The sequence below is a fragment of the Meriones unguiculatus genome, chromosome 19 (genome assembly GCF_030254825.1).
Source record: "Meriones unguiculatus strain TT.TT164.6M chromosome 19, Bangor_MerUng_6.1, whole genome shotgun sequence".
In the NCBI taxonomy this organism is placed as follows: Eukaryota; Metazoa; Chordata; class Mammalia; order Rodentia; family Muridae; genus Meriones; species Meriones unguiculatus.
In genome coordinates, this window is record NC_083366.1 from 44,938,802 (window position 1) to 45,010,890 (window position 72,089).

The window sequence follows — 72,089 nt, forward strand, 5'->3', positions numbered from 1 at the left end:
GATCTGTAGTAATTCTGACAATTCTTAGCTAATCTTTACAATTCACTATAAAATTTAAGTAATAGGAATTTTAAGTAATTTATTGAATGAATGTAATATCAAAAATACTAATAATATGTAAACATTAAGTATATTATCTATATTTTAGTTTTTTTGTTGTATAATATTCCTAAAAATATTATGCTTGAGTTTTTATGACTGATACTATTACAGCCAACAAATTGTACTTTGAAGTTTTGAGGCAATTGCTATAGTCAAGGTATAAAGACTCAGGAATAACTGTATTACAGGAAGCCAAGAGTGCCCAAACACAAATATGTATTCACTGTGCCACTGACAATCTAGGAAAGAGCTCCTTTAAAAAACAATAGTGTTTTGTAGTTTTGTCTTATCCTTCTTCTTTTTAAATTTTTTAGAAAGCATGAAATAACAGTAGAATAATAAGTCAGAGAAGTTAATAGGCTGAAATGGTAGCTGGAAAGTGAGATTACAAATTTAATGCACTGACTACACTAAAGCTTCATTTTCCTCATTTCTAAATTTATATATTTTATGTACTACTCATCCTTTCCTTATAAGCATAGGTCAAACACATTAATGTATAGTTATGGATTCTTTAACTCAGTTTCCCCAATTCACTGAATGTTCTCATTGTTTCAAGAAGAAATTGTGTGGTTTACGTATGAACTACAAGGAAAAAATCCTCCAGCTATGCTACAAATATTCCTACCCTGTTCCAGATAAAACAACACAAGACCAAAAGATTCAGGTGAGTTCTCAGTGTAATTTTCTCATCAAATCAACTGAAGCAGTTCCAAGCTGGAGCTGTCAAGCTGGAGCTCATTACAGGAAAAAAGAGAGAGACAGAGAAAGAGAGAGAGGAAGAAAGGAAGGAAGGAAGGAAAGAAGGAAGGAAGGAAGGAAGAGAAAAAAGATGAAAGAAAGGGAAAAAATGAGAAATACAAGGGAAAACATCACAATTATCATTTGCTATTGCTTCTTTCTTCTGGGTCTTTAGAAGTATATCTTGTGAAATATTTAATTTAATATTTAATAAATATTTAATATTTATTTAAAGATTAAAATATGGCTTCTAATGCAAGGATGAAATATTATAAATTTCTAAATAGTAACTATTACACACCTTCTCATTATATTCCTTGGCATAAATGTTACTCTCTTAAATTTAAAATCATCAAATGTGTACACATGCTACACACATATGCTACAGTTATTTTTATAAAACTGTGTTTGTGTTTCTTACCTTTTCTCTTTACCTGGCATTCACACAAATAATTGAGACTCTATTATATTTGTTTATAATACACTCCACAATGCAATATCTGAGCAGACATTACTCTATTTTTAATCCTCTACGCTAATTTGCTTTCCTCCCAGTATACCTCCTAGAATACTTGCACTTTATAATTTTTTTTGCTCCAGCTCCTCTCTCCTGACCTTACCTGGACCTCTCCCATGACTGAATTCCCCACTTCCTATCCTCTAACTCCTCCTCCCCTGGCTGGCAGAGAGTCCAGCCCTAGTTTCTACCCTTCTCAGTGATTGGCTGTAAGCTGCTTTATTGACATATCGGGGGACTGGTAGGGAGCAGAACTTATACAACATTAAACAGGAGATTCTCAGAACAAGGCTTGAAACCAGGTATGAGGGATACAGAAATCAGCATTTGAATTACACAATAACCTTATGCCTACATATATAATTTGTTCTTTTTAATGATTTTGTAACCTACTATGCACATTCTGCATATCAGCTATGCACATAAGTAATTGTAATCATGAGAAAAAGTAAAGAAAGAGAATGTCTGTTAAGAGCTATTCCATGTCTAGGAAATGTCACAAAGCAAATGCTGACACTGCAGCAAAAGATCCACAAAAATTGTATAAGTCAAGCTACAAACAATACACTAAGTGTTGCATGAAATTCAACCTGCAGTTCCTTGCTTAATGTGATGCTCAATGTCTTTGCCTAGCCTGAGGTCCTTTTGAAGTGACCATAGGTATGCTGATTGGTTGGAACAGCACCCTGAGTAGTATTATGAGCCTCTAAAGCTCTCAATGTATCTCTCTCCTGGAACACCCTAATGAGTGTGTAAGATTATTATAAATTGGTATCTCAAAGGATAAAATGTCTTTTATCATGAAAACATCTTTGGCTAAAGTCTCCTATTTCTCAGGTCTATTCTTTGTGGTCTCCTTTCAGTCTCTGCTTACTTTTCCCATTATCATAAAAACAAAAATGGCTCAAAAAAGTTTACCTACCAACTAATTATAACATACTTTGCACTCATAGGACCAGAATGGTGAGGACAAAATGGTTCATGTTTATGAACTGACGCTGTAAGGCAAAGTAAATATTTTTTAAAGATTATTTTTTGATATAAAGAACTAAAGAAGCTGAAAAGCAGCAAACCAAGTAATCCACTTAAAAAATGGGGAACAGAGCTAAACAGAGAATTCTCTGTAGAGGAATACCGAATGGCAGAGAAGCACTTAAAGAAATGCTCAACCTCACTAGCCATTAGGGAAATGCAAATCAAAACAACCCTGAGATTTCACCTTACACCCATGAAAATGGCCAAGATCAAAAACTCAAGTGACAACACATGCTGGAGAGGTTGTGGAGAAAGGGGAACCCTTCTCCACTGCTGGTGGGAATGTAAACTTGTACAACCACTCTGGAAATCAATCTGGCGCTTTCTCAGACAACTAGGAATAGCGCTTCCTCAAGATCCAGCCATACCACTACTTGGCATATATCCAAAAGAGGCTCAAGTACACAAAAAGGACATTTGCTCAACCATGTTTGTAGCAGCTTTATTTGTAATAGCCAGAAGCTGGAAACAACCCAGATGCCCCTCAACTGAAGAATGGATGCAGAAATTGTGGTACATCTACACAATGGAATATTACTCAGCAATGAAAAATAAGGAAATCATGAAATTTGCAGGTAAATGGTGGGATCTGGAAAGGATCATCCTGAGTGAGTTGTCCCAGAAGCAGAAAGACACACATGGTATATACTCACTCATATAGACATACAACATAGGACAAACCCACTAAAACCTGTGCATCTAAAGAAACTATGCAAGAGAGAGGACCCTAACTAAAACGTCCAATCCCCATCCAGAAAGGCAAAGAGGATGGACATCAGAAGAAGAAGAAAACAGGAAACAACCTAGGAACCTACCACAGAGGGCCTCTGAAAGCCTCTGCCCTTCAGACTATCAAAGCAGATGCTGAGCCGGATGGGCAACTGTTGGGCAGGTGAACGGAATTTTACGTAAGAACTGGGAAATAGTAAGAGCTGGAGAGGACAGGGTCTCCACAAGGAGAGCAACAGAACAAGAAAATTTGAACATAGGGAACTTCCCAGAGACTCATACTCCAACCAAGGACTATTCATGGAGATAACCTAGAACCCCTGCACAGATATAGCCCAGGGCAGTTCAGAGTCCAATTGGGTTACATAGTAATGTGAAGAGGGACTGCCTCTGACATAATCTGATTGGCCTGCTCTTTGATCACCTCCCTCTGGGGGGGGGGGAAGCAGCCTTACCAGGCCACAGTAGAGGACAATACAGCCACTTTTGATGTGAACTGACAGACTAAGATCAGAAAGGAGAGGAGAACCTCCCCTATTAGTGGACTTGGGGAGTGGCATGCAAGCAGAGGGAGGAGGGAGGGTGGGATTGGGAGGGGAGGGAGGGGCTTATGGGGGGATGCAGAATGAATAAAGTGTAATTGATGAAAAATTTAAGAAAAAAGGGAAAAAAATAATTTAAGAACCTTAAATGACTTTCAAAATTGGAGGAAAACATGGAGTTAGTCAATTGGCATGGAGCACGTCTCACCCCTGGGGGCAATGGTCTCCTGAACCTACTCAGACCTCGGACACCACCACTGCTAGTTCTAGAACTGATGCAGGATGTTCCAACGAGGGGTTAAGGCTTCTCATAATATTTCCTATAAGCCCACACCTGTTTGTCTATATCCCCCATTTTTATTCAGTATTAGCCAGATAGAGCCAAGTAATTGTGGTAATGATACTTGCTTTTTTGCCCAATGCTGGAATGCTAGTAAATTTAGGTATGCCCTGGTTACTCGCAAGCCTCACTGGGTGCCTGTGCCCATTGATGCCCCTCACGCTATGACTCTCTTCAGACAGAAAAGGGATCTTGGAACTACAGCCACCAATGTTACTACCATCTCATTGACGGCTGTTGGAGCTACCACCAGGGCATTAGCCATGAGTCATACTGGGCAGACTGCTCAGACCCTGAATAATCATTTAGCCAATGTAGCTCATGCCTTAGTTGTACATAAAGGAATTAATGCTCAACTAAAAGGAAGCTTGATGGTGTTCAATCAGAGGATTGACCTCGTGCAGGAGCAAATTGATACCCTATGGCAAATCGCTCAACCTGGCTGTCAGTGAAAGTATGCTGGACTTTGTGTCACTAGCATACAACATGAGAATTTTTCCTGTGCTGCAAATCTGTCTAAACAATTGTCGAGCTATATTTTAGGTAATTGGACTGGAGAATTCGATACTATGATGGAGCAGCTGAGAGTGGCCATTGTCACAGTAAATTCTACCAGAGTGGACGCAGGACTAGCCACAGGATTATCAACATGGATTGCTGCAGCCATGAATCATCTGAAGGAATGGGCAGGCATGGGAGTGTTAGCAGGCCTTCTGGTATTGGTCTCCTTGGTTTGCCTGTGGTATATATGCAAGATTAGAGTCTCACAACAGTGTGATGCAGCCATGATCATTCAGGCCTTTACAGCCATTGAAGCAGGACATTCTCCCCAAGCATGGTTGGATACCATAAAAAGCTAAAATGATACGCTCAGGATGCGAGGCTAAGCACTGCACTCAGGGTCAGCCGCTTTGGACCCAGAGAAGAGCATGTCTGATTGCAAGCGGGTTGATGCCCCAGGTCCCGCCTCTGAGAAAAAGGTATTGGACGGGTCTGATGCTCTTTGGGTGGATGACACCTAAATGAACATCTGTACAAAGTCCCAATTTATTTCTAATATCAGAGACCAGACCTCTACTCTTGCCTGATGCGTCTAAAACAAAAAGGGGGAACTGTAGAGAGCTGCGGAATGCTATGCCTTAAAGATGGAGCTGGTTTCCGCCTTCCACCTTCCCGATGGTGAGTGCTCTCTCTCATGAACAATTCCACATTTGGCTAAGGCTGAGGATCTGGCTTGCTTCCATGTATGTGGACCTATCTGCATTGTCCCCGTGGCACGCCTGGGTTGGCTACCCAGAGGCTATTTAAGCTGTGGGCTGGCTTTCCCCGGGGTCCGAGGATTGTTCAATGTTCCTGAATAAACTGCATTGAAAAAAAAAAAAAAAAGATTATTTTTTGGGTCATAGCAATGGAAAACTAATAACACCTTTTATAAGATGCTGCTTTGATTGACTTCTGCGTCTTATTTTTATCAGATTAGACATTTAACACTAAAATGGAATTCCAATTGAATGATTGCTAACTAGAAAGCTTTTCTAGCTCCTAAAAATGAAGACTTGATAGAAAAATAACTCTCTCCAGCAGCTTTCCAAAAGGCTTCGAAGGCAGCCAATGTGCCTCTCTACATGAAAACTCCCACAACAAGCACAGCCTTTGTCAATAGCAGACATGGGAGTGGGGAGAATGAAACAATAAAAGACATTTAAATAGCAATTCACCACAGCACTCTACATCTGAGTGATATGCACAGCCAGTAGAAATGTTCCTAAGGATCAGTCAAAGAAGTAGAAAGATTCTGTCTAAAAGAAAACATGGATTTACTACTGACTTCTACCAAGCATGTAAAGAGCAGGGAAACCAATGCTTCTCAAGTAATCCATGAAAGAGAAGAGGAAGAAACCCTACCAAGCACATTCTATAAAGCCAGTAGCACTCTTTCACCAAAACCAGATCAGTACACAGCAAGAAGAGTAACATATATATATATATACATATATATGTATATAAATTAATATATATATATTTATCTGATGAGCATATAGGCAAGTTTTCTGTATAACATAACTAACACTTACAGAATGCACCATCACTTTTTAAGCATAATCATGGACCATGTCCAAGTTAGTCTCATTCTGGGAAGACAAGAATGGTTCAACATATGCTAATCAATTAATATCATAAACCAAATAAACAGATCTAGAAACCAAAATTAGATGATCATTTCAATAGGTATAGAAAAGCCACTACAGAAGGCAGAACCTACCTTCATGCTATAAACACTGAAGAGGTTAAAAATGAAGTATCATAACTCATCATAAGAAAGGAAACATGTGGGAAACTTGCAGCAAGCATTATACAAAATGCCAAAGACACAGAAAGCCTTTCACTTAAGTTATGAGAAATAAAAGGTATTTGTGCCTAGACCCCTGCTCAGATGTAGCCCATAGACAGTTTATTCTCCATATAGTTTCCCTAGTAAGGGGAGAAGAGATAGTCTCTGACAGTAACTCAGTTGCCTGTTCCTGATCACTTCTCCCTGGTAAGGCGACCTAGCTAGCCCACAGAGGAAGAGGATCCAGCCAGTCCTGATGGAACCTGATATGCTAAGGTCAGACAGTAGGAGAGGAGGATTTCCTCTATCACTGGACTAGAGAAAGAGGGAGAATTAGACCAGGAGGAGATGAGGGAGGAGGCTACAACCAGGATACAAAGTGAATAAATTGTAAAAAATTTAAATTTAAAAAATCTGGAGCCTCTTGATTAGAGAGCTCTCAGGGATGGAGAGATGGTCCAATGGTTCAGTGGTTATGAGCCTTTCCTGCTTTTGCAGAGGACTTGGATTTGTTTCCCAGCACATACAACTCAGCTCACAACCATCTGTAACTAGTTCCAGGGAATCCTATGCCATCTTCTGACCTCCGAGGTTATACATGTGGTACATACACATACATACAGGAGGCAAAGCACTCACATGCATAAAACAATGATAATAAATCTTTCTTTAAAAAAAGGGGGGGTTCTGTGTTCCTCACTATGGTACTTAAAACCACAGCAAGGCCATAAATCAAGAGATAGAAATACAATGGCTAGTAATAGGAAACAGAGAAATCAAAGTATCTGTACTTCTAAAATACGATTCTATATTGAAAAAACTCTTAGTATTTGATCATATAAATAACCTCCACAATATTGCAGGATACAAAAATCAATGTAGAAAAAGAAACATTGGAAGTCAAAGATGTCAGCAACCAATGTGCACTGTATCTGAGAGTCACAGTATCTGAAACTCCTTAATTGGAGAGCAGAGGGGCAGCTAAAGCCAGGACATCGACATTGAGGCTTACTGGGCAAGAGGGGACAACCCATGATGCTGGGACAGTTTAGATCCAGGTCACCGGTGTCTCCAGGGACTGAGAGTGACAAATATTCAACCCCCCTGCACTTCCCCTTGTCCCAAGCATGGGTCTCCCCGCTCTGCAGAGGTGGAAGTGGTTGCCCCAAGCTCAAGCTTCCGCGCTCGGTGACTGACATGGCAAAAGCATCGGTAGTACAGGCCTCCCAGATTCCCAGGCAGCTGTACGGGACTCTCAGGTCTGCAACTGCAGCAGGGTGAGTGGTGGCCCAGGAAGGAGCTTCCATGCGCTGTGACTGAGACAGGAGAGGTGGCTGCCCCAAGGACATGTCTCCCTGCCTGTTGGCCAAACAGTAGACACCACTGAGCTTACAGATCTTCTACATTCTCGTTTGCCTCTGTAGGCCCAAATCTGAGAGCAAAGAACAGGGAGAACCCCTGTGCTTTCTGATTAGGCCAGAGAGTGAGTGTGCCTTCAAGTGAGTGCATGCAGAGCTCCAGATCCAGGGTCCCTCTACTCGAGCAGCCAGACATCAGATCCCTCCCACCTACACCCCCACTGTGGGCAACATAAGGATCCTTGGGACAACATCCTCAATATTGAAGCACCTGTTCTGTGGGTCTACCAGTGAAGTCCAGGCAAACAATTTCAAGAGCACAGACAGACCTGAATACCAGGAGAGTACAACAGGCCCTTAGGCCACTGAGGTATTCAGGACACCTGCTCATGCACATTGCACCCAAAAACAGCATCAGCAACCCTCCTATGCTTACACTCAACATTTACAGGCAGCTATACACTCTAGCACCCTGTCCTTCAAGGCACACTTCCACGCACATGCCCGCACTTGTGCACATGCGCCATTCCTCCCTTAGCTACAGCTGAAACACCAACACCCACTCTCGAACCAGTAGACCGCTCTCATCTTCCTAAAGAAGACTCCAGACACCAGAGACAGATGGACCCAGTCTGAAGTACAGACTACAGGAACAAATAGCAAAGGTTATGGATAAGCAGATGGCTAGAGGTGGACGTAAGAATACATCCAAGAAAAATCAGGTCATCATGGCTTCACTAGCAACCCCAAAAATCAATGGATATGCTAATTCATTGGAGACATGGGGAAAATGATCTCAAATCTATGCTTATCCGGTTTATTAGAGGCACATAAAGAGGAAATGAAAAAAGCTCTCAAATAAATACAGGCAAACACAGCCAAACAAACAGAGGCACATGTAAAGGGACAAGTAGTGGCATATAGAGAGAAAACAAACAAAAAATAGAGGCCGTCATGGAAGGACAGGAGTTCATATTCAAACAGATGAAGAAAATAGTGCAAGACATGAAAACAGATTAAAAGATGAAAACAATAGCTGTTAAACTATACCAAAGAATATAGGTAACAAACCAAGTGAAAGACCTAATGAAGTACAGTTTTAAAACACTAGAGGAAAAAATTGCAAAACACAGAAAGAACTCACATTTCCATTGATTGGTATAATTCATACTGTAAAAATGGCTACATTATCAAAAAATCTACAGATTCAGTGCAATCCCCATCAAAAGTCCAATCATATATTCAGCAGTAATATAAACCATGAAATTAATATGGAAACACGAAAGATGCCAAATACCAAAAGTAATTTTGAAGACTAAAAACAACCCTAGGCTTAATATAATATGTGATATCTATTGAACTTAGAAATCAAGAATAAGAAAACTAGTGTACTGCTAACATACAACAGACATGTAAACCAGAATAGATCAAAAGACTAGAGAAACTCCATGTAGCTACAGTCTCCCCCGATTTTGACAAAGGTTCCGAAAGCATAACTTGGTGGAAAGGTGACCATCAACAAACCGTACTCAGCAATATCTATATCCAATCAGAAAAAGGAAAATACACCCCTTTAAACTCCTGCACAAAAATTAATCCCAAGTAGGTTACAATATTAAAAAATTAGTGTGGACCTGGAATGTTGAAACTGCTAGAGGGAAAACTCTTCAAGACACAGGCACAGAAGAGGGGTTTCTGAAAAGGAATTTCAGCAAACACTGAGAAGAGTACAGAGAAACAGCCGCTTTCATGTGCTGGGGGTGGGTGTAAACTGCTACAGCCCTTCCAGACACCAGAGTGTAACCTTCTCCACTTCTCAAGCTTAAAGCCCTCATGAGGTCCAGCTGCACCACTTCTCCGTAACCACAGAAGGAAACTGAGCCAGCACACCAGAGAGACAATGCAGACTGATACTTCCTGCCACGTTGTTCTCAATAGCCAAGAGAAGAATGATTCTGGATGTTCACCAACACATGAATGAAGAAAGGGGGATGTGTCTGTGCACATGTATGTATTATACACCATGGGTCTCACTCAGCCACGAAAATGAATGAAAACTGTCTTTTCTAATAAATAAATAAATAAATAAATAAATAAATAAATAAATAAATAAATGGAACTAGAGATCCCTTGGTTAAGTAAATAGACAAGACTCTTAAAGCCAAATATCTTAGGTTTGTGTTATGTGCAAAATCTAGATTTTTTTTTTAAAGCAAATACAATATATGTGACACAAATACAGAACTGCAACTGCAATTAGGAAAAAAAAAATCTAAGGAAGGGAACAGTAGGAGGCAGGAGAAGGCAATCAGAGAAAAAAGACTATGTTTTCTCCCACGTAGGAAGCCTAGATTAACTGTGTTAAATTATGCGCATTCCCCTTTGGACCGCTGTTAGGATCTCAGGAGTATCAGGTGAACCAGTGACATGGTCCAGCAAGCTATCAAGCCTGAAGACCTGAACCAACTCCTTGGGTCCCACATAGTGACATGAGAGAATTAACTCCCCAAAATCGTCTTTTGACTTCTATGTGTACTCTGTGGTATGTGCCTGTACATACATGTGTGTGCGCTCACACGTGTGCATACACACAATAAAATAAAAAAGAAGCATAAAACAAAAGAAGTGACAGTTCTTTCTGATGATCTTCCGTGAGAACACTGATTTAATATTCCTCATGGTTACGGTAATTGCAATAGGGATCCTCAAAATCCTATTGAAATCCGCATGAAAGCAGACAAATTTCTAAAGCATACATGAACCCATAGTGCAATGAAGCCATCACGCCAGCTACTATCCAAGCTTCAAATGGTGGAGATTATTTACATCATATTGCTTTGTTCTGATGAGTGAGGCCATGGGGTTCTCATTCCACACACGTGGAAATGAAGAGTAAACCAAGATCTGAAACACGGTGCAAAACCAGATAATAGAAAAGAGCAAATAAAGTGAGTACTCCGTGACTAAACATTTACATAATTATTTGAACTTTCTTGTCATATAACCGAATAAGCACACATCAAATTGTTAAACCAGGCCTTCAAACCGACAGGCACTTTAAATGTACCTTCTTGAAAACTAGTCCTAAAAGTAGAAATATTACAAATACTTGATTGTAAAAATTCACCAAGAACTGAATAAACGATAAATACTAAGCAGCTAGACTATTCCTATATGAGAGAGAATCTAGAGAGACCATGAGAGTATTCTTTGTAAAACCAAAAATTTCCATTTTTTAACAATATACTAATATGTACTTTCAAGCAACATAGGTGCATGAAAAAAAAAAGTGTATGCCTATTGCTGAAGAGATTCTACCAGCATATGGAGATTTGAGGCTGTTCATGACACAGAAACTCCCAATGTGCTTGCTGGCTTTAATAATGCCAAAATGGAATATGCTGGATATTGCAGTGGAGTGTCACCAATGGACCTGTTAATCTGCATATTAACACAAACATTGTCCAGGCAAAACGTAACCACTAGTCCAATAGTTGTGCAAGTCTTATGCAAACCAACTCATTTGTGAAGAGACTCAGACCTTATTCTGTAGTCGGAGGCCAAAAAGCTGACTGGGAAGGTTCTAGGTTGCAGGAAGGAGGCTTTTCCTAGTGCTTGGATAAACTGATGTGATGTGCCTATCAGCCTTCTAAGAATCTGTTGCATCCATAGATTAATGCTGTTATCAGTTTAAGTCACAGACACAAAGTCTTCAGTGGTGTCTTGTCATTGGCAGAGACGCAACATAAGTTAAACTTCAGAAAATGGGTGACAAAGGCTGTGACCTGATGACCTAGTGTTCATAAAACAATAAATGATGGTCTGAATAATTGCCTCATCAATTAAGAGTTATTGCTCTTACTGTAGAGGATCAGAGCTTCGCTCCCAACACCCTTGCCAGGCAGATCACAACCACCTCTAACTCTGGTTCTTGGCAATCTGTTGCCCTCTTCTTTTTGCTCTACAGGCTTTCTCTGCCTCTCTGAGCAAGCAGGTTTTTTACCCCAGCATCTGGCTCCTGAGTCTTTATTTTTAAAATAGAATGATTGGGATTTTCATTTTTTTTTTAAGCAACAGTAAAGTCCTTGTGTGGCACAAGCATGTTTTTTTGCTCTTGAAAGTACAAATTACTGATTTGCTGGAGGACTATATCTGTTCACATGATGGTGAATTCACTGCAGATCACTGTCACAGATGTGAAAGGTGGTTGTTATGCAGAGCAGGGAAATGGATAAAGGCAGACTCCAAGGACTTGTCTCAATACCAAAGACAAGTACTGTTCTTCACAACTTCTCCCTAGCACTGACCCTCAGGACTTCTGATGTGTTCCCTGCTGCATAGACACATGCGGGGAGCCCACAGGTTGGTTGATGCAGTACAAGGTCTGCAGTGCTGACATCCTGCCTCTACACACTGCTAGTGAGAGGACCATGGGGAAAAAAAAAATCACCCATGGAAGCCATTTATTTCATCAGTATAGTTTGATTGCAATCGCAAGGCCCAGTCTTCTCACAAGGTTATTATAGGGCCAAAATTTAAAAAGAAAATATGCTGTCCCTTCCCTCAGAGCTCAAGGATCCCCAGAGAAAAGGAGGCAGAAGGAGTGAAGAGATAAAGGAGATGGAGGACAGGAAGAGAACAAAACCCTCTACAACAACTGAGCAAATCTCTTGTGAAGTCATAGAGACTGAAGCAGCAATCAAAGGGTCTACACATGTCTGCACCAGGTCCTCTGCATATATACCATGGCTTTCAGTTTAGCTCTTTTATGAAACTTATGAATGTGTAAACGAATGGGTCTCTGATTCGTGTGCCTTCTCTTGGGGCTCTTTGATTTTTACGGTGGCTTGCCATGTCCAACTTCGATACAATGATTATCAATTTATCTTATCATATTTTATTTTCTGTTATGTTTTGCTGTTACCTCTTAGAGGCCTGTCCTTTTCCAATAAGACACAGAAAGGGAGTGGATCTGGCTGAAAGAGGAGGTGGGGAGGAACTGATAAGAATAGATGGAGAGGAAACTGTATTCAGATTACATTGCATTAGAAGAGAATCTATGGTTAATAAATGGGGAAATAAAAATAAAAAATAGAGTTTTTAGGCAGAGGGACCTCACAAGGACATGGTGGTGAGCTGGCAATGTCAGACTGAGGCATCATGCTGATGACAACTCTCTTCATTCTTGGTGTTGGGAGGAATTCAGCAGTAATGTGTCTGTTCTCATCAGGTGTAAAGACAAAGAAAACAGATGAATTGTGTTATCCTTGTCACATCAGGCACCAACACATGTATTTTGGGAACTGAGTTTTTAAAAAGTTACAAAACATAGAGATTCTCTCCACCAAAACATAAGTATAGCTTCTGCAAACATTGAACTGTGAAGATGATGATTTACTCAATGGGAATTACTATGAGCTCCACATATTTGCAATGTTACATGGACTTCTGGGGGCAATCCCAAATGCAGGATGTTACTCACTTCTACCTAACTATCTATCTATGCAAAGATAATGATGCACTTGCACCATGCAAGAGGTTTATTCCCCACTCCTGTTATGCAGCTCCAAGCCATGCAGAAAACCCCAGGAATGGACACAGCTTTCCTACACAGGATTATCTTTTATAGCCATACCAGAGAGGTCAAGTCTGAGTCGAGTCCTCCTTTTATTTAGCAGGAACACTCCTGCTCTTTCTCCTGTTAAACCTGCTCCTGTGGGAGAACACAGTCTCTATGACTTTGTGTCGCAAGAATTCTGTCTACTGGCAGCAAAACCCTAGGGAATTGTTTGACAGTCAACTCTCTGGTCCATCTATATGTATGACCTGTCTTCAGCAACGTTCACTGAATTTGTAGTTATCGCTCTCATTTCTTCCCCAAAGGGCTTGTCACCACGGCTCAATAGGAAAGCATCATGAAGTAAATTTCAAATTATTCAGTTTAACTGGAAAAAGAAAGCATCGGCCACTAGAATGTAGAACAAAGAGAATGTTTCATGAACTCTCAAAAAATTATAAGAGAAGAATTTTTCATTTTTTCTGATATATACTATATATTTTAATTTTTTCTAATATGAAAACATTATGTCTAATCATATTACAATTACATTCTAAATTTCTGATAAACCTTATATGGTCATGAATATAGTTTCAGAAAGTGTGAATAGTAAAAGTCATGATACTGTAATGCCTTGTTAATCATCAATCTGTAAAAACAATCATCAAAGAAACTAATGACCATAGATACATAGGCACCATAGCATTTGTCACAAATGCTACAGACAGATGATATTTCAAACAATTAATATTTTCTCATTGTAGCTGGTTTCAGTGCTTATTTTTTAAATACTGACTTTTAAGAGAAGTGACAAAAGTAGTAAACAAGAGGAGAGATTGGGAAGTTGGAAACTTAGGAAAGAAATGAGATTACAGATATAGTAGAAGCAGACAAATATTGACTTTCTTAATGCCCTAATTTCAAATTTAATGCAGTATCAATTAATTAAAATTACACATTTAGCAAATGTATTAATATTCTGTTCATCCATTTCTTTGCTGAATTTCTAAGCTGTAGGTGATTAAATATATCATTATCTCCAGGATAACAGCATGGCCAGAGCCAGGTTTTCACTGGTAGGGTCTTCAACAATTTTTCTCTGGATACTCCCAGATTCAAAGGCCAAACCCTAAAATTCTAAATGGGTCCTCAACTTTGGTTTTCACCGAAACAACAGAAGGAGTGCCCTGGCTCTTCAGTGCTGTAGCTTGTTACAGGAATTGTAACAAATGTGTAATTGCACAGGTAAGAATAAAATAAACCAATGGCTAGCATTCAAAGAAAAATTACATGAATTGAAATATTGTAAGTAAAGTTAAATGCTAGGTCATACAATAGTGGATCTATAAATTGCCCGTGAACATGACACTATTTTAACTAATGTTTTATTCTGCTAGAAGGTGAACTGAATGTGACACCCCAGTTAAATATATATTCATGTATATGTAAAAGAAATAAAAATATAGCTATGTTTATTATGTATTATGAGTGAACTCTCATTGGCAGCCTGGCATATTACATCATCTTTTCTTGATTTTCAAGACTTCTTTGTTCTACTTCTTTACTTTTTTTGTTTTGATTTAAAAGTATGTTTTGATTTATTACAAGCACCAATTCTTAGTTTTGAGGACAAAAGCTATAAACTAAAATGAAACAATTTTTTAAATTAATTAATTTTTCATTAATTACAATTTATTCATTTTGTATCCAGCTGTAGCCCCCTCCCTTACTCCTTCCAGATCCTCCCTTTCCTCCCTCCTAAAGAAGTTAAGCAAAAAGGAGGACCCTGGGTAAAATGATCAATCCTCATTCAGAAAGGTAAATAGGACAGACATCAGAAGAAGAAGAAAACAGGGAACAGGACAGAAGCCTACCACAGAGGGCCTCTGAAAGACTCTACCCATCAGGATATTAAGGCAGACGCTGAGACTCATAGCCAAACTGTGGGCAGAGTGCAGGGAATCTTATGAAAGAAGGGAGAGACAAAAAGACCTGGAGGGGACAGGACTTCCACAAGAAGAGCAACAGAACAAAAAAATCTGGGCATAGGAGTCTTTTCTGAGATTGATTCTTCAGCCAAGGACCATGCATCCCTGCACAGATGTAGCCCATAGCAGCTCAGTGTCCAAGCGGGTTCCCTAGTAAGGAGAACAGATACTCTGACATGAACTCAGTAGCTGGCTCTTTGATCACCTCCACCTGAGAGGGGAGCAGCCTTACCAGGCCACAGAGGAAGACATTGCAGACACTCCTGATGAGATCTGATAGACTAAGATCAGAAGGAAGGAGACGAGGACCTCCCCTATCTGGGGACTGGGGAAGGGGCATGGAAGGAGAAATGAAACAATTTTTGCCTACTAATGTGCTAGTTTATTAGTTTTCCTTATTAAACCTAACTTTCCTGTAAAGTTGAGATCTTCACAAATCCAGAATTACAGCAAACAAACCTGTATTACTTGAATTTGGGATCCTTTTCACAACACCACATTCAAGCTGCACAGCAGACCCCAGTGATCACGAGGAAATCTACCACCCAGTGTTTCCAATTCGACAAGGTCTAAACTTTGGGGTGTGAGATGGCCCTCTTCTGCAGACTCTGAAAAAAAAATATTCTATCAAAACGATGCTCATAAGCATCAGGAGTCCTGAGATTATTATTTACTCTTGTATCCTATGTATTCTGGCAATGTTTAGGTTTGCCCAAAAATTCCCACGGATCAAAAACATTATCAGGTAAACCACCACATTTAATAACTTCTTGATCTGTTAAATTTGTATCTCCTGCAAATATAACAGTAGCTGAATTTGGAGCCTCTTGCACTCTCTAAAAAAAAAAAAAAAAGTTTTTAATTGACTTATTCTTTCTGTGGAATGTTCTCTGGTGCGCTCCAAATGGTATTTCATAATTCCATGCAAAATTCATTTCCATCCTAACTCACTTTCACACACAGAAGGTTTCCCATCATTTTGGCATTTGGAAAAGGAACAATCTCCTGACTTTTAAATTTTGCTCTTCCTTTCTTCGACAGTATCACTGTGAAATATCCTTCTTGGTTACTAATGTTCTTTGTCTGGGCTGTTTTCCTCTCCACCCTGATTCACCCACGTGCTCCTCTCCACTAACCCATCTCAATGGCTCCTTCCTTCCTCCTTCTACTTCTTTACATTCATGTTCCTGTCTACTTGACTGGTCTGTCTTCTCCTTTGTCTTAACTGAAAAATAAATAAGTAAAAAAATAGAGTCCTAAAAAGAACACAATTAAGTTCCTAAGGATGTAACCATGCCCTCTATTGCAATGACTAATATACATATCATGCCAGTTCTACTTTAAGACCTCCCCTTCTGGTACCCTGCCAGAAACAATCGTAAAGTTAATATTAAACATTGTCTTACATCCATATGCATCCCTTCATAATACAATGTACTCTGTCTTCATGATTTTATTGGCAGTATCAGTATTCTGTAACACCTAAAATAATCATTAATAACCGCTGTGCTATTAGTCAGTGGAAAAAGTGAAATGAGAAAACAAAACATCAGAAAACATTTATTGACATCAACAACATTGATGTGAACACCACAGACTATTGGTTTGACATATTTAATTCCAACCAAATTCTACAACATGAGTAATGGATTAGATGTAAACTTTTACATTTCTACAGGTAGCATCTAAAAAAAACTGTCTTATGTAGACAAAAATCACAAAGGAATGAACTACTTCAGCCTCCTGGATAAAAGCGTATGTGTAACCAATGCTATTGTGTTTGATTTCCTTTAATGGGATTGTTTGCTCTGTCTGAAGTCCTGAATAGATTGGCACAGAGTCTATTGAGTACACAGAAAAAAACCTTGCATGATCTAGTGACTGAAAGGAGTGGCCTACAAGGAGTCGGAGATACCATCTTATCAAAAGCTAGAGACACTGAGGAAAATGGCAAGGGACTTCCTGAGGAAGTTAAGTGGATACTTAGGAAGGCAAACAGTGTCTTCAAACTTCAATGCTTTTCTCCTGCATGAAACATGTGACCAGAAATAAGCACTGACTTTTGAAACCCTTATGTTTGCAAGACTGAAATTTCGGCAAGCAATCCTGTAAGCAGCTTTAGCACTGAGAGGTTGTGGGCAGCTCCAAACTTCTCAGAGGTGCTGAACTCAGCACCCCACAAGCCAGCTATCTCTAGAAAACAGTAATTTTTTTGTGACACCATTTCTAGGTAAGGTGAGTCTTCTGACTACCCACATTTTTTTAAATCACAAACATCTTCCCACTATCTTCCATCTTACAGCCCAGTATGTAGTCCTTAATCTGCCTAACCTATTGGCTGCATGGATTATACTAATATACATTAACTCAAAAGCAAGGAAATGGTAATGCTGCACTATCTGTGTATGTAAAGAAGAATGGGCACAGGGACTGTACTGACAACGCTGACGTCAGCTTCTTCATTGCTCTCTGGTCAAGTCCATGGTTATAGTCAAGTAGCAGCTTCTGGATTCTCCATCTGCCTATTCCTGTATGAACACACTATTCTGGGATCAGCTGCATGTAAGAAAGCATATACTTGGGTCTGGCTTCCAATGGTTGGATGATTACCATATTAATGGCATCATCTGAAACTATAAAAACCAATACCTTGGCTCTATCTGGCTAACAATGAATAAAAATGGGGGTTATAAACAAACAGGTGTGGACTTATAGGAAATATTATGAGAAGCCTTAACCCCCTCGTTGGAACATCCTACATCAGTTCTAGAACTAGCAGTGGTGGTGTCCAAGGTCTGAGTAGGTTCAGGAGACCATTGCCCCCAGGAGCGAGACGTGCTCCATGTAAATTGACTAACTCCATGTTTTGCTCCACTTTTGAAAGTCATTTAAGGTTCTTAAATTATCTTTTCTTTTTTTTTAATTTTTCATCAATTACACTTTATTCATTCTGCATCCCCCCATAAGCCCCTCCCTCCTCCCCTCCCGATCCCACCCTCCCTTTCCTTTCTGCATGCATGCCACTCCCCAAGTCCACTGATAGGGGAGGTTCTCCTCTCCTTTCTGATCTTAGTCCATCAGTTCACATCAAAAGTGGCTGCATTGTCCTCTACTATGGCCTGGTAAGGCTGCTCCCCCCCCCCAGGGGGAGGTGATCAAAGAGCAGGCCAGTCAGATTATGTCAGAGGCAGTCCCTCTTCACATTACTATGTAACCCACTTGGACACTGAGCTGCCATGGGCTACATCTGTGCATGGGTTCTAGGTTATCTCCATGAGTAGTCCTTGGTTGTAGTATGAGTCTCTGGGAAGTTCCTTGTGTTCAAATTTTCTTGTTCTGTTGCTCTCTTTGTGGAGGCCCTGTCCTATCCAGCTCTTACTATTTCCCAGTTCTTACGTAAAATTCCATTCACTCTGCCCAACAGTTGCCCATCAGGCTCAGTTAGCCAGATAGAGCCAAGTAATTGTGGTAATGATACTTGCTTATTTGCCCAATGCTGGAATGCTAGTGAATTTAGGTATGCCCTGGTTACTCGCATGCCTCGCTGGGTGCCTGTGCCCATTGATGCCCTTCACGCTATGACTCTCTTCAGACAGAAAAGGGATCTTGGAATTACAGCCACCATTGTTACTGCCATCTCATTGGTGGCTGTTGGAGCTACCACCGTGGCATTAGCCATGAGTCATACTATGCAGACTGCTCAGACCCTAAATAATCTTTTAGCCAATGTAGCTCATGCTTTAGATGTACAAAAAGGAATTAATACTCAACTAAAAGGAGACTTGATGGCGTTCAATCAGAGGATTGACCTCGTGCAGGAGCAAATTGATACCCTATGGCAAATCGCTCAACTTGGCTGTCAGTGGAAGTATGCTAGACTTTGTGTCACTAGCATACAATATGAGAATTTTTCCCGTGCTGCAAATCTGTCTAAACAATTGTCTAGCTATATTTTAGGTAATTGGACTGAAGAATTCGATACTATGATGGAGCAGCTGAGAGTGGCCATTGTTACAGCAAATTCTACCAGAGTGGATGCAGGACTAGCCACAGAATTATCATCATGGATTGCTGCAGCCATGAATCATCTGAAGGAATGGGCAGGCATGGGAGCGTTAGCAGGCCTTCTGGTGTTGGTCTCCTTGGTTTGCCTGTGGTGTATATGCAAGATTAGAGTCTCACAACAGTGTGATGCAGCCATGATCATTCAGGCCTTTACAGCCATTGAAGCAGGACAGTCTCCCCAAGCATGGTTGGATACCATAAAAAGCTAAAATGTTATGCTCAGGATGCGAGGCTAAGCACTGCACTCAGGGTCAGCTGCTTTCAACCCAGAGAAGAGCATGTCTGATTGCATGCGGGTTGATGCCCCAGGTCCCGCCTGTGAGAAAAAGGTATCGGATGGGTCTGATGCTCTTTGGGTGGATGACACCTAAATGAACATCGGTACAAAGTCCCAATTTATTTCTAATATCAGAGATCAGACCTCTACTCTTGCCTGATGTGTCTAAAACAAAAAGGGGGAACTGTAGAGAGCTGCGTAATGCCGTGCCTTAAAGATGGAGCTGGTTTCCGCCTTCCACCTTCCCGATGGTGAGTGCTCTCTGTCACAAACAACTCCATATTTGGCTAAGGCTGAGGATCTGGCTTGCTTCCGTGTATGTGGACCTATCTGCATTGCCCACGAGGCACACGGGGTTGGCTACCCAGAGGCTATTTAAGCTGTGGGCTGGCTTTCCCCAGGGTCCGAGGATTGTTCAAGGTTCCTGAATAAACTGCATTGAAAAAAAAAAAAAGATCAGAAAGAAGGAGAGGAGGACTTCCCCTATCAGTGGACTTGGGGAGAGGCATGCATGCAGAAAGGGGGGGAGGGTGGGACCGGGAGGGGAGGAGGGAGGGGCTTATGGGGGGATACAAAAGGAATAAAGTGTAATTAATAAAAGTTAAATAAAAAATTTAAAAAAAAACAATACCTTTAGCTGGAGTTTTACATTTCTATATTTTTCTTAAATTATAATTGAACACTTAGAAGGTTTAAGAACAAACAAATACTAACAGTTATCAGCTGTTGTTTTGGCAGTTATATACACCATAAAACACAAAAAGATGAAGGTAACCCTACTTGGCCAGGACTATCAGACTTGCAGCTGATAAAGACAGTTGCCTTTTGCTTTTTATAACATGCTTCACTGCCTGAACAGAAATTCTAATACAGTTGATATCTATGTCAAGATTCTGAAATGTAACATGGTCCAATGAAACAACTATAGTTGAACTATAGTTCTCATCTATCCTGCCTGTTTCTAAGATAATCATGGCTGATCCACGCCTTCAAGTCTTTTAATTTTATCCATTTTGAATGCATGCTTGATTGGAATGAGTGATTTTGTTTTTAAAAACTGAAATTTTATGAATGTTAAACAAAATAACAGTTTCTTTGTCCCTTTTTATAGAAAAATACCAGTAACTTTGAGTTGTTACTTTCAAAATCTGTCAGCAAAAATAAAAACTAAGCATTCAAAGAAGACAACTCATTATAGAATCACAAACTATTGATATAAGTTGAGTTGTTAGAATCAAAGAGGAAGGTGATTAAGCATGGACATTTCAGGACCCTTTACAAAACCCATCTACTCTGGGTGGGTCAACATTCTCAATGTAGTCACAGGCAACACAAGCATTTTACAGCTGCAGTATCCTTGGGACCCCAAAACTCTTAGGTAACCTAAAATGTGTTAGGTAACAAGGATGAAATGAAATTTCCTCACAGCTATCTCCAACCATGCTGCTGTGAATTGCTGTTTACTCAATATTGTATTCTAAACCTACATACTCTGCTTGTAACGAGGCTTCTTGGCTCCATCCTTAGATTCAAATTTCTTAGTATATTGCTTTCATCCTCTAGTGAGTTGCTACTTGGTAGGGAGTAGATGATCAGTTCTTACAAAGTTTCTTCACTTTCCTTCTCAGGATCTCCATGCTTTTGAAGTTGGATGCTATGCAATATTAAATGAAATGGATAAAAATCTGACATCGCTGACCAATAAGGCGGTATCAAAGGCTTATTGCTGACAGGGCTCAAGTTGAATTACTCCTCAGTAGCATGTGCTTCTCTTGCGGACATACTAATGTGCTCTTAAGATACCACCAATGGGAACACCTCAAAGATCCAGTGATTTTTATTAAAAAATATTTCTCTGACTTGATTTCCCTAGCCACTAACCCCCAGCCTCTTGAGAGAACCGCTATTGTATTAAACAGTACAATGTGTATCAATTTGGAGAATTTGTATTTATCATATGATGCAAAAGGAAAACAGAAAGTGTTATAAAAACAATACCATATGGCTAGAATTGTAAAATAAAAAAAAATGTTAATTTGGTTTGAGAAGTTGTGAGAGTGTGGAGTTAGTTGAAGAGGAGATCCACAAACACATTCAAGTTTGAATATGACATTTTAAATAAAATTGGTAAAGATTCTGAAAAAGAATTTTTAAAAAATGTAATAGCTGGGGAATCATTAGGCCATGGCTCTTTGGATGTAATGAGAAAAAGAGAAGATTAATAAAAAGAACAGAAATTTTAGAATAAATAAATAAATAAATGATTACAAAAATCTAGCAGAAGAGAGAATAAAACAATATTTAATGATGTTATATACAATTCAACCCAATAGTTTATTTTATTTTATTTTATTTTTAAAATAGGAACTCATACATATTCCTAGTTGACTCTAAAATTCCTATGTAAACCAGTCCTAGGATATAAAGGACCTGAGCAATGGATCTGTTTTTAAAGATTGGTCAAAGAAGCCATGGGGAAAAAAGTCTCTCAACAACAACAGAAAAAATATTGGTGAGCTGTTGAATTCTACCATTCTGTTAAAGCAAAGATAAGATTAATGTTGTCAAACTATTCTAAAACACACAAAGGAATGGCCATGACCAAATATGAAGCCAGTATGATCCTGAGACCAAAGCAGATGTCCTGGTTAGTTTTTGTAAACTTAACACCAATTTAGGCATGTCTGGGTAAAGAGAATCTTGAAAAAAAAAATGCCTCCATAAGATTGGCCTATGGTCAAGTCTGTCGGGGTACTGTCTTGAGTAATGATTGATATGGCAGGGTCCAGCTCACCATGGTCAGTGACACCCCTGGGCTAGTTGTCATCAATATATAAGAAAGAAGGCTGAGCAGGCAATGAGGAGCAAGCCAGTGAGCCGCACTCCTCCATGGCTTGTGTGTCAGTTCCTGCCACCATGTTCCTGAGATGAATTCCTGCCCTGACTTCCCTCAATAATGGACTATGATGTGGAACTCTAACCTGAAATAAACCCTTTGCTTCCTGAGTTGCTTTTGGTCATGGTATTTTATCATAGCAATAAAACCTAAGACCACAGAGAAGCATATAACAAAGAAAACCATAGTCTTTTTTTCAGAAAAATATAACAACAAATAGTTTTAAAAAATGCTTGCAAGACAAACATAACAACACAGCAAAAAAAAAAAATCATTGATAGTGGTCAAGTTGTTATCACTCAAGGATGCAAGGACCTTTCAAGTTACTTACAAATTATTATATATATAATAAACTTGCTAAGAAGGAACTCAGAGAAAGAATGCCATCCATACTATGTGCAAAAGGTAAAATGGTTTTCTAAAAGTAAACCAAAGTAAGAATTTTAAAGAAGTCTACAGTGAGAATAGAAAGAAATAAGTGATTGCCAGTTAGGAAGAACTTTTCAATTTAAAGCCTTGGAAAATAATATTGTAGAGATGAAAGTATTATCAAAAAAACTTCAGATTTATTGGACAAAATTTATTGATAGGAACACATGAAACTGAAAAGTTTCTGCACGCAAAATAACAGCTCAAGGAAGAAAGACAAAGTCTACAAAATAGGACAAGGTCTGCACCAACTAAACATCGAACAGGAAACTTGTATGAAAAGATATAAATTCTTAAAACTCTATAAAAGAATTTAAAACTAAATCATCATATTAATAAATGAGTGAATGAGTTTGTCAGACACTTGTAAAAGAAGAAATACAAATGACCAGATAATAGTTGGCCTTCTTAAATAACACAAAAATATAAATTAAATTGCTGTAAGATTCTACTTAAAGTAGAGGAGCTATCAAGAGAATAGATGACAGTAATACCTGATGCAGCTCTTATGGAAGTCACTACGGAAGTTCATCAAAATACAAATTGCCAGCTAGACTCCATCTCTACCACTCCTGAGTATATACTCAAAAGTCTAAGTCTGCATCTTACAGAGATACTTGCATACCCAAGTTTATTGGTACAGTGATCATAATGCATAGGATATGGAAATAGTATACATTCCCATCAAAAAATAAAAATAAAATATAGAGATATGCAAAGTGGAATTTTACTCAGTTATAAAGAAAAGCATAATTTGATAACTTACCGAATACTAAGAAAAATAAATCAACAGATGTTGTACATTTTCTTTCATATGTCAATCTCAGTTTATACAGAGAGAGAGAGAGAGACTTGATATTAGAACAGAGCCTATAAAGTGAAAGGGAGAGGTCTAAAACAGGAGTCTGAAGGAAAAAAGAAACTAATGAAGAAGAAAACAGACCAAATACCGCTTTTTATTAAAATACAGAATCTAGATTTAAACCTTGTGTATGAGTTATGGAGGGGGCAGACTCTGGAAGAGGGCAAGCACTCAGCAAGATACAGGGGAGAATAAATTAATGATCTAGAGATAAAGAACAATACATAAAATCTACCAAAGGGTTGGGTCTTTGAAAAGCTAATAATGGTGATAAGCCATTAGGTAATCTGACAAAAAAAAAAAAAAAAACAAGGTAAAGATGCAAAATAATGAAATTAGGAACTAAGCAAGAATAATGAGAACTCACTGCAGTGCGGTAGAACACTGTTAGATAGCACCATGAAAACTTACACTCTGAAAACTTGGATGGCCCAGAAGAAAGCAGAGAATCTACCAAAATTAAGCCCCAACGATATAAATAACTTAGACCTGTTACAAGCAAGAGATTGAAAACGTCCTTAAGAGCCTCCTCTCAAAGAAAAGCCCATAACCAGATGGAATTCACTGCTGGATTCCACCAAACATTCAAGGAAGACCTTGTACCATTTTTTCTTAAAGATATACTGAAAAAAGAAAGTACACATGAATTTCTTTGGTGAACATTTATTTTAAAAATCTCAGTAAATTACTGGCAAACTGAATCCAGGAACAAATCATGAAGTGTATACATTACGACTCAGTAGGCTTCATCTCAGAATGACAAGGTAGATTTGCCATACATAAATCAATAGATGGAATACACAGAGAAATTAACTTAAGGACAGAACCACATAATAATCTTAGTTGATGCCAATAAAGCTTTTGACAATATCCACCTTGCCTTCATGATAAAGGCTCTGGAATCTTGGGAAATAGATGTATCCCACCTCAAAATACGTCTATATACAACAAACCAATAGCTACATTATGTTAAATAGAAAGTGGAAGCATTTTCTTTAAAATCAAGAATGAGACAAGGATGTGCACTCTCCTCTCTTTTCTTTAATATAATGCTAAATGTCTTAGCTACAGTAATTAAATACTACAGAAAGACAAAACATAAAGCCTGGTTTGGTGGAGCATCATTGTAATCCCAGCACTCAGGGAGGCAGAGGCAGGTGGAACATTGTGAATTCAAGGCTATATAGAGAAACTCTCTCTTGATAACAAAACAAAACAAAACAAAAACAAAAAAACAGCCCTCCGCAAAGATAATAGTCAAACTATCTCTATTTGCAGATGACACGGCCTTTACTTTAAAGACTTCATTGAGTCCAGTAGAAAACTTTTGGATCTAATAAACAGTAAAGTTACAGGATACAATATCAATGTCAAAAACAAAACAAACAAACAAAAAACAAAAACAGTAGCCTTGGTTTACACCAACAGTGTTCTCCCAGAAAAATAAATTAGAAAAGAAAAATACTTCATGCAAAAATAACTCCAAAACAATTAAGTATTTGGGAACATAGCTAACAAAATAAATGAAAGACCTTGACAACAAGAACTTCAAGGAAATGGGAAAAGGAAGTCACATAAGATACTAGATGATATAAAGATGATAGAAAGATATAAAGAGAACCCAGAAATAAAACAACAAAGCTATGCCCACTTCATTTTTTACAAAGGTGTCAGCATATATTGGAAAAGAGATAGCATATTCAACAAATGGTACTAGCAAAGCCAAATCTGCACTGCATTTCTACACAAGAAAAATGAAATTAAATTCTTATCTTTTTTATTAATTTCACTTTATTCACTTTGTATCCCCCCATAAGCTCTTCCCTCCTCCCCTCCCGATCCTACCCTCCCACCCCCTTCTTCATGCATGCCCCTCCTCAAGTCCACTGATAGGGGAGGTCCTCTTCTCCTTCCTTCTGATCTTAGTCTATCAGATCTCATCAGGAGTGGCTTCATTGTCATCTTCTGTGGCCTTGTAAGGCTGCTCCCCACTCAGGGGGAGGTGATCAAAGAGCAGGCCAATCAGATTATGTCAGAAGCAGTCCCTCTTCCCATTACTATGTAACCCACTTGGACATTAAACTGCCATGGGCTACATCTGTGCAGGGGTTGCCAAAACCATACAATGGAAAAAAGATAGCATCTTCAACAAATGGTGCTGGTCTATCTGGATGTCTACATGTAGAAAAATGCAAATAGATCCATACTTATCAACCTGCACAAAACTAAAGTCCAAGTGAATCAAAGACCTCAACATAAAACCAGACAGAAGAAGAAAAAGTGGGGAAGACCCTCGAACTTATTGGTACAGGAGACAACTTCCTGAACAGAACACCAACAGCACAGGCTCTAAGAGCAACAATCAATAAACAGGACCTCATGAAACTGAAAAGCTTCTGTACAGCAAAGGACACTGTCATCAAAACAAAACAACTGCCTACAGATTGGAAAAGAATCTTCACCAACCCTTTTTCTGACAGAGGGCTAATATCCAGTATATATAAAGAACTAAAGAAGCTGAAAAGCATCAAACCAAGTAATCCAATTAAAAAATGGGGAACAGAGCTAAACAGAATTCTTTGTAGAGGAATATCAAATGGCAGAGAAACACTTAAAGAAATGTTCAACGTCATTAGCCATCAGGGAAATGCAAATCAAAACGACCCTGAGATTTCATCTTACACCCATCAGAATGGCCAAGATGAAAAACTCAAGTGACAAAACCTGCTGGAGAGGCTATGGAGAAAGGGGAACCCTCCTCCACTGCTGGTGGGAATGTAAACTTGTACAACCACTCTGGAAATCAATCTGGCACTTTCTCAGACAACTAGGAATAGTGCTTCCTCAAGATCCAGCCATACCACTCCTGGGCATATATCCAAAAGAGGCTCAAGTACACAAAAAGGACATTTGCTCAACCATGTTTGTAGCACCTTTATTTGTAAATTCTTACCATTTACCTTGTCCAAAAACCAATTGTTTTAATTTTATACTCTTTCTCAATGCATAAATGCTTGAGTCTTTTATTAGAAAGATGCTATCATTGCATCATGTTCTGTATGGTCTTTACGTCTTTTAGTATTTGTTTTATGATATTGGGGGATACAATATTTGGTATATAAAGATTTACACTTATGCTATCTCCTTGATGAAATTGTTCCTTTTATTAACTTTTTATCTCTTCTAATTAGTTTTGGTTTGAAGTTTGCTTTTTCTGATAAAAAGACAACTATGTCTTTTTTTTTTTCTTTTCGTTTTCCTTGGTAGTTTGAAGGCAGCATCAGGCCACAGCTCTGTCTCTTAGACAAGAGGGACACTCACACCTTTCCTAGGCTGGAGACCAGGCAGGAGAGAAGTTTGGGGTAGATAAAGAAACCAGAGGGGCAGTTATGGTTCTGTAGTGAGAGATCCAGAGAAAGCCCAGGATCTCAAGATCCACCACCCTCTACAGAGACGATGACTTAAGGGACCCAAGGCAGAAGAGAAAAAAAAATGAGGTTTTGGAAGGTTCGTGTGCTACCCTAGGGGCCCCACAATTAGCAAAATTATGGTAGCCCATAACTTCTAGACCCCTCTTCCAAGAGAACCTCTGAGTACCACCATTTAAAGCAGTGTTTGGGGAAGGGGTAGGCCCTAATCCAAAGCAATGGTTGAGCGGCAGGCAGGCATCCTAGTATGATGACTGTTTTCCCTTTTGTTTATATAGATTGTGGTCCAAGACAGCAGAGGGGTGTGTGTGTGTGTGTGTGTGTGTGTGTGTGTGTAAGGGTTGTCATGAAATATTGCTGGTAATGGACAATTAGTGCCAGACAGTAGTTTATACAAATGATTAGCAGCCAAAGGTGAGGAAGGAAGAAACGGCTAGGTGACTGTGGTATATCCATGGGGAGTGGCCAGTGGCTGGTCATCAAGAGGTAAAGATGGCCCTCCTTAAGTCAGCCCATATCTTCCAGGTTTGGCAGACAGGCAAACTGAAGCATAGGTGAGGATCCCCACAACACTATCAGCCACTCTCTCCCAAAGGACAGAAGGTGGTTGCTGATCGTCTCCTTGTTTACAAGGCTCTGCCTATCATGACATTCTCTGGGGTTTTGTCCACTGTGTACCAGACAGAGTTTGAAGTGAGTGCTGTTTGTTCCCCAGCTTCTCCAACTCAGGCTGTCAAAAGATGTCTTTCACTGAATGAGACAGAGAGAACACTACTCAGATGGGATAGGGAGGATGGAAGAGGAGGTGTGGCTTCACTACGCTGCACCTACTTTCCCCCCATTTCAGTTTGGAGGGCTCACTGAGTTACTGAGTTGGACTTGACTGTCTCTTTCCCAAGTGTAGTTTGCCTATCTGTACCTGTCTGTCTTTCATATTCCTCCCTGTAAACTAGTCTTCTAAGAACTTTCTGCAGTACTTGCTTGGTTAAAATGAGCTGCCTTAATTTCTGTTCTCTTGAAATGCCTTTATTTCTCCACCAATTTTGAAAGCTACCTTTTCAGAATATAGCAGCCTCGGTTTGCAGTCATTTACTCTAAGAGCTAGAAATACTTCATTCTACGTTTTTCTGGCTTTCACAGTTGCTGATGAAATGTATGAGGTAATTCTGGTATTTCTGCCTTTGTCTGAGTTGGCATTTTACTGCGGCTGCTTGGGGATTGTTTCTTTACTTTGTATTTTTGACATCCTGACTATGACGTCATGGAGTGTTCCACCTCTTCTCATGTCTAGCTTGTGTTCTATACACATCTTGTGCTTAGATGCCTACTTCTTGTAGATGGAGGAAGGAGTTTCTACTGTAATTTCATTGAATAGCCTGTCTATTCCATTTGACTTTTAAATCTTTCTTCTCCTACTCAATGAATTATCAAATTTGGCCTTTAGAATATATTCCACACTTCTTGAAAATATTTTCATGCTCCTAAATCTTTGCCCTTATATATGTAAGTATATATATATGTAAATATATATATTTTATTGTCTTTCATTCCTGAAATTTATTATTCTGTATGATCCTGCCTGTTAATGGAGGCATCTGTTTTGTACTTTATTTGGTTTACCATCTCCTTTATTTCAAGTAATTGTTTGATTGTTATCTTCATGTTAGATTTCTCCTCTATAATTTGGATTTTTGCCTGTAATTTAATAATTGTTACATTCACTTTGGAGACTGTCTTGTCAAAGTCTGTGAAGGATTTCCTTCATTTGTGCAACCGTTTGTTTGATTTCTTTATATAATCATTAACTCTTTTGAACAGTGAGACTACAAATTCTTTCTCAGTTATTTCAGCTCTCTCTGTAGCTTTGGATTCCTTTTCAGGAGAGTTGGTCAAATAGTGCTGGGACATGTGCTTCTTTTGTGTCATATTTCTGTGTTTCATTGACAGGTTTTACAATTGTCAAAGCGGAGTTTAGTTTTCTTCTTTCGTGTCTGTTGGACTATTCTGGGTTTTGTGACTCTTCTAGAGAAATATCCACATGCAGCTCAGTGACAGGATTACTAAAACTTGATGTTCATTGTTGAGTGAATTGTAAAAATGGTCCCATCTTGGCTATGTGCCAAAAGAACCAAGGGTTGGACTATACCACAAGTACCAAGGTGACCAGAGAGAATCAAGACCTTGGTCACCCCTGGAACCTGCTACTGGTTGGATGCTAAATTTAAGACCTACTGAACTTTGTCCACTCTCTGAAGTTATGGTTTGAGCCACCAGCCTACAGTAATCTTTGAAACCACAGAACTACAGATGTCAGATCTAATGCTGACTGTTGGAACCTCCGAAATCAGAATCCACACTCAGACTGACCTCAGAGACCACAAGACCCAAAGCCGCTCCAGTCATTAAGGGACCCTGGGTATACTGGAGCTGAAGCTTGGTCCAAGCAGTGAAGCCCTGGACACAAGATGCTGTCTGGCACTATCAAAGGAAGAGATTTGGTCACCAAGTTCTCCCTGTACCAATAGAAGCCAGAAGCCTGGTCCTATTATTGTTTAAAAGAGAGCACACACTCTAAACCTCAAAGTCTAAAAAGCCAATTAGTCAGTTCCATTTGTTAATTTAATAGAAAATAGATCTCTACCATGAGGATGTCTCCTATCAAAATTTGTCATAAATAACAAAAGCTTGGTTTGCAAATAAGACAATTCACAACTTACTTTAACATCACAGTAAGTTAACATGTGTCTGGTAATCAGAATCAAAGTGTGAAATGACAATTAATCAATCTACCCAGGCTGCCAAGAACATAAATGTCTCTATGAGCCAAATTTTCAGAGAAATGATTAAAAACTATGATACTGTACAATTGCAATATAATTAAAATAGCTTGACATTCACTAAATGGTCTGAATGTGTTGGAATACAAACATAAATGGTCTCTATAGCTATCTCCAGCTATTGGAATTCTCTGAATTCTTACCTACTTCACATTAGACATCTAACAAATCTCCTTATCGCTCTGGGTCTAAGGAGTCCTCCAGCCAAATTTCACCACTCTCTTATATTCAAATCATTGAATCTTTCCTTCCCATCCCGTGGCAGTTCAAAAGACAGAGCAAGAAAAGCAAAATTGATCAGACCCTACACTGTTTCTTCTCCATCCTTTTAGGTGGCTATTCTTTCGATTTTACTGGAATAAGATAGAGGATGAAGGATAATGGAAAATTTTTAACATCCCTGCTGTCTTAAGGGTCTATCAAAGGTTTAATGATTCCAGGGATAAACCTGAATTCCCTCTGAGCAACAAAATTCCCTTGGAGCACTCTTGTAACTCCTCAAGTCCCTGGCCAGCAGGGACATCTAGGGGCCAATGTCCTTATCAGATGACATTCCATGTGCTCTTCCTCCCATGCAGCTTACAGTAGAGCCATCACAGGCGAACTTTACAGACGGCGCTGCTTGTCCTCTCAATCTAAAAAAAAAGAAAATCTCTGGAGAATAAAATTGTCTCAAAGCATGCTTTCTGCCAACCTGTCCAGTGGGAACTGATGCATCATAACCACTCCAAGCAGTAGAGTAGCAAGAGCACCAGATGCCTTCCTCACTCCTCGAAAACACCCAGTGTTCTATGTAGTCAGTCTGGAGAGGAATACGTTGCTGAAGGGAGCTCAGCTTGTCAACTGCCCATAAGCAATTTGAGATAAGGGCAACCTCCCTGCCAGCTTTCTTCATGAAGCAGTGGGCTTCCCAGCATGTTCTTAACAGCACTTAGCACAGCTTTTGTACATATTTCTAGACAATATGAGACATCCCATATAATACGCTGATGGGAATGAAATAAGAAGACGGGGTAAATTAAAGGGGAAAGAATAGCAGGGAAAGAGACAGGGAAGAAAAATAAAGAAAATGAATAAAAGGTTGTGGATGATAAAATGTTGTTAAAATACTGAACTTGGTGAAAACCTTAATTTTAAGATGCTAGAAACAAATATTGTCCAATTTTTCCTTTCATATCCCTTAACTACATGAAACTGTCATTAATATTTGAAATTTTCTGCCTTATGTATTTAGCTGATAAAGCTCTAGAACTTGGGTCTTTTGTAAGGCAAAACTGAAAAACATTCTCTATTTTTTTATTTATTTTATTTATTTATTTATTATTATTATTATTTTTTTTTTGCAGTACTAGAAACTAAACTCTGGCCCTTGCACATGATGGGTAAGTGCTCTGCTCCTAAGCTATATGTCCCAACTGGGACCTTGTTCTTAATAAGCAAGCACTCTACCACTGACCTTTACCCCAGCTGGGACCTTTCTTTTGATGGGCTTATGTTCTACCACTGAGTTTACTCCCCACTCTACCTCTAGGGAAAAAAAAATTCCAAACATTTGGGAACATTGCACAACAAAAACAACTTCTTCCCCCGTAGACAGATCCTCGCTTTAAACATAATAAACTTGGGTTTTAGATGGAGCCTGTGGTTCAAGAGGACACTGAGACAAATTACTGGACACTAAGGAATTTATTTTAAAAGTTATCAATGCCCTGGAAAGACAGAGAGAGAGAGGCAGCAGCATGGTGAGTCCTCTAAGGAATGTTCAGGTTCCAGCACCAGAGACAAACAGCATTGTGTGGTCTCCAAGGAGAATCAAGAGCTCCTGCTGCTGAAATAAGCCTGTTCTTACAGCTCTTTGAGGATCAGGGCAATTTATACCAAAAGTCAACAGCGATGCTCTCTGTTTCCTAGGCAGGAGTCAGGGAATGGGGTGAGGAACTGGATGTGGAGCCCCTTTAAGGTACATTCACTTCCCAGGTGACATATCTCTGGAATTTCTGCTAGCAAGGGTCACACAAGCAATGTCTCAGCAGTGTGTTCTCAGTAGCTGCGAAGGGGAGAGAGCTTCTGCAAAGCAAAGGATATATTCTAACATTAGGTTCTTACAAAACTGAATTCCAGGATGTGTAAAAACAGACCCTAAAAGCCCTGTGCTGTGGCACTCACCTATAATCCCAGTACTCCGGGAGGCAGAGGAGGGAGGACCTCTGTTAGTTTGAGGTAAGCCTGAGTTCAGGACAGCCAAGGCTACACAGAGAAACCCTGTCTCAAAAAACCACTGGATCCTAGATAATTTCTTCTCTTCTTGTAGCTGCTCATACTGTTTCATCTCTTCTATCCCCAATGCACTGAGTGGAGATCCTAGCAATATAATAATGGCAGACCCCTCAAGTCTAATCGAGGCAGATGCTTAGATTTCCCACTGAAGTTTATCATGCGAAAAAGTCATTCTCAATGCCCATCCAGCACACATAATGAATGAATTCACAGAATGAATCAAACAAAGAGAATGAAGAATTAATCAGTGGCTGTACCTGACGAACTATAGTTGGCGTGTCTGCTTGCTAACAGCTTGATCCTCAGGGTAATACTGATGGAAACTAGGGGGAAATGGTTGAAAATGTTAAAGAGTCTTTAGGTTATTGCAGAATTGCTCTGCAAAGGGGGAGTAAGAACCAACTTCTTTTTTCTTCATTGTTTTGTTGTTGTTGTTGTTGGTTTTGTTTTGTTTTTTTCTTCTTAACCTTGAGTTGAGCAGTTTTGTCCCACCATGCAAGCCTGTCACGGTGCTGCACTACATCACCAGGGATTCAAACACCAAGTGCTGCCGATCAAAGACTGCCGCCTCCGGAACTAGGAGCCACCTTTACTAAGCTCATCATCTCAAGTGCTTTTAGCAACAGAACGCTGACTGTACACTGATATTTTCTATTTGCTTCTCCTCCGCCTCCCAGAGGACCTCTTGACCCTTAACTATTTATCTTTATCTTTGTCAGTCATGTTCTGGGACACTGGAGGATAACCTTACCAGACCGTATCCTCCTGGCTCCTTGCACTTCCAGCTTCTGCAAGCAACTGCACAATCAGTGGAAAGATTCATGAATTCACTTTTCACTGACCACTGTCTCTTTGAAAGGGTGTCTTCAAGAAACCCAGAGTTCTGTGCTAAGGCTGTCTCGTGGTGCTATCATATCCACAAACCTCTCCAAATCCGTTCTATTACCCACTGGCTTCCTTAGTCCAACTATAGCTAGATATGCTACTGTGTCCTCGCTTCCAGGAATGTTTGGCTTGTTAGCCCTCAACAGATAGCTTCTAACCAGCGCTTCAGCCATTATCAACTTATTAAAAACTCGACTTTCATCATCCGAAGGCGCCAACTCATTCTCTGTGCTGTTGCAGATGTTTGCAGAGCTAGGAAATGAAGACAGTCAAAGATCCAGCACTATAAGAATGGTAGCTCACAGCTGTAGTTCTAGCACTCAGGAGGCAAAGGCAAGAGAATGCTGAGTTTTAGGCAGCCTGGGATACAGGGTGTGTTAAAAAGCCAGCCTGAACTACACTATGAGATTCTGTCTCAAGAAGAATATTTTTTAGTTTGAAAAATAAAAAGATCCAGCATTATTGTGCCAATAGTAAGAGGAGTGTGACACCATTTTTCTTAATTCTAAAATCATTAGTATAGAAATACCCATAGATGTCACATGACTGCATAAAAATAACTATATTACATTTAATTTAATATATTTTACTTCCCTATTATAGCTTTTCAGCTAATACTTCTGACGTTTGAAAGTTGGTTATCTTGATAAGTGCTGTTGGAACTCACTAGATATGCCAATAAGGAAGACGCCTGAGAAGTAAGTTAGAAATCTATTCCACTTTAGAGATAAACACATAAACACATGCATCCAAGAATGACTTTATTTTTTTAGTCCAACATTGAATTTCATAGCTGGAAATCTTGTTCTCCACATTAGATCCCTGAGCCTCATAAATTTAGACACACTGTGCATATCTGAACATGCTTTAGAAGTAACACTGCAACGCACACATAAGTGAGGAAAATAATTCATCTGGGAGATATAAACACCCCCCAAAATCACGTGATTACCGAAGACTTTGTGGAGCCAAACAAACGGCACCATATAGAAAGAGAGATTGGCCAGTTCAGCTATGTCTTTAAAGTCTTAGTCATTTTATTCATATTTTATATCCCTGTGTTTTAGTTACCAAGTAAATGCTTCCACTGCCCTCTAAGATACATGGATTTCTGTTTCATGGCTGATAATCAGTCCAGTCCGAGACTATCCGGTCACCAGCAACACTCCTTCAGGCAGGTTCATAAATCAGCCACAGGTTCAGGCAAGTAGTGCTTGCCATAAGTCAATATTTCTGCTTACATGTCCTAAATGTATCTTCAAACCGCTTTCACTGGGAAGCTAAGGTATGTATCAGATATCATTTCAAGAATACGTCTTTTCCTCCAGGCTTGCTCACCATGTTTATATATGTCCCTCTACAACCAAACAGAGAAAGGGAAATGTACTTTTATGGTAGTAATTTTTTTTTCTCTTCTCCCTTTCCATTTATTCAGCTGGGAAGAGGAGATAAAAATGTATGAGCAGTGGAGTTGAGCCCACTATAAACTTCATCTATTTTTGGCCAACACCAGACGGATGCGCTGTTCTCATGTGGGACTAAGTTACTGCTTCCGATTGCTTTTTGCTGAGGTTAAGATTTCATGTATCGGATTTCTCTAAAGTGGTATCAAATATACAATGACAATACAAAAAAAAAAAAAGAAGAAGAAGAAGCAGATGCCAGAAGGGCAAGGCAAAGTCATCCAGTTCATATTTGCCTTCAACCTCTTCTGTCAAAGTGTTCTTTGAGTAAAATCTTATGGATTTTCAAATTCTGTGCACCATCCAGAAGAGGGAAGCGAAGACGTTCTACGAACATTTGGGAGATAGTTGACCACAGAGGATTTTATTAAGTTGCAAAAACAGTAAGATCTGAGAAAGTGTTTGCTAGGCTCCTCAAAATAGTTGTTTGACAAAAATGAATCACTGTGACTTTTCAGCATATATGTTTGACAGCCTGAAATTAAACACCTTCATTGTTTAGTAAAAAAACAACTGGGATGTTATTCCTATTAGGCAGAAAATGAAGACTGGAAGACACATGCTCTTTACTAAGAAAAACAGTCCTTTGCGTCTTAACAGAAGGGTGTTCTGAGGAATGTAGAAAACAATGTTCTTTCAAGACAAGGACTTGAATAGACAGGTGGATCAATGGAATCAAATAGAAGACCCAGAAATAAATCCACACACTTATGGACCCATGATTTTTTATGAAGATGCCAAAATCATACAATGGAAAAAAGATAGCATCTTCAGCAAGTGGTGCTGGTCTAACTGGATGTCTACATGCAGAAAAATGCAAATAGATCTATATTCACCACCTTGCACAGAACTAAAGTCTATGGGGATCAAAGACCTCAATATAAAACCAGATACTCTAAACCTCTTAGAAGAAAAAGTGGGGAAGAACCTTGAACTCATTGGCACAGAAGACAACTTCCTGAACAGAACATCAACAGCACAGGCTCTAAGAGCAACAATCAATAACTGGGACCTCATGAAACTGAAAAGCTTCTGTAAAGCAAAGGACACAAGCTTCAGAACAAAATGACAGCCTACAGACTGAGAAAGAATCTTCACCAACCCTGTATCTGACAGAAGGCTAATATCAAGAATATATAAAGAACTCAAGAAGTTAAAAAGTAACAAATCAAGTAATCCAATTAAAACACAGGGTACAGAGCTAAACAGAATTCTCAATAGAGGAATATCAAATGGCAGAGAAACAAAAATGTTCAACATCCTTAGTCATCAGGAAAATACAAATCAAAAGGACCCTGAGATTCCACCTTACACCTATCAGAATGGCTAAAATAAAAATCTCAAGGAGGGTAGGGTTGGGAGGGAATGAGGGAGCAGGATACAACTGGGATACAGAGTTAATAAAATGTAACTAATAATAAAAATAAGAAAATAAGTATCACAAAAAAAAAAAAACCTCAAGTGACAATACATTCAGGAGAGGATGTGGAGAAAAGGGAACCTGTCTGCAATGCTGGTGGGAATGTAAACTTGTACAACCACTTTGGAAATCAATCTGGCGTTTTCTCAGACAATTAGGAATAGTGCTTCCTCAAGATCCAGCTATACCACTCCTAGGCATATACCCAAAACATGCACAAGTATACAACAAGAACATTTGCTAAACCATGTTTTTAGCAGATTTATTTGTAATAGTCAGAATCTGGAAACAACCCAGATGTCCCTCAACTGAGGAATGGATACAGAAATTGTGGTACATTTACACAATGGAATACTACACAGTAATTAAAAACAAGGAAATCATGAAATTTGCAGGCAAATTGTGGGAACTAGAAAAGATCATCCTAAATGAGGTATCCCAGGAGCAGAAAGACACACAGGGTACATACCCACTTGTAAGTGGATAGTAGATATATAATATATGATAATCATACTAATATCTGTACACCTAAAGAAGCTAAGCAAGAAGGAGGACCCTGGGTAAGATGCTCAATCATCATTCAGAAAGGCAAATGGGATACACATCAGAAGAAGGTGAAAACAAGGAACAGGACAGGAGCCTACCACAGAGGGCCTCTGAAAGACTCTACCAAGCAGGTATTAAAGCAGATGCTGAGACTCATAGCTAAACTTTGGGCAGAGTGCAGGGAATCACATGAAAGAAGCAGAAAACAGAAAGGCCTGGAGGGAACAGGAGCTCCACAAGGAAAGCAACAGAACCAAAAAATCTGGGCACAGGGGTCTTTTCTGAGACTGATAACTCCAACCAAGGACCTAGAACCTAGGTCCTTGAACCTAGAACCCCTGCAGAGAGGTAGCCCATGGCAGCTCAGTCTCCAAGTTGGTTCCCTAGTAATGGGAACAGGGACTGTCTCGGACATGAATTCAGTGGCTGGCTCTTTGATCACCTCCTCCCTGAGGAGGAAGCAGCCTTACCAGGCCACAGAGAAGACTATGCAGACAATCCTGATGAGACCTGATAGGCTAGAATCATATGGAAGGGGAGGAGGACCTTACCTATCATTGGACTGGGAGAGGAGCATGGGAGGAGAAGAGGGAGGGAAGGTGGGATTGGGAGGCAATGATGGAGGGGGCTACAGCTGGAATACAAAGTGAATAAATTGTAATAAATAAAAATAATTTAAAATTTTAATTCCAAATACACTGAAATATGATGTGAAAATGAAAAAAAAAAAAAAAGACAAGGACTTGGTCCAGGGCTATACTCTGAAATAGGACAGAAACACATGCTGTTTGCTCCTTGGTGTCCAACTGGAACTCCACAGAGCACCACTAAGTATGATTCTGCTTCCAAAACAGTGAAATAAATTTATTCTAACTGACATTTGAACCTATCAACTATGCTAAGAGCTCTTTCTATAATGACTAAGTTCAAAATGGCTTACAAATTAACATTTGGAACAAAACCTTTCCTAGATAACAGACTTCCTACCCAGAGGCAAACAGAATTAAACAAAAACAAAAAGAACAAAGAAGAGAAAAGAAAAAAAAATCCCTAGGGCAGTTTTTCTTTGCCTGGCAAGTTCTGAGATGTTATAGAAAGACATTCACAAAACCAAACTTAGACATTTTGGGTAAAATAATTTAAGCTCTACATATTGAGGATTTAGTAATTTCTTTCACCATACTAATTTAATTTAAGCCCTGCCATTCAATTATGCCATGTGCATAATTACATTTCAATTTCCATAAGCCATTAATTTATTTATTAGCAGGTTATAAGGCTAGAGAACTGAGGCTTGAAAAATAAGTTGTTAAAATGAGTTAATCATTTAAAATATGATTAACTTCTAATTTTAGTGATGTGTGTGTATGAGTGTGTATGTGGTGTATGTGTGTGTGTGTGTGTGTGTGTGTGTGTGTGCGTGTATGTGTATGTGTAGTGAGAACAGAGCCCAGGTCACTGTCCATGCTAGGCAAACACTCTACCACCGAGCTATATTCTCACCATTAATCAAAGTGCAATCAGTCATTGGCTTCCCAACTTTAAAATGCTTTGGAAACTAACCTGAGATATAACTTTCAGGTGTTTATAAGTCATGAGTATTCTTGTTATCCATTTCTCTTTTAATTGGAATATAAGATACACGAGGACAGACATAGTACATATTTACTACTATGTCTCGGGGATATATATTAATACAGGATGCAAAGTTGCTGAGAAGAATGACAGAATGGATGGATAAATGACACTGTCATTGTGTAACTGTGGCAGCACCTAACATGAACAACTTGCCCGTGGAAGGATAAAGTTTGGTTCAGTTCATAGTCAATGGTCCCCTGGTTCTGGATTCATGCTGAGACTAAGCATCATGGCATCCAGACCATTTGACAATTAACCTCACAACAGACAGGACTCAGAGCATAGGAGAGGCCTAGAAATAACACCAAACACTCATGGCCATGCCCCCAGGTACCTTACTTTGTCCAGGAAGTTCTCACCTCTATTTAGAAGCTTCCAGAAACTCCCAAAATGATGGAACCCAACTGGGAATCAAGTTCTAACAATAATCCTATGATTTAAACCATAGCAGGAATAAAATGATTTTTCTATGTTCGTATTGTTCAAAGGTGAAAATGTTGAAACTACTAAAGGTATGTTTAAGTCTGTGGCTAACCCATTGGCTAGGAAATAAAATAATAGGTATACACTATTTTATTATGTGTAGATATTCCTATAATCATCAAGATACAATTTTATTATTTCAAGTATCTTTAAGTTATTAGTAAATCATCAGCTTATAAATTCATTCCCAATATAGTCACCATCTCTGTCCTTGCCAAATAGTTTCTATTTTTTAGAACTATTGTAAAGAGAATCCTGTTATTATTACTAAAATAATAATAATAACAATAGAAACTCTAGGCCTTTAAGTTGACAACTAAATAAAAGCATTATTTGATACTAAGAAAACTTTTGAACTGAAACTCAATACCAAAGTTCTACTCAGCAATACATTTATTCCATCAGTTTTGGGAAGTTGAATCCTCATTAACTCATGCTGAATTAAATAATCTCATAAACGAAAGCGTACAGACTTAACATGATTTATAAGATCCATTGTAGCTTAAAAAGTCTATCAGAGCAATAAATTATTAGCAAGGAGAAAAGTGTACCATGTTTAAATAATTAATAATAATGATGACGATAGGTAACATACATAGTCTTAAGTGCCCGGCCTTCTTCTATGAACTTACTTTGCTGGAACATTAAATCTTCTCAAGCAAGACTATAAGATATCTCTCATTCACCACTTTAGAGGATGGGAAACTGAGGCTACACAATACAGTAACTTGTACAAGGACAGAGAACATATAGTTGAAGACTCTAAACTGTCTGCCCTTCTTTGAATCTCATTGTGCCACCTTTTCTCCTTTCCTGACATTCCTGGTTGTGACTCTGCTGAGCTTTTTTTCTGGTCCCTGGTAACACAAACACAGCCATGTCAAAAGTGTGTTTGAAGGACTCTTTCTTTAAATCTATACATGGCTGGCTTCCCCATAATTATTTGATCGGTGGTCTTAGATCAAAGGTTCTCAACCTGTGAATCCCAACCTCTTAGGAGATTGCATATTAGATATCCTGCATATCATATGTTTACATTATGATTCATAACAGTAGAAAAATTACAGCTAAGAAGTAGCAACAAAATAATTCTTTAATTGGGGATCACCACAACATAAGGAATTATATTAAAGGGGCACAGCATTAGGAAAGTTGAGAACCATTGCCGTAGATTAAAGATTCAAGGCCAAGGACTGAAGAAGTAGCTCACTGAGTAAGCACCTGTGCTCAAACCTCCAGTATCCATGTAAAAACCTGTGCATAGTGGCCTACACATCTTAGAACTCCAATGCTGGGAGCATGGAGACAAGTGGCTGCTCGGAGGCGATTGTCAAGTCAGCCTGCCCAAACCAACAAGTTCCAAAGTCAGAAGAAAGTAAAACCCACCCTGTCACAAAAAATTAGGATAAGTGATCAAAGAAGGCACCCAGCGTAGACCTCTGACCTCCACATGCACAGTTTCATGCACAGATACACACATAATTGCACACACACATATGTGTATGTATACATGTATATATACATGCACATATACATAGAGATCAGAGACCTGTCCTGTTACCAGTAATCAAATTGTTCACTGCACATGCCCACCTTTCTCTGCCTACCAAATCCACAGCTATCTACTGTTGTCTTTCTTAGTTGTCTTTCAGCTCCTTCCCCAGACTAGGAAGCATAAACTATGTAAAGACCCAGCTCTTGTATTGCTCACTACTGTCTCTCCAGTGTATAGAATTATCCAGGCTCCAGAGAAGTTATTGGATAAAGAAATAAATGGATGAGTGAAAGAATGATGACCTAATAAGAATAAGTTTCCTGCATTCATCTTATTTATTCAGAAAGCATGAATGCTAAAGCAACTCACGGGGGATATGGGATCTCTTATGTGCCATTTAAGTAAGGAGTAAATTCAGACAAAGGAGAAATGAGTTTACTGACAATATTTAGTAGCAGCATTTCTCAGAATTTCTACTTTACTGTCAACTCCGATCAAAATAATTATGTAAACATTTCATTTTTTTATTAAATGAGTGTGTTCATTTCAAAGAGGAGTTCGGTACTTTTACTAAATCACCAAAGAAACTGAGTGACAATATGAGTCATCAAAAACATTAAGCTCACAAAAATCTAATACTTCCAAGAAGACTTAAATTTTATATTAAAATTTATGTGCTTAAAGTGCTTGGTACCAGCAATGCACAGAAGCAGCAGGAGCCATTTCCTGTACTCCCTGGGGAATGCAGTAAAGTAGCATTTTGTCAGGAGTGAAAAAAAAGCTGTGTAGAGGAGAATAAGCAGGCCTGCAGTAAAGTCTAACAGCATATGGGGGAAGCTAGAGAACACAGCTTTCTAGACTTCAAAACCATGCAACAATGAAAGGTCAATGTTTCCTCAAAATACTCAGGCTCACTTCCATAAATTACTTAGGTCTCTTTAAAAATCCATACAACATACTAAAGAAAGGTAACATGAAAGCTAAAAACATAGTGAAAAGAATCAAGGTGAGAAGCCTTCTGAATAGTAATTTCCACTGAGATAAAATGCACCCTATTGGAAGGAAGCTGCTTAAGCTGCGAACCTAAACAGCTCAAAAGCTTCAGGAAATCCCTGAAACTGATCAGATCAGGTTTATAAAAGCAGTAAGAACTACTGAGAGACACTTTCAGACAAGTAGAGCTGCTGGGGAAAAGCTCAGACTATGGAAGCTGACTGAAAGAGACACTGTCCAACCCCAAGTAGCCATTTTACAAAATAACGTGCCTGCAAATGCACTCCACATTCCTAATTTTCATGAACCGTCACTCATGTATATGTGGGCTTTTGTGGTGCCTCTGTCTTTGAGTCATTTTTGATCCTGTAAGAAATCCCTTACCCATATTTCTATTAAGGACCCAATAAAACACATTGGTTCATCAAGTTGGACTTTCATGGTATCTTTATACTTTGGTCTCTCGTTGGGGACCTATCTGGGATGATATCTGGGATCTCTACCAGGAATGGTCACACAACAAAGCCAATAAAAAAAATTAGTTGAAGCCAAGACTAAAATGAATACACAAGATATGTAGGGAACTGAAGCCTACTGAAAGGCCACATATTCAGATTACATGTCTTAGCATTCACTGAAGCATTCTATGTTTGGTTGGTTGTTGGGTTGTTGGGTTGTTTGGTTGGTTGGTTGGTTGGTTGGTTGGTTGGTTGGTTGGTTGGTTTGAGACAGTGTTTCTCTTTGTAGCCTTGGCTGACCTGGATTCACTTTGCACACACCTCAGGCTCACAGAGATCGGCCTGCCTCTGGTTCCCCAAATAGTGGGATTACAGACATGTGCCACCGTGCCTGGTGAATCATTCTTATCTTGGGGAACTTCCAGCAATCAGAATGTTCTGATGAGGTACATTACTCATAACACAGATGAGATGGTAAAATGTGGCAACAAATATATAGAGACTGCTTTCTAGAGTTTAGGGGTATTTTCTACAGTAGGTCCTCATAAATGCATGTAAGTGATGAAACAAACTCAAAAGCAATGCATTTCACTCTGTTGCTATGTGCCACCAAATAACTTTACAAAGGAGTGGACATTTGGGGTATCATCAGAGATAGAGGCTTTCTCAGGACATAAATAGAAGTTATTTTACAAGGAAAGATATTAAAATACTTAATTATAATTATTGCCAGATTAATCAAATTAGCAAGTAGTATGATTTCACTTCTATCGTTGTGACAAAATACCATGACAAAATAGCATCTTAGGGGAGAAAAGGGTTATTTAGCTCACAAGCCCGAGGAAGGAGGTTAAGGTGGCAGGAATTTGAAACAGCTAATCACATCATAGTCACAGTCAAGAGAGAAAACTGAATTCATGCTTGTTTGCTTATACTCAGTTCAATTTCTCCACTTAAATATCACAGGACTCCCTGTGTGTGGAATGGTGTTACCCACACTAGGCTGAGTCTTCACACATAATTTATCTTAATTAAGAAAAACACCCATAGACATACCCATAGGCCAACACATGGAGACTTTCTTCCCAGGTAATTTCAAGTTGTGATAAGTTAACATAGATCCGCATCACGTAGGTATCAAAATACAATAACTGTTTAGTACCAGTCCCATTAGCACAGTGTTGAGTGGATACAATAATCTGGCCTGTCATTCTGTTTAACTGTGTCCAGTACCTGCACTCATTTAAAAAATAATTGAATTAGACATGTATCTTGTCAGCCTTAAAAAAATACCTATGCAGTAACAGGAAATACTACCTCCAAAACTACAAAAAAATAAAAATAAAAGAGGTAAATCTAATAATATGTTCTTATATTAAAATGTACCTTCCAAACAAAAATAATTAAAATTAAATTAATTTAAAAATGTAACTTTCAAATAAGATGAAAAAGAAAATTCAAAAACACTAGAATTTTACTAACAGAAATCCCATTATGCCAGCTATGTCTGTATGGCTTTGTGACTAGTTTTATGATCTCAAAAAAATTTCTTAATTTCATTAGATTTCTTTAATTTTCTTTGATACTGGGTGACTCCAAAAGGCAACCCTAATGACAGAAAAATGATGGTTACCTTAGCCTAGTCACAGAGAAATGGTAGCTGAGGATAAATTACTTACTTACTTACTTAATTAATTAATTAATTAAAACAACAACAGCAAAACACTATTCCTGAAGGAAGAAGTTCAAACTACTGTGTGCATTTAGAACTGTGGGGGAAACGCTCATGAAAGAGGGTCAGTTCAGATGAAAGAGGTTTAGAATCCATAGACAAAAGCTCCTTGTTTACAGAAGTAGTTGGTCAAAATGTTAAAATCTACCATGATGTCAGAAGGAATAAACATCCCACAAAGGCCACTGCCTGTGGTTAAAATTAATATACATGATTTTCTAAAATGTGTCATCAGGAACACTGAGGTCACCAGGCTACAAACATGTTGACATCATGTATAACTCCCTTATTTTGAGAAAGAGGTAGGAAGACAAACCAAATTTGAAACCGTGACTGACCTTGAACAAATTCAGAGTAGGTGGTCATATTTACATCTCACTGCAGTCTTAGATACTCTTACCATTGTTCTGGGCTTATGAGCTGTCTATCCAGTTCATTGACTACTTAGATCATCTAATTACTATTAGAAGTATAAATAAAATATTTTGTATTACCTAAAAATATAGTATTTACTTATCTAGATCACTGTTTCTCAATCTTCCTAATGCTGCAACCCTTTAATATAGCTCTTCTTGTTGTGGTAGCCCCCAACCATAAAATTATTTCATTGCTACTTCATAACTGTAGCATTGCTACTGTTAGGAATCATAATGCAAGTATATGATCTGCAGGGTATCTGATATGCAACTCTCAAAGAGGCTGTGATCTACAGATTGAAAACTGCTGCTGTAGATAAGAATGCAAAAATCCAAAATAATAAGACACTTAAAAAAATTGAAGATGGGAGTGTATTTCAACAATAGGGAGATTGCTTAGAATGAAAACTCACTGGTTCCTAGCACCAAATAAATTAAAAAGTAAACACTAGCTACTTTGACTTAAAATTACTACAGCCAGCCATTATGGCTTACGTTGGTAATCCCAGCATTTGAGATGCAGAAGCAAAATTATTATGAGTACAATGCTAGCCTTGACTTTATCGTGAGTTCCCGACCAGCCAGAGCTACAGATCCAAAACAAATCTGTCTCCAAAGTAAGGGAGGTGGGAGGACAAAGACAGTATAAAATCAACACATGAAGCTCAAGAATGTAAAATAAACCTGACATAATTGGCGAATAACAGCATAGGTGATAGGGAAAGGTCACTAAAACACTAGTTTTGGTAGCAAAGAAAGGGAAAACATTAGAAAGGGGAACAGGACAGAAAATCTAAAATGTGTTCTGATAACTCAGACTCAGCTGCAGAAGTCTGGAACCACAGCTTAAAAGAGAGACCTTCAGCTTCTGTACTTTCAGTAACAGATAAAGTTTGCATTTTGCTTTAGAGAGAGAGAAAGGGGGAGAGAAGAGGAGGGAGGGAGAAAGACAGAGGCAGTAAGGCTAGAAGAGGGGAGAGACAAAACAGAAAAAGGAGGAAGGCAGCTACACTAGAAGAGTAGAGCAAAGCAGGGCAGGGGGAGAGGGGAAGATTTAGAGTCAGTGTTGATGGTGGGGTTTGGTTCATGGTTTCTTAAAAAAATAAATAAATAAAGCCAGAACTATCATGAGCACAGCCACACCATTTCTGAGCTCATGCCTGAGCTCATGCCTGAAGGAATCAAGTCAACATCCCATATAGCTATCTCCACATCCATGTAATTGGGCCAGTTATGAAGTCAGTCTATCACCAAAATGGATAAAGAAAATAGAGAATGAAGACTAGAGAACATGGGGCATGGGACAGAGTGAGATGGGGGAGGGCATGGGGATGAATACGGCCTGAATACATAGGACATTTGAAGGAAATTCATTTTATGAACCCACGAGCATGCATGATGAATGTACACCAGTGGAAAGTTTTTTTCAAGAAAAAAAAAAATAGCATGGAGTGCTTCAACAACTACACCACTGGTTAGCAAATAACTACAACAACACAACTATATGTTAGGGAAGCATCTTTAAGAGTTGATGCCTTACAAAATACTATCTTTTGTGTGCTATTGCTAAAGTACATACATGTTTCAACTGAATTACAATAGTGAGTTGCAGAATTTAAAAAGTTACAAAACCAATAAACCCTAAAGGATATGAAAGTTGTTTTAAAATATACTGTGTGCTACTTAGTAAAACATCCCTTTGTACTACATTTAGAAGTAGAGTTGATAAGAAATAGCCCTCAAATAACTGTTAAGGACCCCTCTCCACCATTCTTGTTATAAAACTCCATGGTTCTTTTTATTTTATTTTATTTTATTTTTCCTTCAAGGGACTTTAATTTGGAGACAAGAACACCTGAAATTTCAGTGTGTGGCCATTTAATGACTTAAAAAAATAATAATAGTTATGTTACTGCTATAAGTATATGCTGATATATAAACACAAGGAAACAAATAGGTTTTATTATGCATGTGATTGTTGCAGCAGAGTGGACAGAACATAACAGGCAGGTGAAAGGTGAAAAAGCATTGAAAATGGTGAAGTGCTTCTTGTTACAAGGAATGGCAAATTACAGTTGCTCATGGCCTTTGCTACTAATTATAACAATCATCTTCCTAGACAACAGAAGGAAAATGATGCCCAATCACAAGACAAGATTCACAATTTCCTTGCTCAGCCTTCCATGCCCCCTCTGCTGCTGCTGCTGTACAGCCCTCCAATAGGGAATTAGAGTCTTCTCTTTGAATCTGTTCTAATCCATTCTTTAACCCTTTAACTGATCAAAGAGCTCTTTGTCTTTAGACTGAGCAGTTGTACTATAGAAAAAAAAAAGAAAGGCAAATGAAGAGAAAAGAGATGCAAATGATTTTCTGCAGACTAGAAAGATACACAAGAATAAGTGCAAAATATGCCTTTCTAAAGCAGAAAGCTTTCCAAATAAGTAAATAAAATATAATAAATGTGTTTGTATGATTTAATTTGTGCTGTGACTCTTGGAATAGAATATCTTTTATAATGAATTATGAGCATTTGTAACCTTTGTCTTTTAACCACAGATATAGCTGAAGCTGCCAATTACAATGCTAAGCTTAAGTGAAAAAACAACTATGAAAAAATAATTGAAAATTAGACAAATAACACTAAAGTACATTGCCCTCGGTTTTACAGTATGAGTTTCATACCTTTGTATGTATGTAACATATGTACTCAATATATATACCTTTTAATAATAAAGGTGACCTTGATCATCACCATCCATGTCAGTGTCCACAGAGCCTGACCTCAGATGCTGTCCCATAAACTATACCTCACGCTGAGCTAGTCACTTACTATGAAAATAGAAATTAAATTTAAAACTATTTCAGAACCAAATGTAGACCCAGTTTGTATGGGAACCAACACTCACACATGTTTGAAGTCTTACTTTAAGGAAAATGTAAAATTATGAATACAAAAATAGGTATAAAAATGTACCCAAATAGACACATTTTTAGCTCATCTTAATCTGAAACCCAATTTCAAGCTAACTCACCACTCTCCTGCCTCAAGGTGCTAGGAAGGTAGGTATGTACCACTGTACCTGACCTACTTTCTTTACATTATCCCAAAATAACATAATGCATAAAAAACTGGGGGAGATGACAAAAATTCAGGTTAATTTTGTTGTTTTTTATAGGTATAGCTATAAACTGTAACATTATATTTTATATTTTATTATTTATCTTATGCCTATCAGATGTCAATACATTTTGATTCAGAAGTATTGTACTAGTGAGAGTCTACTTAAGGAACATAAAACACATAGTAAACTGAACAGAGAAGGTTTGACGTAAGAAATAATCATCCAAGAGGAATGAGGAATAAGGGTGTTGATGTCAATAGAACTCTCAGCCTGAGAGCAATTAATCAAAAAGGGACAGATATGGGAGGATATTGTTCTAGTTGATCTCTGCTGATGTGATTAAAACACTAACCAAAGCAACTTAGGGAAGGAAAGGATTTATTTTGCTCATAATTTTAATCACAGTTCATCTTCAGGAGAAGTCAGACCAGGCATGTAAAGAGGAACCTGAAGACAAAACTGTTGAGAGATGTTCCTTGATAACTACACACAGGCTAATGCTTAGGAAGAATAGCTTTAAAATAGCTCAACTATAGTAGCACCTGCCAACGGCTGCTGCGCCCTCTATCTCAACAACCACCCACAGACACGGCAAGGGCCAATCGGATCTAGACAACATGTTTACTCAGACTCCCTTCTCTGGACTAAGTTGACAGTTAACACTAACTAGGACAGAGCTGTCATCCTGAGACTGTATCAATACTTTTTTTGGGAAGCTGTGCTTGCAACTCACTGTGTGGCATAGTTCCTTCAATCACCTGGGCCAGAGCTGACTCACAGGTGTGGGACAAGCAGAAAAATGCGAACAGAGTAAGATTCCCTTATCAAAAGTGGATCAAGGTTAGAAAATGAGAGCACAAGCAAGCCCATTCTTTGGTAGGTTGGTATACAGCCAGTAATCTGTTGTTTCTATGCAGGAAGACTACAGTGAACTCCTAGCTGAGGTTTAAATGGACCACAGTTGGACTAAAGCTGGTTGGTGACAGTGCAGAAGTTGAGGTGTTGGGTGACTGCTGGCCAACAGAGCAGAACAAGAACTTGTGACATCTGCATTGCTGACAGGGAAAGATGACCCACCTGTCACCACTTCTACTTGTCAGTTTTCCTGACAGTTCCAGAGAGTGCAACGAGACAGAAAAACATTCAAAAATCCATCAGCATTAGGAAGCTTTCTTTATTCACAAATGAGATGACCATCCATGTAAAGAACACTATAAGACTTAGCCTGAAAATAGTATTTCATAGGACCACCAGATCCAAAACTCAATACTAAAGAATTAATTGTAACATTTTACAAGTTAGCAATGGATAGTCAGAAATGCAGATTGATTGGTTCAAATGTACATGGCGGTGCACTCCTATAGCAGTAGCTCAGCGACAAGAAAACCACCAGTTCAAAGCCAGTCCGAACTGCAAGGATAGTTTCAAACAGCTTAGTCTATCTAACAAGACCCTATCTCAAAAAAAATACAGTCACAAAGTCAGTTAAAATAAACATTAGTGATCATACAAGCATCAACAATATGAAATAAAGGATAACTCCAGGATCTAGAAAAGATCATTCTGAGTGAAATATCCCAGAAGGAGAAAGACAAACATGGGATATACTCACTTATATAGACCTATAAGATATGATAAACATAATGAAATCTATACACCTAAAAAAGATAATCAATTGAGTGGACATGGGGTAAGATGATCAATCCTCGTTTAGAAAGACAGATGGGATGTGCATTGAACGTATGACAGGCGTCTACTGAGTGCATCTGAAAGACTCTAACTAGCAGTGTTTTCAAAGCAAAGACTCATGACCAAACCTTTGGCAGAGTACAAGGAATCATAAGAAAGAAGGGGAGTTAGTCTGATGGGGAAAGGATAGGAGCTCCACAAGGACCAAATATATCTGGGCACAGGGTCTTTTCTGAGACTGACATTCAACCAAGGACCATGTATGGATATAATCTAGAACCTCAGCTCAGATGTAGCCTGTGGTAGCTCAGTAACCAATTGGTTTCCCAAAGTGAGGGGAACAAGGACTATTTCTAACAGGAACTCAATGACTGGCTCTTTGGCCTCCCCACTCCCGAAGGGAGGAGCAGTCCTGTTAGGCCACAGAGGAGGGCTTTGCAGCGGAGTCCTGAAGATACCTGATAAAACAGGATCAGATGAATGGGGAGGAGGTCCCCCGCTATCAGTGGACTTGGAAAGGGGCACGGTGGAGATGAGGGAGGGAGGGAGGGACTGGGAGGGAATAAGGGATCGGGACACGGCTGGGATACAGCGTTAATAAAATGTAACTGAAAAAAAAATAATAATAAAAAAAATAATTAAAAAAAAGGATAACGCCAAGAAAAGATGTGCAAGATTTAAAAACTGAAAATCATAAAACTTTACAGGAGAATTAAATAAATAGAGAACTATATTGTGCTCATGAACCAGAAAATTCAGTATCGTTAAGATGGCAATTCTCCTCAAACTGATCAAGATATTGAATGCAACTCTAATATAAATCTCAGCAGGTTTTCTCATAAAATTCTAAAAGTCAAGTGAAAATAAACAAAACCAAACTACATGGTGGGAGGGGAGTATATTTGGAGGGAGCACTTTTCTAACTCCAAGGCTTATTCTAAAGCTACAGCAATCAAGACAGGCTATTCACCTAAATAGAGATAATTGTGTCCATGAAACAGGGGAGTGATTCTAGAAATAACTCTAAAAAGTTACGGGCAGCTGAATTTTGACAGTTTTAAGAAAAAGAACAGATTTTCAACTAATAGTAATTAAAATAATTGGTTAGCCATGAAGCAAAAACGAAAAGAAGCTTTGATCTTTCTTTGTACCGCATATGAGTCTGCAGAGGGACTACAGAGGGAAACCAGGAAACATTTGGGTTTATTAACTTGGCTTTGGTGAGGTTTATGCATATATACATGCTTTGAAATAAATTATGCAGTTAAAATATGTACAACTTGTTTCATGTCAATGATGCTTTGAGGAAGTTATTTTAAAAAGCCTAGGGGTTCATGCGTACCTATCTTCTAAAGGCCTTTCTACGAATACACTCACCTAGACAAGTACGCATTGAATGAATTTCACAGATACTTGTATTTGCAAAGCGAAGTCACTATTGTCAACATGTGCTGGTTCCCATCACGCATGCACACAGGCTCTTTAAGAGAGATGAACTGTTTGCACTTGCAGAGACAGTGTGCCTAAGGATTAAGCACTGCTTGTTGAAAGTCAAGAGGGATTGTATGTGCATTGGCCCACTTTCTGTGATACTTGGCTTCCCTAGTTGGAGAGAATGTCTGTTTGACACCAAAGAATTCTGACTATTGCCAGCAATGCCCAGGTAGCCACACAATGCATCAACATCTTGTACCAATGCTCAGAATTATAAACTCAATTTCTTGGTCTGTGTTACATGAACGTGGGAAGTGGGGAAAATGCCAAACTTTGTGAACAAACAACCAATTTAGATGGCCTTGAATGCAACACTTTAGGTTATATGTAAAGAAAGCGAAACAAGAAAGATCACATAACTTGTTCAAATCTTGGTATAGACCTAGATTCTATGAGTCTTGGGATCAAACTTCTGCCCTGCTTCCATTTTTTGTTTTTATGTCATCCCAGCATCACTCTTTGAGTATTTCTTTCCCAAGAACTCATTAATCATTCCCTTAGATAAAAGCATTCAGTCGGTTCCGTCTTACATGATACATCATTTAAGTGCAGTTTTGTTTAACCATAATGAAAAATACCCCTGCAATTTTTTCTTTTGTCAAACCCATCTGCGGACCCCGGATTTGACCTTTTTGAAAATTAGCTATTTAATTTATACACACTTAGGACAATGTCCCCTGATTTTGTGCCTATCTTCTTATAACTCATTTTTCATTATCTGTGGTAAAGACAATAGCCTCTGTCCTTCATCTAGAATAATTGTTTAAAACCCTCTTTTGAAACAACAGCACCAGGCTAAGAGTAGTTTCTGTAACAATAGTCTTTTTAAAGACAAAGAAAAATTATGCAAAATCTCTCAGGCACCTCTTAATTATATTGCTACAATCCAGAAAGAATTAAATTAGTTTAATTTCATATTTAAATATCCATTTATTTTTTTCTGATTGCAAAAGCATTTTTATGCTCACTGAAGATACTATAGAAAATAGAAACAAGCTTTAAAAGAATTTAAACCATTCATGAAGTCACAAAAACACATGGAGCCACTATATATACTCGATAGTTTTCAATTAATTAAGTAGATATATCTATATCTAACTTAACCAACGAACTATAGAGAAAATCCAAAAGTTTACTATTTTATAACGATTTACTGAAATTTACTTTGAATCTTTTTTTAATTAAAAAATTACAATATTTTTAATCACTGAAATTCTTTGTGGTCTGATTACTAAAAGATCCAAGCTCTTCAACCTTATTTCTGTTTTGTAATTATGCAAACTTTTTTTTCAGGGGAAAGAAATAAACATTTATTTACCCCAGCTATGGCATCAGTGACAGGACAAAGAAATGCTCCCACCCATGTCCAGCTTAGTGAACCAATATATTTAATTAGGACTACTCACAGAACAGAGACTGAAGACAAGCTCCCACTCTCTCTCTCTCCCTCTCTCTTTCTCTCTCTGTCTCTTCTCTCTTTCTCTTTCCTGGTAACTCTCAGCCACCTGTATCACCCAGGAAGGGGTGGGGTTTAATGAGCCCTTCACCAACTCCCTGATGAAGAATTGATATGCAAGACTCCGGTTATTAATCATAGTTTCAGAGAGTTCAAGAGGACAGTCATAGCACTATGCCTCCTACAATGCTCCAAAACATCCTCTCCTATCTTCCAGCTTCTCTGTTACAGTCCCCCAACGTTGCAGGGGAGATACAGTTGTACCATTTAGGGACGAGCATTCAACAGTCATGCTCAAGATGTTCCAAAAGCACTTCCCACTGTGGGTGGGCAGGGGACGGGGGAAGTGTTCCTAAGTATGACAACAGCAGTAATTTATAAAAACAGTAAACATAAATGTTCAGAAGGCAATTTGACAGGCATGCTATATCCTTTTAGAAAAAATGATGATAATAGTCAACCCACTAGGACCTAGGATGTCCCCTTCTGGGGGGCAAGCCGTTAAGTCCCTTCAGAAAGCAGGTGATAGAGAACTGTTAATTGTTCTTCTGATGTTCTGGCAGGCACATTGGACTGGCATGTTGTAAGCATGGCATATACAGTTCACAGCTGAGTAGAAGTGTTGGCAAATCTCCCCAACAAGCCTGGCACAATAAATAGGAACCAGCAGAGAAGAAGCTTCTAGTTTGATTTCTCCACATCCTACATCCAATGTATCCAATGTACTTTGTGTCATCAGCAATAAGGCCTTATCTTGTTCCCTTGGTACCCAACAACAATGGCAATAGCCTATATTTTTTGATGGGTTTCCCTGGCCAGAAACTTGTCAGAAGTTAGACTACCTCTCACAATGGGGCTTTTATTTAATGAATGGCAGCTTTGGAGAATATCTTTTTACACACACATTTTTTTCTGCCAAACTCTCTAATTGTTTTAATGTTTATAGGCACAAGCTCTTAGAAGACCTTTCTTATTTGCTTTGTTGTGTGTCTGTTGTGCCTTGCCCTACCATAAGGTTCCCAAAAATTTCACAACCATGTCTGGTCCCTGTACCCCATGGGAACTGATTTCCCATGCTCGCTTCCATAGCTGTGTTTGCTTGTCTTTCAGATGTTTTTCTGTATATGTCAAACCCTCCAAGGTTACCATGTTATTATTTATGGCATAAAACTTTTGCTGGAAAAAGTGGACCAGGTTACTGAAGGTCCAACACCCTTCATTCCAAGCAAGTGCTGGTTGACCTCAGATAAAGGGATACAAAGAAGGAGATTCGCCAGATCCAATACAGCAGGAATAGATTTCAGCGAAGCTGAGTACAGCTTTATGTGAATAGAGGACAACAACTTAGTCCTCCACAGCCCACAATCATTCTCAATGATCTAGCCCACTTCTTTATCCTGGAGAGCAGCCATGGAGCAGCATGTGTCCCTCCCTCCACTCACAGGGTCAGTAAGGCCACATTGGCTCTCATGCTCTGACTAGCCATGGGGCATAAGGGAGAGCAACCATGTTTTCATCTGCTCTGCCCACACAGGTTGCTGGAGTCTGGCCATCTGTATCTCTGAGCTCAGCTTGCTGCTGCTCTCTAATGGCCACACCTGACAGCTGAGAAGCCTGGGGCTGGATGAACAGTTTCTACCTCCAATACACTTGCCTGTAGAAGGAAAAAATGGAAGAGGAAGAATAAATGAACACAGCTTTCTCTGGGAAGATAATTGGCCATGCCTTGGACAAAGCTTAGTCTTCTTCACCCAAAATGCTCTATTGTTTATTTTAAAATTATTGTTTATTTTAAAATTTCTTTCTAGATTTTAAGCAGTTCACAGAACTGAATTTGGCTTTTGGTCAAGCCTTCTATTATAATATCTGGCTCAACACAAAACCTCCACATTTGTTTGCAAGTGACCCAGTGTACGGAACAAAAGTTCACATGAACCAGTTTATCTTTAGACAGCATGATGCCAATGAAGAAAGCCTGCATGAGTCAGCTAAAACATGGCTGACACTGGACATGGGAGGTCTATGAGTCAGCACAATATGGCTGATACTGGATATTCCTATACACCCCCAAGGAAACAGTGACGCAATCGGTTATGTAACTGTTGTTGACAGAATTCTACCCCTATATAAACATGGCCTTGCGGTCTGAGGATAGTGCTTTGGTCTTCACCAGCGTGCCAACGTATGTTTGTGGAGAGGGGCTGTTTACCTACCACCACGTAATCACTGTACTGCCTACCTGTGTGTGGTCCATGTTTTGGTGTTTGCCCTCAGTGCTGGTAGATGACTGCCTAGAAGCTTTCATCCAGAGTAAATAAAATGTCCTATCTACTTACATTCGTCAAAATCTCTTTGACCTCTCAGCTTCCCATAACCTTCCTTTCCTCTCCTCAGAGCATAGGTCTCAGAAACTCCAGACAAATCTATATTTTTTTTTCAAGTGACTCAAGTAAGCCTCTTTGGCCCCTTGCTTTTTCTTTTTATTATCCCCCCCTGGATTTCTTTAGCTCTCTATGAATCATATTTACATGCTAGTCTAAACCATTTAGATATGCCAAAGTCTTTCCTATATTGTGGAAATCATGCCTCCCCATGGGACTCTTAGTAAAACCACTAAAGTTCCATGTCAGCCTCAGGGTTCTGTTGAATCAACCTCTTTCTTTTCTTCTAAAATTATAATTATGTTTATTTATTTTGGGAATGTGTGGGTGTGCACATGTTATGGGAAGTCAGAAGACAGCTTCTGGAATCAGTTCCCACCTTCAGCCATGGGGTGGGGTGGGGATGGGGAGTTCAGGGATTGAACTCTGGTCATAAGACTGATGTCTTTGCCCACGGGGACATCTTGTCAGTCCCAATCTCTTTCTTAATTCTCCTGATAGCAAAGTCTTATCTGACCTAGTACTTGGGAAACTGAACACCTAGCTCTATCAACAATGGCTGTCCTTTCTCTACGCTCTAGACCTGATAGTCACAAGGGCCTCAGCTAGTGATAACCAAGCTTCCTAATGGCTCATATCAACCAGTCCAACAGAAACTGACTTCTTGTTGCCTCAGATATTGCAGCTTTTGTTGTAAAGAGGAACAGGTAGTTACAACACCCAGTTTATCTTCATTTATTTGTTTGTTTGTTTTTTGTTTGTTTGTTTAATCCCTTTATAGCCTGATCCCAGCCTACTCCCTCTTCTCCTCCCTGTCCCATCCCTGTGTCCTTCCCCCCATTCTCCCTCTCTTTTTTCTCAGAGAAGAAGAGGCTCCTCCATGGGTACCAATCCACCTTGGTACCTCAGGTCTCAGCGGGGACTAAGTGCATCCTCTCCCACCAAAGCCAGACAAGGCAGCAGCCCAGCTAGGAGAAAGGGATCCAGAGGGAGGCAACAGAGTCAGAGACTGTCCCTACTCCCATTGTTAAAGGACCCACATGATAACCAAGCTGTACATCTGCTATATATCCATGGGGAATCTAGGTCCATCCCACGCATGCTCTTCGGTTGGTGGTTCAGTCTCTGTTACAATGTTTTTACTGACCACATCTGTCCTCAGGCCCCACAGCTTCATGACCCACACTATGTGAAGCTTTCTTATTTCTTGTTTCTTATTTCTTATTTCCTTCCCAATTCAAAATGTTCAAAGGTAAACTATTAGGTTCCTGTCCTGGGCCATTATTAAGGCCCGGGTCTGTATGTTGTTCTATGTATATCCTCTATCTTTGTATTAAGATAAAATCTGACAAATATTTTCTATCATTTCTACCTCCTGCTCTCCACCCTCACTATTTAAGGTTTTTCATGGGTTGCAAGGTTTGGAATCCCAGGATGCAATATTAAGCAATCTGAACTCTTTTCCCTTATGTATCCCCCAAATATAAAAAATGGCAAGTGAGCACCTAATCCTATTCTCTCTCTCTGTCTACCTATCTATCTATCTGTCTCTGTCTCTCTCTCATCTTCCTGCCATTTCAGAGGCTCAAGCAGAGGATATCTTTCATATGTCTTTCCCTTGTTGTACTTCCTCATTTCTTCCTTTGCACCAGCTCTATACTTCAGTTGCATCTTATTGCCCAGAGCAGGAGCCATACAACAGATCTCATCCCTATAGTCTGTCCCAGGAATGTTACTTTTGAGGAATGTAATATATTCTCCAGGTCTGTTCTGGTGACTCTTATTTACACATAAGACAGGCCTCATTCATCAAAGATGCTTGTCACTATGTAAGAAACAGAAGAAAAGAGGAGCACCTTGGGATTCTATCCATGGTCACTCCAACTTCATTTGTAACAACTTTAGTTGCATGTGTTGCATGTAACCTAGCACATTGATGACACAATAGGAACACCAGTGAAAAAGCAAGTCATTCACACTCCATGGGAAAGAGTGTGCTATACTGGGATTTCCTCCGTAGATGCCCCAACAGCAGGAAGCTTAGCTTCAGTTGCACATCTTACCACTCACAGCAGTGCTCCTTCCAGATTGCCCTGTGGTCAGGTACCCAGCATTGTGTGAACAGCACCCAGAGAAACAAACTATTCACCTCAGACATGATATGACACCAACAACAGACCAAAGAAGCCACGCCATTCAAATGTAGCTTGTTGAACCGATGAGTTTAATCTAGGTTACTGATGGTAGCATGGATGAGGGGTATTTACAAGGCAAGAAAGGAACTTATGAACACCTATACCACTCAAGAAAATATTTTCTTTCCCAATCAAATGTTAATTGATCATATGTCCTCAAGGATAGTCAGACCCTCCCACCTCCCTGAGGAAAGGTTAATGGGCCCAATCCTTTTTTTTTTAATAATTTTTTTCTTCACAATTTATTCATTATATATCCCGATTGAACCCCCCACTTAACTCTCCTGAGTCTCACCCTCCCTCTTCTCCCTTCCCTTTTCCCTTCCCATAGTCCACTGAAAGGGGGAGTTCTCCACTATTGCCATCTGCCCATAGCTTGTTAAGCCTCATCAGGACTGCCTGGATCCTCTTCCTCTGTGGCCTGGTAAGGCTGCATCAACAGGAGAGAGTGCTCAGAGAGCACTGAGTTCATGATAGAGGCAGCCCCTGCTCCTGTCACTCAGAGATCCACAAGGAGAATGAGCTGCCAATCAGCCACATCTGAGCAGGGGTTCTAGGTGTTCTCCATGCATGGTCCTCTGTTGGTGCATCCGTCTCTGCAGGACTCCCTGGGCTCAGATCTTTTAGTTTTGTTGGCCCAATATTTGGTGGATCTCATTGTTGCTGTTGAGAGTTCAACAAGACAAAGGCTATGTCATGCCTGAAAATAAGTGTTCCTCAACAGTTTTCCTTCTAGCATGGTTGGGCATACACATCCTTTTGAGACATTTATTATAAACAGATGGAGAACAATTGCATTCATTTCAACTTTTCTTAGCATTTATAATATAAGAATATGTACCTAGTATATAAAAATAAGTTGAAGAACTTAAAATTTACCAAGAGTAGTGAAGTGAATCCAAATTTAAATAAAATTCTTTTTTAAAAATTGTAAAAATTACTCTTGGAAAGTAAGAATGGAATGCATACCAACTGTCTCTTTCCACTCCTAAGCATCTAGCAAGAAGAGCAGAAATCTAATTTTAAATCTTTGGCTTCGTTTTTCTGTATATATGTATCACAAAATGGATGCTTGCACCCACAACCCCAATATTTAGAAATTATAGTGGATTTGTAACTGAAAGACTGTCATGGCCTAAAAGACTAGTTCTTAAAAAAATCTATTGAAGATAAATTTTTAACAAAGGCTTAAGAGCATGATGTCAGTGTGGTGATAAAAGAAGGCTGGAACTACCACCTGATGGTATATGTGTTGAATTTTTTTAAATGGGTTGATGAGCAGGAGACGTGATTCACACAAGAAAGGAATGGGAGCAAAGGTAGAGCTTTCTCTACTTAAAGACATAATCAGAGAAGCGTTAGCTTCTGATGAAAGGAAGTAAGCGCCACATGTAATCTTCCTACCCTTTGTGTCTGCGCAGTAGACCCTTGTACTAGCTAATCAGAGTTCATAGTGCACACTCCATACACCATGTGTAATCAGTTGGGAAAAATCAAGAGAACAAGAGGCAAAATCATCCTTGTCCAAAAGACAGGGGCTGGTGTTTACATAAGAAGTATATAAACATTACAGAGTGAGTTTGGTTCTACATGGTAGGTATAAGATTTCTTAGAAAGAAAAAAAAGAAATAATTGCCTAAAAACAAAGCCACTTATGAGTACCACCTCACATCAGGAACCTTCTTTGCATGGTATCAGGGACTTTGGAGAATTCAAATATTGCTATCTCAAACCTCAGCTCCCTCAACAGAAATATAATGCAAATTTCCTCATGTGTGAGCAAGGCAGGGTAAAAAAAGAATGCCATCAGATGCATTCTATTGGACAATGGTTACTTGACTGCCCACTTATTGGCAAAGCTATACTGTGTGTATATGTATGAGTGGTGTGTGTGTGTGTTTCTGTCTCTGTTTCTGTCTGTCTGTCTCTCCATTCTTTTTTAACTTAAAACAGAGAAAAAAGAAAGAATGAAAGAAAGAAAGAAAGAAAAGAAGAAAGGGAAAAAGAAAGAAAAGAAGAAAGAGAGAAAGAGCAGAAAGAAAGAACCGAATGGAAAAAAGAAAAGAAAAATGGGGGTTGGGTAGATTCCTTCTTTGGTAGAGTCCTGTGAACCCATGTAACTCAGGATGTGATTATATATGTATATTTATATATCTATAATTTCAGAGTTCTTTTAGCAAGCTGGAAGAAGGAAACTGGAGAATATTCAAAAGCTTATGGGTCAGCTAGCCTGGCATATATAGTGACACACAAGATCCTGTACCAAACAAAGGGAGGATGCACAATGAAAACATCGTGAGTTTCATGTGCATTGCCTCACTTTAACACACAAACACACACACACACACACACACACACACACAGTCAATTTTCTTTAACTATATTTCTTCAAACAAAAAAGGAATTAAAGAAATTCAGAAATCAAGAGTTTAAAGTGGGTCTTTATGTTTAAACCCTTCTGAAGATTTTATCTCTATAGATGAACTTCAGTGAGGCTCAGAAAATACAAAAATAAGGTTATCTTTCTCATATCCTCTGACCTTTCTCTAGTTCCCTACCCTGTTAATCAATATTATTAAGCACATATTATGTCACATAATAAGACCAATCTATAACCAAATGCTATGATGGAAAAAAAAAAGTGTAAATTCCTTAGAATGGTGCAGAATGAAGGCTCAGGAGATGAGTCGCTTCTGAAGATGTACATATTTTCTAATCTACTGAAAGGGATTGAGTGAAAAACCTTCAGGCAGCTGTCTTCCTCGCTTATCCCTGTGCTGTGTGATGGGTGCATAGAAATAGCCTCATTTTTAAATGTTTTATTAGCGCATCTCCATTGGTTCCTAAGAGTTGTGGGCGGTCTCTGAAATTTATGCAAACCTCATGGCAGGATAAAGATCTGGACTCTATTAAAAGTAAAAATGCTTTTATTTTTGGTAACAAAACACTTTTTATTCATAAGGAACCGGTCAATTTCTTGTCCAACCTTAAAACTTTTAGATTGTCTGAAACCACCCCTCAGGCAGAAACACTTCTTTCAAAAATAAGATTTTTCTCAAGCCCCTATTACATCTGTCTTCACGTCTCTCTGCCCATCTATACCTTCATACCTGGCTCTCCCCTAATTATATCAAGAGTCTGTAATCAGTTGAGGGCTGCAATTGTCAGTGCATTCCTGAAGTCTTTGTGGAAGAATGCAACGTTGCGGGTCTTTTAAGAGAAGCAACTGCTGCAGAGAAAGAGATCCCTGGAGGAGTTTATGGGCTGGGAGCAAATGGTGGATTTAAAGCTGTGTGTCAACACGGCATTGTTCCTATTAGGATACAATTTTCCTGTTTTTTTGTTTTTTTTTTTTTTTTTTTAAGAATGCAAAAACAGGTTAGCTAGTACATGCAATTCTAACCCCTTTCAAGGCTTATCACACTTCCAACATTCAATAGGCATCCTTAATACCATTACCTCTGGGACAACATTTGAGCAGGTCCCTGCAATCTAAGGACAAGAGACCCAGGGAAAAGGCTATGGTTTAAAAGCCTGGTTAAAGATTAACACAAACAGTAATAAGAAGGTTCTTAGGAAAGAATCAGGACAGCTGCAGCTGAAGCCTAGCTACCTGCTGAGGGTTGCTAAGCAACTTGGGCCTACCACTGCCCCAAGGGTGTTTTACTTTACAATTAGGATTTTTGAAGGAGAAGAGGGGGGAGGGGTGGGGATTCCTAGTGAAACTAATGTAGGTTCATATATATTTATGCATGTTGTTATGTTATTTCTTTTTAATAGTGTGTCACTCTGTGTCCTTTCAAAGATACAGCACACACTATACATGGATTTTTTTTTTCTGTAACATAGCTGACAAAAATCTAGCAATAACATGGAGTTTTAAAAGTGACATTTTGACTCTAAGGGAGGAATTATTTGCAATTTGTTTTGAACAGAAGCTTAGTTCATGTCAGTGGTGAACCTCCAGACAATCATTAGTTTAAACTGCCTGCTATGTGTTTAAAAATTTCAGTCAATTTAGAGCTGATCTGAATTGCAAATGTGATGCTAATGAGCCATTAGGGAACTGCACGTCTCCTTTTTTGCACTTACAACTCTCTGCTTTAAGGAGCTCCAACTACACTGAAATATGAAAATATCGTTTTAATCATGCACATTGTCGACAAACAGAGAAATGCTGAAGATTCAGAAGTGGAGAAGTGGTATTCAGGGGCTAAACGTGGGGCCCTAGCAGGAATGAAGAAGCAAGAGTAACCTTTGCTGTAAGGTAGACAGATAAGTAGTAAGATTTCCCCAAAACAAATACCAGTTCTGTTTGTCATGTGCTGTGACTCTTCAGGCTCAACATCTGGATAAAATTTATTTTCTTTGGATTTTGGAATTAGAATTCACTCAAACCCTTTATGGGGTCACTTGGGAAATCAAAGAATTGCTTCTATGGTCAGATTTCAGCTTCCAGTGCAAATAATGAGCTCTTAAGGGTGCTTATCCATGCAAACTCTTCTGTAAATAACCCATTTTGGTTTTCTAGAATACTGTATGCCACAGTAGACTTAAAACCATCAATGTCAAGAAGTATTTGGTTTTCTCTAGAAAGTTTCAGCTCAGAAGCTTTAATACCAGCACCAAAACATGTAAATGGCATGTGATATGAAATCATTCCATCCATGGATTCTTCCATCATCAGATTATAAATTTAACTTAACAGTGGGGAGAGAATTTAGAAACAGAAAGAGGTGATTTCCTGTTTCAAGTCATGCTCTCTAGTGTGTGTGTGTGTGTGTGTGTGTGTGTGTGTGTGTGTGTGTTTGTGTGGGCGCATGCGCATGAGCACACACACGTGCTGGAGGCAAGAGTGTACAGATGTACATTTGCCAGCCATTGTGTGTAGGCATGGGTGGGAGGGTCTAAGGACAGCTTTCAGGATTCAGTCCCAGGGACCAAACTCAGATCCTTCATCTTGTGAGGCAATGGACATTACCCTTCACCTTGTTGGGTCATGTCTTTGATTTTTAAATAATAAATGATATCTTAAGCCATTTAATTTCAAAGCTGGGCAGAACCAATGTAAGGAGGAACTAACTGTCCAACTAATTCCCTTTATCCAACCCTTTATCATTATTTGTCTTATACTCTTAAGTGATGGGTCATGACCCTATGAAGGGTTGAACAACTCTTTCACAAGGGTTGCCTAAGATCATTAGAAAACACAGATATTTACATTATGATTCATAATAGTAGCAAAATTTCAGTTATGAAGTACCAATAAATATAATTTTATGGTTAGGGGTCAACACAACATAAGGAACTATATTAAAGGGTCGATCTTCATTAGGAAGACTGAGAAACACTATGTTATACCAAAATCTTTTTGCTTCAGAATTCAGAATTAAAGTTTGTGCTTGGTTTTATCTTGGCATATCTTCTGAGGACCCAAGAAATTCTGTTTCTTCCACTTTCAGGAATCTTTGGGAAATGTGGAGAGTTATATGTAATGCATTCATGACATGTTTTCTCTCAATTAAATTAAATATTTGCTGGGATACAGATAAAGTGAAACATCATCAGTAAATATAGCAGAAAATGATAGAATTTGAGACCCAAGGGGAAAAATCTTAGTCAGAGTTCAACTTTGGGAAGCCTTACTCATCTCCAAGGTCAGAGCCCTAGCCAATCTCAGTCTTTGTTTATTTCCTTGAGAATGAAAGATAATAGCAGGAACTCTGTGATGTCAGTTGTACTGGTGAAAGGGACCCTCCCAAGTGTCAGCTTTTAGGCTATGTCAGGTCCCTAAACAATAAATTAAGAATAATAATAATTTTTAAACCAATTAAAACTCACATAAAGCAGCTCTTTTCCACAGTGCATCATTGTGCTTGGTTTTGGACTATTGATCCCCAGTCTCCTTTTCTCTGAGAGGCTTCAGCTATGTCTGAGCTGATCATGCACCCCAGTGAAGAGAGCAGAACAAGAAGCTGTTCCTTTGCCTTGTGCACTTTCCTTCCTTTATTCATCCTGCACTCTCTGAGCAAATATTTGCTGAGCTGCATCTTCCTGCAGGGAATTGTGCCGGGCCCCCTGGGGGACACAGGATAAAATGAACAGCAGATCCTGCACACCAGGAACTTACTGAGCAACACATAGCTTTTGCATGACAGTCACAGAAAGACATAGGAAGCAGCTGTGCATAGACCAGTTGACGGACAGCATTGGGAACTGGGAGACTCCGATGCCTGAGTAGTCCCTACACTGAGATATTGCTCATCTTGTCTAACCTCCCCATTTATTAGTTTCCACATCTAAAAACTAAGAGCTGCTTTAAAGCCTTTAATGTATTTCCCTCGTCAGCATCTTATCTTCTTCATAAAGCTGTTTTCAATTTTTCTCAACTCTCCAACTTCCAACTGTCCCCTCCCTCAAAGTAGATTACCTCACTTCCCATCCGGCAGAGAAAATGGGCTCTATCAGCTGAAAACCCACAGATTTCCTGCCGCTAGCCTCCAGTGGCCGCAGAATCCAAACCCATCACACTATTTCTTCCCACCCACACAACTGTGTTTCCCTGTGCTCTCAAAGCACAAGGCTTTGGAACCAGACTGCCTTCTCTGCCCTTGTCTCTCAGGAATTCATTCTCCTGTCCTCTAGCCGCTGCCCTGCAACAGTAACTGCTCTACTTCCTGCCTAAAGCCCACAAGCCTGTCTAGTTGAAGCGATCTCTACTGTCTTACAAAGAACAAAATCAAGCAGGACAAACACACCTCCCTGCAGTGCCTTCTCTGTGTTCTGTGCTGCTCGCTAGTCACGGGGTATTTACTGGAAATTCATTGACACTCTCTGAGATTTAAAACATATCGCTGGGGCTGGAGAGATGGTTCCAACTGTTAAGAGCACTTCTATCCTTAAAAAGGATGTAGGTTCAGTTCCAAGAACCCACACAGCAGCTCACAGCCATCTGTAATTCCAGGTCCAGGGGATCCCACCCACTATTCTAGCCTCCATGGCAACAGGCATTCGTAAGATGCGTATACTTTCATGCAGGCAAAACACCCGTACACATAAAGTAAAAATAAATAAATCTTTGGAAGTAAAGAAAAGTCAGTTTTTCAATGACATGCCCACACCTCCCATGAAGTGTACCAAACCCAGAGAATCCATAGCACTTGCAAGCCCAGGAATTATGAAACCACAGTGGTTTTTAACCTCCGTACTTTACATTACTTAAATTGCATAGTGGTGACCAAAACAAAAAACTGTGAGAATAATTTAAAGAGATGAGTTATTTGTTTTGGTTCACAGTTTCAGAGATTTCAGTCCATCTGGAGGAGAGGGGGTAGGAGGTGGCAAGGAAGCCACTATGTTATCTGGCTCTGTTCTTTTTCTGCGTTTTCCTTCCACACAGACTGGTTCAACCCTCGTTCAAAGTGGCCTTTCCCTATTATCTGGAAACATATAGAGATGAACCCAGAGGTATGCTTTATTAACCTTCTAAGCACTTCTCAATTTAATCAATTTGTCAGTCAAGATCAAACATCACTCTGTACTTAGTAGGCATATATATTATATACCTATATTGCATGCACTGTATATACATATACACAATTCATAATAGAGTCCATGGAGTATTGACAAGCATGTGTGTATCCAGCTACAAAAGAAGAGCAAACAAATACATATATATCATATATATGAAGGATATATGCACTTAATAAACACTGTCCATTCAGTCCCCACAATGCTCTTCAAGGAGTATCATTATGCTGCAAAGCAAATGGAAAAATGTGTTTTGCAGAAAGCTTGGCAGATAGTAAATTCTGGAGACTGGGCTAGATCTCAAGTTTCTGCAATGTGTACAAGCCAACCGCATTACATTGTCTGAAAGTCTAAACCCACTTCTCAACATTTGAAGAGTAATGCTTATGTTCTACCCATCTTTAATAGAATCCGACATTAAATTTAATGAGGGAAGCTTGAAGAAAATGAAACAACACATAAAGTACAAATAAACTAAACTACAACGAAAGTCACAAGCACTTGCTGACTTACATGCATAATGATTAACTCTGGCCAGATGACTTCTGTTTCCCTTTGTTCCCATAAAGCCTGGCCTGTACCTTTAGAGACATCTTTGTGGATATGGCAAAGGCCAATGTGAAACAAGGAGAGGTCAGCCTGGTACTTCCAGTTCTACAACATTCCAAGGACCTCTCCTCCTGCTTAAATCTGCACCTCTGGGGGAGGAGGACGGTAATGAATGTCACAAATATTCAGCAGTCAGTAGCTTCCTGTCTGTTATAAAACCTAATGTTGAAATGTTGAGTCTGAGAGGGCTTGGGAAGCGGCACAAGCCGCTGCTGTGAAAGCATGCCGACCTGAGTTCATTTCCCAGTACCCATATAGAAAAAGATGAGGTCGAGTGGGTGATATCCTGAAATCCTTGCTGTGGCCTGGGGAGTTGGTAAAGACAGGCGCCACCCAGATAGAACTGGTAAACTTTGGATTCACTGACAGAGGCATTGTCTCAAATCCAAGGTAGATAAGGATTGAAGAAGACACCAGACATTGACCTTTGGTGTCACTTGTACAACAGGCCTACATTCAAACATAATGTAAACACACACACACACACACACACACACACACACACACACACGTATCCATTCTTTATTTCTGAGGCCAACCTTGTTGAAAGTAGCCTGACGACTGGTCTTCTTTGGTTTGGTTTCCTCTCATAATTTAAGGAGGTCAGGTTCACCAACATTAAGCCCCTTGGAAGATTTGTTTATCGTGTCTGCCAATTAATACAGGTTCAGAGGTGCCCCTCAAGAAAAAGGGGAGGGACTGTGAATCTCTGGAAAGAAGTTTGTTGTCTTTGGCTGTATCCCGCTGGATTTTATAGCAAACTAAAAAAGAAAGAAAGAAAGAAAGAAAGAAAGAAAGAAAGAAAGAAAGAAAGAAAGAAAGAAAGAAAGAAAGAAAGAAAACATACACACACGCACAAAAATACCCTACAGAGGTGCCATGAGCTCCTCAGCTCCTCATTGTGAACCGAAATTCAGTTGTGTATTCAGAAGATAAATATTTTCCCATCTGCAATGTATAAAAAAAAAAAAGAGGGGGGAGAGGACATTTTAGTTTTGACTAGCGTGTGTTGGTTGCACATATTAATAAGATCCAGTGCATTATTTAAGATGGTCATACAATGTGCACCAAAGAAATTCAGCCTCCCTTCGTGTGCTCCTGTAACACGAGTTTGTTATCTAATTACATTTATTTGTTAAGGAAGTTCCCGCCTTAGTCACTATAGCCAGTATCCTCATTCTTTACAATTTTCAACCTTATTCACCCCACAGACACACCTATGGAAGAAGGGCTACAACCTTATATCTCAAGACTATTTTGTATGCTATACAGAGACTTCTCTTTCTCAGCATGGAGACATTTGGAGCGATAAGCAATGTTCCAAAAAGGCAGTCATGCACAAAATAAAACAAGACCAAGTGGCATTAACACTGTATTTACCCACTTCAAATCCTTATACAATAAAACAAAATAAGCCAGAAAATAGCAAGCCTTTAGGAAGAGTTCAAAAATCTTCAAGATTTGCTCACTGTTGGTAGAAATGTGAAATGGCACAAGCATGGAAGCTGTTTGGTATGACTCTCACAGTATCCAACCATTAAGGTACCAGAAAGAACTGTAAGCAGGGCTGAAAGAGTGATCTGTAGTCCTATGGTCAGAGCATCAGTCCCAATAGTCAAGAGGTAGAATCAGACCAGGTGACCACAGAGAGATGAATGGAAAGGAAATGAGAAGCAGACATGAGGGGGAATATGACTTGGCCTAAAAAAAAATGAAGAAGAGGAAATGTTAAAACATGCTCACATGGGTGGATTTTGAAGGCACAATGTAGTATGAAATAAAGCCAAATACTATGATTCCATTTATATAACTTAACTCATAGTTAAATTCGGATTGATAGAAAATGGAATGATGGAGCCCAAGGAGAGGAAAAATGTGAGGAGCTGATAAATGCACTTCAGAGTTTCAGCTTTGCAAAATGAGGAGTCCTGGAGATGGATGAAGATGATGATGATGATGATACAGAGTGAATGTGTTTAATGTCACTAAGCCTGTAAAAAAGTAAGAGGGGAGGGAGGAGGAAGAAGTGGACAGGAGAGGGGGTAACTTTAGAACAGCTTGGAAGGAGATTCTTACCACAATCGCCACTATGGTCACCATTTTATGGATGTGTAAATGGAAGGTAATGTGGAAGGTAAAGTAAGTTAGTTGCTCACAGCTACAAAAACAGGAAGCGGCTGGCCCTGGCTGAACATTGAAACTGTCTAGTGGGAGACGTCATAACATTCCCAACTATATTCTGTCACTTGATAAGCTAGACTGTTTGGTGTTACCCAATGTCAGCTTGCTACACCAAGCAAAGTAAGAACTTTATTCATTTAAATCTTCTATGGTTGGGCTATAATTTTGGCATTGTAAGACAGGCACTTAGAAAAATCATTTTCTGTCTCTCAAAGCCATAGATTTATGTGTCACAGTAATTTGTATTTGTAATGTCATGAGTGTTCATGGTTTCATTTATTGAAGATATATATAATATAATATATAAATTATAAATAACATAATAGATTATATATATTGGTGTGAGGTTTCCCTAAGATTCTTGGCATATTTACTATAGAATCACCACATGGTAACATCCTGATTATCACTTCAAGTAGTTAAGTCATATAACTAGTAAAACAGAATGTTGTTTCTTAACTTGTTCAAGGCCAAGACGTAATCCATGAAGTCATACCACTCTCTGTTACCCAACTTTTAATGTGCTTACAAGTCACTCAGTTTCTCAATCCTGAGTTTGACCTTGACTCAAATATTCTTTTAGATACTAGCAATGTCAAGTTATCTTTCATGCAATATATATGTTTTGAAAATCTCCTTTTAAAGAAAATATTGTCACTTATCCTAGCAGCAAGAGTTAGAAGGAGGGACTAATGAACTCTCACGTCTGACATCTTCTAATCTGAGATGCTATTATACAAACAGCTCTAAGACTAGAAGCCTCATAGGAAAAACTGAGAAAGAAACAGAGAGACATAATTTAGAGAGGCAGTGAGCTTCCTTAGAACCTTGATGTCTTGCTAGAGCCTAATATGTCCTGGTTTAGACGTTCAGCCTCTTAATATTACTTTTCACATAGCATGCTCTTGACAGCATTTATTATTAATGATCTATGAGTGATGAAGGGGAAAGTCATGTGAATGGAATCCAGAAGCCAAACAACGGTCCCTCAGAAGCAACTGAACCTTGTCCAACTGTAGCATAATTTGGGGAATGAGCTAAAAAGCAGTGCTGAAGAAAATACCATGCATGAACTAGTGATTTAATCTGTAAAAAGTGCCACTGGAAATTAGATGGGGAGAGGGGGAGAATGGTCGCAGTGTTAAGGAGTGTTCATGGTCAGTCTCAATAGAGCCTGCTGTATGTGTAACCCTGAACTTTCAATCAGCTGGGTCTAAAGGCTTGGAGGCAGATATATTTCTTCCTCTAATGTTTCCTGGCTCCTCAGGGCTGGCAAACTCAGTCGGGTTTGTGAAGGGTCAAATGTATTGAACTCCTGTCAGACTTTCCAGGGTGGGTAAAAGTCAATAATTTTCATCTTAATCCCAAGGCTACAGTGTGTTCAAATTGGGAAATCTACTCCATATGTTCATGGTAGTAATTCACAGAAGTCCTGAAATGATTCTTTAGGAGTTTTCCAAGACTCCTCAGCTTCATAGGTTTGTTATGTTTGAACTATTACAATTACATACTTGACTATTATTAGCTGAAACTAGTGACCTTTGTGACAATCTAGTCCTTTCAAAACACTTTCACACCTTCAGTCTTTTTTATGTCTGACTAGCCAGCAAGTCCAATGGCACTGTCCCCTGTGTAGACACAGAGGCCTAAATAAGCAAAGGCCTTCATGAGTGTCCAGGCCTTTATGTCCACAGCTGAGGACTAGACAGAGACTACCCAACTCCCAAACTCACATTCTTCTCGCTACATCACCCTACTTCTAAACCCACATGTTTTCTGTCATGTGGGAAATTATAGGTATTCTGTCTAAAATATGGACTATGCCCTGATTTGGGGGAAAAACAAAAACAAAAACAAAAAGCCCTGCCAATGAGTTCCCTGCAGCCCATCACATTTCCCAGCTGACCTTGGAGAGATGGTGACATCATACTGTTATTATCCTATATAGCAAAATCTTTTTATGTGGACTTTTACAACTATAAATTAAATCACTCTGGAGCACGGAAAAAGCAAGTAGATTGAATTTGAACCCGTAATTTTTATTTCCATGTGTGGGTGTAGGTGCGTGTGTCTGGAACAGGATACGTTCCTGTGCACACATGTGCCGAAGAATGTCGTGTGTGGTGTTCTGTCACTCTGCTTTACTTACAGAACCGGAAGCTTAACTTGTCATTTTCCAGTGAGAATTGCTGGTTCCTGAGCTCCTGGGATCTACCTGTTTCAGACCCCCAGCCCTGGGTAACAAGTATGTGTACCTGTGCCCACCTTTTTATCTACAAGGGTGCTGGTAATTTGAACACGGATCCTCATACTTGAACTAATGCTGTTATAGACTGAGCCATTTCCCACCCATAATTTAAAAACAACATAAAAAACAAACAAACATTACTTTGACTCTTTTTTTTCTTTACATTAAACTCTTCTTTCAAGTAGTATAAGAATTTCCAGTGTTTCTCGGACATAAAGTGTAGACTAATTTCCTGATAAATGAGGTGGGCTCATTTTGCAAACACTCGGGAGGTTATTTTTGAAGGTAACATGGAGAGATGATGACACCTGGTCATGAAGGCAAGAGAGATTTACAGGGCCAAGCTGACTGGCTGTGACTCGCTGGCTCCCAGCTTTGTTTGCATGAAGTTCTGTGTTATCTGTTATCTGAAGAAAACAGATATCTGACTCACTCTGGGACTATGCTAGCAAAACTTCTATCTGGAACAATAGCATATCACCAGCCGTTTTCAAGGGCAAGAACTAAAAACATGAAAGCTAAAAGTAGAAGTGGTAGAAAATAGTTTAAGCCTCTCATCTGTGCCAGGCACAATGTCCAGTATTTCACCAAGTCCTAAAGTATTTCTCCCAGGGGTTTCACAGACCTCCTTGACTTCTGAGATTTGGTACATTTGAACCATTGCAATTACATCTTTAAAGCTTATTGCTGAAAAGAGTGTGACCTTTGTGGCAAGGTCATGTAAGTAGTAGATGGAAGACCCAGAAAGAACCCTAAGCTCTAACTCTAGCGACTTTTCATTTCATTAAATGGTGGCCTTGCATTTTAAAATGCATATGAAAATAGTCACTTAACTGCATTTCCATGCCCTAATAGCTATCACGAAGGAATTCGTGCAGAGTAATTCATACAGCCGTACAACTTGCCCAGTAAACATATTTTTAATGATGATGACCAAAGCACACTCACATGGCCATTTAAACAGGTGAGGTGATCATTATATTTCTTCCCTTTCTAAACAAGGTTTCCATTCATTTAAGAAATATAACATGCCAGGATGCATGTTGGGAAGAGATAAGACTTGCCTCAGAGCCAATGCTGGGGAAGGGGTAAAAGCATAGGTTCAGGATGTGAGTAGAAAGACTGAGATGCAAAATGTATTTTATCTCAAAGAAGCATATGCCTTGAGGTCTTTTCACTGAAAGCATTAAAAACCCAAGGGGCTGGGGGAGTACTACAAAGTCTTTCCTTATTTTCTTCATCAACACGAAGTGATTTGGTTTCCTCACATTGTGCTTTAAATCACAACTAGAAAATGTTAATCGAATACTGTACAAACAATATCAGGTAACCACTCTATGTAAGTTAGTGAAGTGTTATCTATTGACTTGCTAAGATGCCATGAATATTGAAATAAGCAATGTCACCCAGCTCATTTGAATCTACTATCTTTTAAGTTACACACACTGACGTACGAATTTTGCATTCCTCATCCTGTAAGAAAGACATCATTTGAAAACACTGACAACCTGAGAAACGCAGGCAACCTCAGAACCTTCATGAGAACTCAGTTACCATTCTTCCCTTTTTGGAAGCTTCAGTTATACCATCTTTTGTCTTCCTTTTTTTTTTACAAAGATACCAATGGCCTGGTAATGTCAAAACCTACCCTGAGACCGTTATGCAGTCTCTTGTGCAAGTTAACCCTTAACAAAGATTCTCATTCTGACCCCTACCCAGGCTTACTATACCTTTCTGTATCTGAGAATAAACTAGCTTACTCCCCTGACCACTGTGTGTAGAACCAAATGACAATGAGTCATCACTCTTCCCATCCACCCTGAGTTTAGGGAGATGTGATTGCTGCTCTTACTCACTAGTAGTCGCAAACTGTCACACAGCCTTGGCTGCCTGTCAGTTATTTGTCCTGCTGAATTGGCATTTGGTCATCCACTCACTGTGATGTACCGCAGATGGCTTGGGTTGTCCCTACCCTTGTCCAGGAGAATTACACTGCAATAAACTTTACTTTAATGCCTGTCAGCTAGCAGTCCTCCTGGCTATCACTTGGCAATTCCTACCATGTGATTTAATGAGGCTGTTTCCTAAGTGGTCCTGCAATAACATCCTAAAAGTTTTAAGAATGATCTCTCTGCCATGTAGAATCTGAGACAGCCCTTCTGCCAGCATTCTCTGAATTTGACTTTTGTCTGGGATTTGATTTGCATGTTATACCATCTATATGAAATAGAATATACTGTAGTCCATTATATCATTTCTTTTCATTCTTCCAAATAATCTTTCATATGGTGTACCAACTTAGAATAAGAAGAGGCAAAAACAAAAACAAAAAAGTATAGGGGGCTGGAGAGATGGGTCAGCGGTTAGTAGCTCTTGTTGTTCTTGCAGAGAACCCTGGTTCCGTTCCCAGCACTGACGTCAGATGACTCAAAACCATCTACAACTCCAGTTCCAGAATCCTACACAGCACAATCCTAACCTAAACTAGCCTAGCATTCAACAGAAAGCCAGTGTCTAAATCTCACGGCAGAGGTCAGTGCAGAACAGCACACCAGTATAAGGGCATCCGTTAGCTGGAATAAGGTCTCAGACATTATAGAGATGCTAGGATGTTGTAGCCCGCATGGTATCTAGTGGCTGTTGCCACATGATGCTGATGCCCTATTCTAGCCTCTGCATGTGCCAGGCACATAGATCTTGGATATATACACATGCAGGCACTTACACAAATAAAAATCAGCTTAAAATCTACAAAAATAAATTAATTGACTTACAAATTAAACAACAGCAACAAAAGAAAGCCAAGTGCGCAGCTAAGACTGTCACGAGAAAACGAAGTTGGAAAAGTATGGCTTCGTTCAACTACTTTATCTACCCATTCCGGGTGGCTCATGCTCCACTTCCAAAAGATAAGGCTGCCATTCAAAATGTTCCTGCGACTTAATATAGAACCAGTATGGGGTTAATGCTGAGTCTCTTACAAAGAGGTGGACAAGTAATCAATCATCTTGAACAGCTCCATACTGCAAGCAGAGAATGCCTTTCCCACTCGCCAGTAGGCTAAGAATCGCCACGGCTAGCAAAGCATAGCAGATCAACCTGTAAATACAGGGTTGGAGAGGCTGAAGCAGGAGCCCACACAATGAGTCTCTGGCCTCTCTGGGACTACCAATTGAGATCCTATTTCTTTTCTTTCTCATTAATTTGTTTTTTTTAATTCACTTTACATTCCTGTCACAGTCCCTCCCTCCTCTTTTCCCAGTCCCACCCTCCAATCCTCTTTCCCTCTCCCCCATCCCCTTGTCCTCAGGAAAGGGGGACCTCCCTTCTAAACATCAAGTTT

At 39.2% G+C, this 72,089-nt stretch overlaps 1 pseudogene; it reads right to left on the reverse strand.

Moving 5' to 3' along the window:
- Window positions 1-15,727: 15,727 nt before the first annotated feature.
- Window positions 15,728-42,820, reverse strand: LOC110563906 (tyrosyl-DNA phosphodiesterase 2-like; annotated as a pseudogene).
- Between the last annotated feature and the right edge of the window lie 29,269 nt (window positions 42,821-72,089).